At 41.6% G+C, this 72,089-nt stretch overlaps 1 protein-coding gene across 2 annotated transcripts; it reads left to right on the top strand.

Annotated features, from left to right (window-relative positions):
- The first annotated feature begins 40,503 nt into the window (after positions 1–40,503).
- LOC126203242 (uncharacterized) lies at positions 40,504–68,577 on the top strand. Of its 2 annotated transcripts, none has more exons than XM_049937495.1 (2): positions 40,504–40,860; positions 64,722–68,577. In XM_049937495.1, the coding sequence occupies exons 1-2, from the start codon at positions 40,559–40,561 to the stop codon at positions 65,461–65,463; spliced, it is 1,044 nt and encodes a 347-aa protein (XP_049793452.1). In that variant the 5' UTR covers positions 40,504–40,558; the 3' UTR covers positions 65,464–68,577. The 2 variants fall into 2 exon arrangements, with proteins under 2 accessions (XP_049793452.1, XP_049793451.1); XM_049937494.1 differs by having other exon boundaries at positions 40,507–40,881.
- Positions 68,578–72,089: the final 3,512 nt, after the last annotated feature.

Here is a 72,089-nt window from a genome sequence, read left to right as displayed (position 1 = left end):
TAGAAAAATAAGAAAAAGAGGTGTTCTGACTTCCAATAAATGTTGATACAGATGAGTATAATTTCTAAGAGAGAAACCTGCGATATGAAATGGAATGGGCATGTCAGGTTGGTAGTGGGAAAGGTGAATTGTCGACTTCGGTTTAATCCCGCGTGGGATTAGCCGAGCGGTTTAAGGCGCTGCAGTCATGGACTGTGCGGCTGATCCCGGCGGAGGTTCGAGTCCTGCCTCGAGCATGGGTGTGTGTGTTTGTCCTTAGGATAATTTAGGTTAAGTAGTGCGTAAGCTTAGGGACTGATGACTATAGCAGTTAAGTCCCATAAGATTTCACACATACACGCACATTCGCTTTATTGGGGGAATTTTGGAAAAGAGTAGCTCCTTCATAAAGGAGACGGCGTACAGTACACTAGCGTGACCCATTCTTGAGTTCAAATGTGTGCGAATTCCGAAGGGGCCAAACTGCTACGATCATCGGTCCCTAGAGTTAGACGCTACTTAAACTATCTTGTGCTAAGAACAACACACACACAACCATGCCCGAGGGAAGACTAACCTCCGTCGGGAGGGACGGTGCAATCCGTGACGTGGCGCCTCAAACCGCACGGCCACTCCGTGAGGCTCAGTACTGCTCGAGTGTCTGGGACCCCCACCAAACCGGATTAAAGGAAGACTTAGAAGCAATTCAGGGGCGTGCTGCTACATTTGTTAACGGTAAGTTCCATCAGCACGCAACTATTACGGAGCTGCTTCCTGAACTCAAATGGGGATCCCTGGAGGGAAGACGACGATCTTTTCACGAGGCACTATTACCGAAATTTAGAGAACTGGCATTTGAGGCCGACTGCAGATCGAGTCTGATGTACATGTCACGTAAGGGCCACGAAGGTAAGAGGAGAGCAATTAAGGCTTGTATGGAGTTTTGTAGACAGTCGTCTTTCCCTCGCTCTATTGGCGAGTGGAACAGGAAAGGAAATAATTAGCAGTGATACATGGTGCCTGCCGCCATGCTCCGGGTGACGGTTTTCGGAGTATGTATGCAGATGTAGATGTAAGATAAATCCAGGCAACAGATTTTCCTGCCTAAAGAGTTCAAAAATGGCTCTGAGCACTATGGGACTAAACTGCTGAGGTCATTAGTCCCCTAGAACTTAGAACTAGTTAAACCTAACTAACCTAAGGACATCACAAACATCCATGCCAGAGGCAGGATTCGAACCTGCGACCGTAGCGGTCTTGCGGTTTCAGACTGCAGCGCCTTTAACCGCACGGCCACTTCGGCCGGCCGCCTAAAGAGTGTTCCCAATAGTTGAAAAGAAGTCTTCCATAAGCACTTACAAAGTAGATCCCGCCACACCAAATGGTACACTTATAGCATTCCATAACGAAAAAAAGAAATACTTTGGAAAAATTAACATGGGATGTTTTGCAGACTTGACAATCCTTCACGAAAACATGCAATAAATGAATAATACAGTTATTTGAGGCTGAGCTTCAATCTTTGGACTGCATTGTAGTTTGTATGGCTGAACATTGGTGTACAGACACAGATATCTAACATGTGTTATCGATGTGTGAATGAACGGACTCTTACTGTAGGACTACTTCAGATGACGTACGACCACTCGTATGTCGGAAAAGGAACAAGACATGATCCCAGTAATACAGTAAGTGGAGACAAACACTTCAGAATATTATTTGTTGAATTAACAGAACTTGACATGAACAACAAAGTAAGCACTTATGTGTGTATCGATAACCCAACGGTAGTGTGGCCACTTTTTTCAGTAAATTAACAGAAAATATATAAGGGGTCAGAAACAGTCTGAAGAGTTTGTGAGGGTGTTTCTGCCGAGGTTGTGCCGAGAAATGATTCTTACGAAAAAGTTCGATACGTTACGCCGTTTCTGAGTGATTTAGCATCGAAGTTGGCCAGTCAGCCAGTTGCGCGTAACTTCAAGCTGTTTGCCAAAGACAGTTGCGTCAAACGTGTTCTTCATTTGATTTCCTCAAACGTAGCTTTTGCTCACGTAGCTTACATACATCGCTTCCGAAAAGGCACATTTTTACTTGTAATGAACATTTGAACAAATGGACCCGCAGATGTCTGTGCATTACAGCATTTTAGTGCGTGCGAGTACTGACCGGCTAACTTCAATGCTAAATAACTTGGGAACGGCGCTACGTATTGAACTGTTTCCTTAACAGTTATGTCTCAGTACGATCTTACCTGCAACAGTCTTACAAGCTTTTCAGACTGTTTCAGGTTTCAGTTACCGAAGCCAATATAATTTTATGTCCTCACATAAATATAGAAACAAACATCACAAATGAAACTAGTAGCTCCTTCACAAATATCCTTTACAGTTTTAGTATCTCCCTGTTGGTCAATAGTTCAACAAGAGTAATTACAGTGCCTGCATCGGTAATCGACCATGTGGCTAGAAATGCAGACAGAGTAGTGTGACGCTCGTGATCTTGGAGTCTCAGACCAATACTGCCACATAATAACAGCAAAATCAAGTATAGCAAAAATCTCTAAACAGCAAGTCTACAGAAGTTATTTATCAGAAATAAAAATATAAATTGTTTAAGGGTACTACGAAATGAAAGATAAAATGAAGTTTATAGAGAAATAAATGTGCAAGCTAAATTTTCTAAAATATCAACGTCATTCAAATTATATAAATTAAACCGACATCAGCAGCGAATGGATAACGGAAGGTATTAGGTAGTCCTCCCAAACCCCTAAGCACATCATTTCCGTGAAAAAAGAACCACAAGGAGCCACAGTTTTTACATTCCTACCTTAGGTACAGGAATATAGAAAGACGCTGATTGTGCAAACAAGTAATTTAATGTCAAAATAATACACGAATCATAGAATAAGTGGAAATCAGTCGTGGGTGTCATTAAATAGGAAACAAATGAGCTAAATCATAGTAACGTACTGGAAAGGATTGAGGATAAAATAATAAATTATTCACAGCACCTAGCAAACAGTATGTATGAAAACAAGTACAGCGTCTGTAAATAATTACACACTAGGAGCAATGATGTTACTACCAACCACACAAAGCAGAACTAAATGTCAGAAGCCTTAGATAAAGGAGCAATATATGTGCAGCAACTGTATACAGAGTATAATAACTCTTAGTCAGTTACAACAGGAGAATTTCCGGTTCATTTAGAATAAGCATGAGTTGAGCGTCTCTTAAGGAAAAGTAAGGCAGAAGACACAGAAAACTACCGGTCCATTCCCCTGCTGCCATTATTCTAAAAAAAAAAAACTCAATTATGGAAAAAAGATTAATGAATTACTTCAACAGTATCATATTCTAAGTGAATAAGCCGGCCAAAGTGGCCGAGCGGTTCTAGACGCTACAGTCTGCAACCGCGCGACTGCTACGGCCGCAGGTTCGAATCCTGCCTCGGGCATGGATGTGTGTGATGTCCTTAGGTTAGTTAGGTTTAAGTAGTTCTAAGTCCTAGGGGACTGATGACCTCAGCAGTTAAGTCCCATAGTGCTCAGAGCCATTTTAAGTGAATCCAAAGTGGTAGAAATACAAAATCAGCCGTAGTAGAATTTACGAAAGTGTTACGTGTAGCTCTTGACAAGGACGAGTGCGTCTCTGCCATTTTCTTAGATTTTTCAAAGGCTTTTGATAGTGTGTTCTGTTAAATAATCTATAGTCTTTAGGAAGACGAGGCGTAGCTAACGACTGGTTCCGATCCTACCAAGAAGATAGGATACAAAGAATAGAGACAACACAAACATCAGACAAGGGAAAACTTAATAAAAAAGGTATCGGAACCACAATACATCAATATAGGAGTTCCTCAGAGTAGCATATTTGGACAAATTCTGTTCACTGTAAAAATCAGTGACATTTCTAATAGTTTTAGTTACGCGGGGAAAAATTTTCTTTGCTGGTGACAGCAATATCATAATTACTGAAACCGGTATTATTTCGGCGTATCATAAAACGCCCAAAGGACTAAGCGGAAGGACTGGACCTTAGGGCAGGAGAGCATTCACCTTCTATTGTTCACAATATTTATTAAAGTCAATGTACAGAAATAACAACTGTCATAAAGTTCAAGTGAGAACGTATGTACATGAAGCCCATCAGTTGGCTTTCAATACCCAAGCAAATATAACAGCTCTTCAAACGAGAAAGACAATACCTTAAAAAGAAGGGTAACTTTAAACATTAACTGTGAATAACTATTTTATATTAACAAATAGTGAAGAAATACATTTATATAATAATCTCCCAGTCACAGAATATTTATACATAAAGGCCATCAGTTTGCTTTAGTTACTAACAAATGTATAACAACTTTTCAAATGAGACAGGTAATAACTTTTTATAGAAAATAGTAAACACTGTACGGCCAAAGGGCTATCGTTAAGTTTACTTACAGATAGTTTTAAAAACTTGCCCAAATACATTCATTTAAAAGGAAGAGTCACCTTACATACGGATTCCCAACTACACAGGCAATAATCTACGTCAAACGCTTCTCTTACAAATAGTTCCCAGCTCACGGCATCTGTCAAGAGCGGACATGAACGTCCTGCGGAGCGGTCAACAAGGACCACACCTGGTTGTGCCGTTCGGACCCGATTTATCGGCCCGACCGAGGGCGCGAAGTACAGCAGGTGCGTCCAACTTCGCTTTCCGGCTGCCCCTCCCCCTCAAGCCGTTAATTCAGAGGCCTGTTATTGGGACGTTCAGTTCCCTCAGACTCAAAAACAAGCGAGAACCCGAAGGTGTAGCCCACACCCACAACATAGGCAAAGATGAACATCACAATTATAGTCCAACAACTTACGTGTGCTGACGCAGCAACAACACGCTACAATCAAATTCCTGAAACAGTGCTATTTTAATAAAACCAAAAGTAATCACTTACAACAACTTTCAATAAAAGGGCATAGCAGCAGTACTTCAAGAGTTAAAACAAATTGCGACTGCAAAATTTAGCTTACAAGTAACAATGAAACTCAGGGTTGAGATATTTTAAGTAACCGATTGAGCTCACTTCCATACTTGATACCCTAGAAGAAGAAAAAAAACGATATTTTATACTTACGGTAATCGACCCCTTGGTGGATGCCGACATTCAAACCTCCGCACAAGTGCCTCACTGTGTTAGGGTACCTTGGTACATCATACAGTTCAAAATCCACCAGACTGTCTGGAACAAACTAGACGCTCAGTTTTAAAACATACGCAGTAAGCCCCACAGCTGGGATGGGAAGGCAGAATACCGACGCTACTACACACCAAGCTACAAGAGTTCCGTCTAAATGGTGCAACAAATTGCATAGGGTTCTACCACATATGAATTACTAACAGATTTTCATAACTCAGCACTTGCTAACAGATTTTCATAACTCAGCACTCGCTAATAGTTTGTCTCAGGTGAGGTACACTTGCAATACAGGAAGCAGAAGGTGCATGGGCAGTGAACAACATGAAGAGAACGACGTCACCTTATCAGTCCAGCGAAATATTCGTCCACCAGCATCAAAGAAGTAGGTCGCCACTGCACTCTCCCAATAAGATGACATCGGTTAACGGCCACCAACTGCTTGGCTGCGCAGACCATCTCAAGACACAGCTGTTGCAACTGTCGCCTGTACAACGCCTTTTCAAAACATCTCTTCACCGACCGGTTACCTCCCCTCCTTGGGCAATCGCACCGTCTTCTCTCCACCTCCCAACTAAGCTCACTCGCGCTCGCCTCTCGATCCGCTTCCTGCTGCGCCACCTCGCAACCGACTCAAGCGCCGAAAGGTTAATATCCCTGAACAAATATCGATAGCCGCAAAGCCGGTATGGCTCAATCACTATTAAAAACTAAAGAAATTCTTGCGGAGAAACCAAATGAAACCCTCTAGGAAATTCGCAGTTGGTCAATATGCAATAAAATGACATTGGGTATAGAGACAATTCCCATGAATTTCAATATGAAGAGCGAAAATGACTCTTAAATTAAATATAGATGATATCCGAACATTCTGCACAAGAAATACAAATTTTTAGGAATGGACATCAATTCACAGTTGAAGTAGTGTGAACAAACAAGTATTCTTGCAAACCGAATGTGATCAACATGTTATGTCCCTAGAGTTCTGTAATCTGTGCATAACAGCCAATATCTTTTAGTTATATATTGTTCATCTGTACAATTCCTTTCTTAGTAATGGACAAAATATGAACACAGTTTTCAACATACAGAAAAGGACCATGAGAAAAATACCCAGAAATAGTACTCGAGCGGATTGTAAAGATCAGTTGAAAACACTGATTTACCAATCAGTTGTGAACATCAAATATAATATTGATAATTATCGCGAAATGGCCATGGAACAAGATCTGCCGGCCGGAGTGGCCGAGCGGTTCTAGGCGCTACAGTCTGGAACCGCAAGACCGCTGCGGTCGCAGGTTCGAATCCTGCCTCGGGTATGGATGTCTGTGATGTCCCTAGGTTAGTTAGGTTTAAGTAGTTCTAAGTTCTAGGGGACTGATGACCTCAGAAGTTGAGTCCCATAGTGCTCAGAGCCATTTGAACCATTTGAACAAGATCTAGATTGAATTTCCATTTACCAGCAAAGAATAAACGTAAAACTCAAAACATCATTTATACAGAGGAATAAAATTGTTCAATAAACTGCGAGAGAAGATTAAAGAGATTACTAAAATGAATTTATATATAAAAGCAATTTAAAAATACCTGTTGAATAATGCATTCTATTCAAAGAAGGATTGCTTGGATAAAATAGAGTAGCGGTTTGTTAAAATTGGAACCGAAATAAATAATAACGATAATGACGGTAACAGTAACGCATCCGTCATTTCACACTAAACTTTCACGCTATTTTTTTTTATTATTTTTGTTCTTTTCTGGCAAATCTTACACCCAAAGCTATGCAATGTACAGTGGTCACCCAGAACATTACGACCATCTACCGACTATCGATATGAACCCTTCCAGGCGATAGCAGCGTCACCTGGGAAAGAATGACGGCTAGGCAGACACACGCACGGTGGATGCAGTATCTTAGAGCCTGGAATCCGTGTGTAGAATGGGGAAGGCGCGCGATCTATCAGAGATTGACCGAGGGCGGATTTTGATGGCTTGGAGGCTCTGCACGATCTCTTCGGAAACAGCACGACTTGTCTGGTGTTCGAGGAATGCTGTGATGAGTGTCTTAAACACGTGTCGAAACCAAGGCTAAATCAGACACCGTAGGCTGGGAGGCCCCCCCCCCCGCCCCCCCCCCCACCCCCATTACGGATGTCGGACGTCTCAGGGTGGGCATTGTGGTGAAATAAGACAGATGGCGAACTGTGACGGAACTAACATCTAATTGAATGCTTGGCAGAGTACAAGTGTGTCTGAACACGGAAGGCAACGAGCACTCCTAACAATGGGCCTCCACAGCCGACGACCCATTCAGGTGCCAACGTTAACACCACAACGTCGGCAACCGTGACAGAAATGGGCACACGACCATCGGTACTGGTGGTTGGTGCAGTGGCAGAGCTTTTGGATTGTCTGATGGATCCCGACACGTTTTTCATCGGCCAATGGAAGGGTGCGAATGCGTCGTCTTCCAGGGGAACAGCTCCTTGACATCTGTACTGCGGGACGGAGACAAACTGGCTCTGTTATACTCTGGCGAACATTCATGTGGGCATCCATGAGTCCAATGCAGCTCACGTAAGGCACCACGACGGCCAAGGAGTATCGTACACAGGTTGCAGACCACGTAAACGCTTTCATGACTGCCGAAGGCAGTGGCATTTTTCAACAAGATAATGCGCCATACGTGAAGACCAGAAGTGTGATGGAGTGGTTCAAGGAACACAGTGGTGAGTTACAATTGATGTACTGCCCCCCCCCCCCCCCCAACTCGCTAAATCTGAACCCGATCGAACATATATGGGATGTGATGTAACGTGGCATCATAGATCATCTCCTCCCTCCCCAGAATTTACGGTAACTGCGTGACGTGTGTGTGCAGATGTGGTTCTAACTCCCTCCAGCGACTTACCAACGCTTTATCGCTTCCATGCTCAGTTGGACGTATCAGGTATTAGGTAAGTGGTCATCATCTTCTGGCTGATCAGTGTATAGCTTTAACACCTTATCTCTCTTTCTGATCTCAGCATCTATTATTAGTGAGGAATGCTGACTCAGTTTTTCAAACTATCAAGTGTAAGTTTGCGATAACGAAAATGGAAACCAAACATAGTCGCTATGATCCTTATAGCAGCTGAAAGTGTGTGCAGTGTTACATTATGAAAGAATATGTGTATAGTGCGTGTAGTGACTGGGATGAGAAATGTATGAACAATGTAGCACTAGTCTTTTATATTACTCAATATTTCTTTGGAAAACAGTATTTTATGCTAGCTATAAAGGATTGCGGTATCACTGTTTTAAAGACTAGTCTTGTATTAGGACGTAGGTTTCAGTCTTCACCGGATCATGCAAATTTAGGTTTTCCGTGGTTTTCCTAAATTATTACAGGCGAATGCCGTTATGGTTGTTACTATAAAGCCACTTCCTACTACCAGTCCTATCTTTCACAAACTATACTTGCGAGTGTGTAAATGCCTGTGTATATGAACTATGTTATTTTAGTTGCTCTTAAATTGTTATGCCATAACATCTCAAATATTCGTGTAAAATTTAGCTACTAATGACTCAAATACTACTACTACTATCAACACTACTGCTACTTTTACTGCTACTACTACTACAACTATTACTTCTACTTTTACAGAGGCACAATAGGAGAGAGGTGGTGGAAGAAGTTAAGCTTTGGGGGTAGTCCGTGAGTAGTGTTTGGAGAATTCAGTAGGAAAGAGTTTTGCAGACGACGGAAAAGGTTATGTGTTCGAGCCCTGATCCGGCAAACAATTTGAATCTGTCCGAATGTTTCAGGATTTTCTACAACACCAGTAACTCTTGACTATCGATCTACACATTCTGCTGCCGTCGCAGCTTGAACACTGACTTTATCGTACTATTCTGACAAGTGGATTCTAATAGCGTCGTTTACTGTACGGTTTGGGTACATCGATTTCTAATCCCCTCTCTCAGAAACGTTACTCTTACACAGCCCACCAGTGCATATGTGAATACTGACATCCCTTCCTGGCTTTTTAAAAGTTGGATTTACATACATTGTACCGAGAGTACGAGGTTTTCAACTGTGTATTACAGTAATCTTTGGGTAGAACAGATTGCGGCAGAAATTTGCAACGCTTCTCGGAAGCAGGAGTTAACATTCTTCGCTCTGGATTCAGGTGACAGAGCGCAGGTCATCGAGTGTTGCTATGATCACCGAGGAGTCACTCATATCCCTCGGTTGCTCTTTCCGATTTTATTTTAGGTTCATATGATCTCATTATGTTTCTTTATATTCCAGCTTCTATTCTCGCCCTCCCATTTTAGTGGATAATACTTATTGTAACGATTAACGTATAGAAAGCATTAGATGACGTTTTAGTGAGCGTTCAGTAGGTGCTTCGAACAGAACGTAAGAGAAAGAAGGGATGACAATTTGAGTTTAGAGAAAATGTGGTCGTAGGCAACGAGAGACGCTCCGCTTGCCTTGGTGTTCACATTGGCTTTTTAGTTATACTTTGACGAGTAGCCATGTATTTTAATCACGATGATGGATTTCTAATAAGACTAAACCAATCGTGCGACCCGAAGCTACAAAAATACAACAAAAGAAATTAATTTAGATCATTGTTCTTCAGTTTCTCAGCATTTATGAGGACATATAACTTAATTCATTGCGAGTCAGCTTTATGCTTATTTTGATTTGAAGTTCGCAGTTGTTAATTACTTTATGATCTTTTCACTTCTTTGTTGATGAATGTTCTGTTCACTGAAGAGCTAAAGCTGTGCTCTATACCAGTGATGGGGTGAAATCAAGTTCTTCTTTCCCCTACGCTGGCAGCTATTACAAAGTTACATTCATGGAATCTGTAGTTCCCTTCATTTGCCATCAAAATTTAATATATGAGGCATCTTAGATTTATACCCAATTTGGGTAAAATACCGGTAGTGTTATAAAGGTCCAAATTGCACACGTGACAGGCTCCGAAATTTCTAAACTTATTCAACAGTATGCATTTTTTTCCAAACATGGGAGTGGCAAATTTCACCAAAAAGTTGCGTATGTACCGAAAACTTGTAGAATATTCCACAGTTAGCAGCTTCCGTTGGAAGATAGTTGAAAGCAATTAAATTAGCGGAACATCAAATTGAAAAGTCAAAAAATGGTTCAAATGGCTCTGAGCACTATGGGACTCAACATCTGAGGTCATCAGTCCCCTAGAACCTAGAACTACTTAAACCTAACTAACCTAAGGACATCACACACATCCATGCCCGAGGCAGGATTCGAACCTGTGACCGTAGCAGTCACGCGGTTACTTAAACCTAACTAACCTAAGGACATCACACACATCCATGCCGGAGGCAGGATTCGAACCTGTGACCGTAGCAGTCACGCGGTTCTGGACTGAAGCGCCTAGAACCACTCGGTCATCGCGGCCGGCAATTGAAAAGTCCATTTCGTAAAGAAAGGCGCCCTTAGATTAGGAATGGTGGTTACCGCTGAAACAACCGATTTTCGGTTACATTGACTTATTTCAGTACCAATTTAAGGGGATACGGAATCGGATTTTGGGTTAAAAAATCGAATTTTTTTTTATTGGCGTATTATATTGTGACATGTTTCCTCTTTAAAATGACGTATCATACATAGCTCTACTACAATTATAACTATTTTATTTTTATATATTTGTGAGATCGGGTATTGCGCTTTAGTTATACACGTCTCTCGTGGCTGACCATGAACTTTTTGGCAGTACCTTTAAAGTGACATGAATTCAAATATCCCGGTTTCCAGCGACTATTTATACACTAGTTGCCCGAAAATGTTTCTCTCTGGTTTCCTCAAGTTACTCTTTGACTTTGTGGCGGGACTGTTTTGTAAACAGTGTGATATAAGAAAGTAGTTGTTGTTGAGTTATTTCGTATTTAGTGCTTCATTTTTCGCAGTGAAAATGCCTAGAGCTAAAGCAAAAGTATTTAAAAAGCGTGTGAACTGGCAAAAGAAAAGAAATAATGATTCATTAGCAAAGCAAAGCAGTTCATCATCATCACTGTTGGAAAATGTGAATCCACTTATTACTGATTTGCCGAACGAACTTACACCAAATGAAAACAGTGCTTCTCATAAAAAACTAAGAGATTTGGAAGAGAAATATAATTTACTTGATAGAGGGAATGAAGTTTTTGAACTCATTGATACGAATATATTGTGTGAAGCTCTTGAAAACAGTTTGTGCTGCAAAAAATGTCATGGAAACGTTTCTCTGAAAGTAGAATCCCATGTTGGCCTGGCTGCCCAGTTTAATTTAATATGCAGTGTTTGTAAATACAGCTGTAAGTTTCCAAGTTCGGTTTCAGTAACTGTAAATAATGGATACAAGAAAACTGAACTTTATAGTGTAAATATTAGGTTAGTTTATGGATTGCGAGCAATTGGTAAGGGCAAAGCAGCTGGTGATATGCTATGTGGTGTTCTAAATCTTCCAAGTGCACCTTCAAAGTTTGAAGCTTACAATTATGTACTAGGATCTGCAGTTGAAGATGTAGCACAGAAGTCAATGCAGGTTGCTGTGGAAGAAGCAGTGGAAGAAAATGACGGCAGTCGTGACCTCACAGTGGCGTTTGATGGCACGTGGCAGAAAAGGGGCCACACCTCCAACAATGGTGTTGTAACAGCAACTAGTGTTGATACTGGCAAGGTTATTGATGTTGCAATAATGTCTAAATACTGTAGGTGCACAGGCAGGCTGAAAAATGAACACAGTGATGACTGTATTGCTAATTATTATGGTAGTAGTGGTGGCATGGAGGTTGCTGGGGTGAAGAAAATTTTTCATCGCTCTTCACAGTGGTATAATGTTCGCTATGTCAAATATCTGGGAGATGGTGACTCTAAAGCATTCAAAGAAGTTTTGGAAAGCAAACCATATGGGAACAGTGTAAATATAAGCAAACTTGAATGTATAGGACATGTGCAGAAGAGAATGGGTGCCAGGCTGAGAAGGTTAAAATCAGTTATGAAAGGGAAAAAACTAGATGATGGGAAAACCTTGGATGGCAGAGGAAGATTGACTGATTCCATAATAGACCACATTCAGAACTGCTATGGCCTTGCAATCAGGCAAAATACAGGCAATCTTGAAGAAATGAGGAGAGCTATATGGGCTTTATATTTCCACACCGCATCCACGGATGAGCATCCACAACATGGTTTGTGCCCCAAAGGTGAAAACAGCTGGTGTAAATACAATAGGGGACTAACAACAGGAGAGAAATACATTCACCACCACAGTCTACCATCAGCCATCATGGCAGAAATAAAGCCCATTTTCAGAGATCTGGCTGACAGAAGTCTTCTGATGAAATGTCTTCACGGAAAAATGCAGAACCCCAACGAGTGCTTGAATAGTGTGATATGGCATCGTCTCCCAAAAACAGTGTTTGTCGGAATTAATACACTACATTTTGGTGTGTATGATGCTGTGGCAACCTTCAATCTTGGAAATATAACTAAATGCCAGGTCCTTCAAAAGTTGGGTATGTGTGTTGGTTCCCGTACGGTACGTGCTATGTTCTTTTTAGATCAGCACAGACTAAGGCATGCTGATAATATAATCAAGACATTAGTGAAAAAAGCAAGACAGGTGCAGAGGGGTGCCAAAAGAAGACTTGAAGATGATTATGAAGACTGTGAAGGGGGTATTAGCTACGGATCAGGAATGTTTTAATCTTCTTTCTCCGTTTCCCGTAAGTTTACTTTTTACTTCATCTAGGAACATTATCTCAGGTACTGGTCAACCTAGAAGTCTGAAATTTTTATGACGTAGTGACATAGGTCCCTATTACATACTGAAACAACGATTTTTTAATTACTTGATTTACAAAAGACTTAGGGGTGATAGTCTAGTAAAAAGCGATGGAAAAAATTTACTTAAAAATAAATGTACAATATCTCTGTAAGAAAATACTTTGACAATAAACTGTTGTTTCAGTATTGTTGTAACATATGAATGCACATACAGTAAAATTTTTACCTCTCTGTCTCCAGTAGTTTGTGAGAAAATGTTCCCTATAGTAGGCATATATTAACATTGCGGGGATAGGTGTTTCCGTATCCCCTTAAACAGTGTTAAAACGCTCAAAATAATCGCTTTCTGAAATAAGTGATTTTGGTTTTTTATTTCTGTTATTTCCTGTAATAAACGTAGAAATCGAGCAAAGACTGAAAATTTTGGCTGCCTCGGTTTCAGGATACATAGAATCAAAATATTAAATTGAATAGGCTGCCTTTGGCGAAAAGTGATAAGTGTTAGAATACAAAAAAAATCATCATTATTCTCCTATTAAGTCTAATTTTTTGAAATTCTGCTCAAAAATCATGTTGTAATCGACGATCATACCACTATTTGCGCATTATGAATAGCCAGCGCCAGAGGGTGAAAACTGATGTTGGAGAATACTTTCCGGGCTAATTTCTCCGTTTTCAAGGGCTACAAGTGGATAAAGGCATATTATGTGGTCACAGCCAACAGATCAACTATGTTCAATTTTTATTGTAAACTACGAATGAATTGTTAAGTTTTTCCTCCTCATATAAGTCGCAAGTTTGTTGTGACTCATCCCGTTCTCAACTTTTTAAAGCAAATGGAGCATTGTACTTCGTTGATAACGCACTTGTCAGAATATTTCCAGACTAGGGGCGGTGTCATTGTGTAATACAACTAACGTCCGACAACGACTCGTTAAGCTAACATATAGACCAGATAGCGAAAGCCTCGCACACTGGTTGTACACGCGTTAAAAACCAATAGGCCATGTGACATGGTAAGAAGTACGTTATTCACTACTGCACCATTTCTTAAGTCAAATGTTTGCTGCTTGTTTCTGTCGGCATAATTATTAAGAGTAACACTGATCACTTTTCCCATTTTGCATAATAACGCAATGTTTAAAAGCAATGGAAATTTCACAAACAAAAATTACTCGTTTTTAAAAAGGACTAATTTAAAAGCCAAAAATTTTGCATTTCTGCTGTGGCTGACTGATATCTCGGTTTTTTACACGGTTATTAGCAAAAAGAAACACCTATTACAACCAAGACAAAACAAATACCGAAAAATAGCGGTTGCTCAGAACTAAAATACCGGCAACCGTTTTAACCGGTCAGCTTTTCTCATCCTTAACTTAGATACTGCTTGCTGTTTACTATAACTACCCAAATCCAGCCCGATGTGACTTAATTGGCGCAAACAATTTAAAAACAATTGTTGCATTATCAGCGTAGTGGCACATTCTTCCATCAAGTTTGTGCTCCATTCCTGCTACGTCAGTTTAACATTGCGTACCGTACTAAACGCTTATTGAATAAACCTTCTGCTCTCATACTGTGATTCCAGAAGATACTTTGTTAAGTTACAGAAACCGATACCCTCCAAAAGAACCACTACGGATGATAAATATTGAACTGAAACAAGGAGTATTACGCCATGCACCCTAAGGACACCGTCAAGGAACAAAAAGAGTATCCATATTGTAACACGCTTTTGTTAGGTCAGTTTCTTGCCTGTCTGTTTGCTAGGTGCCGGTTTTCCAATTGATTTCAAATTAACTGCTCGATCAGATAGAAACTTTAAACTTTCAACATAGCACAGAATTGGATGACAATGCAATATTAACTCGCTTTCTTCCCTGGTGAGTGGCGGGGGATACTTCGTGTACCACTGCCATTTCTCGCTTTTCCCGTTCCAGTCGCAAATGTTTCGCGGGAAGAACGACTACCTGAGATATACCTGTCCGTATGAGGAAGCAATATATTTCTAACGTACTTCCACGTCTTCGACTGGCTGTTGATGGCAGAGACTTGCCATGACTACATACAAGTGACAATTTTCGCAATGGATGTTTTAACGCTACTGAAGTCGCCTGACACTTATACGTTCCCCGGTAGGAGAACGTTATTCTTATTAATTATGTAAATTGTCATGTGATAACCTACCTGTTTCCTAATCTTATCCTGTGTATAAGATAGAATGTCAGTATAAGACGACAAAATACAGTCCCCCTTGCAACGAATAAGTTATAAAAGGTACACAAGAGACAAGAGTAATTGGTACAGGAAAATACTATCAACTAAACGATAAATGACGTGATTTTAACACATTTATTCATAATAAAAAATTTAAAGAAACTATGTGATGATTACAAACATCAGGTTCTCCCTGTATTAATACTGGCCCTTAAACTGTCTGGCTCTGACCAAGAATGTACTCGCGATCTGTGATTAGTCGCGGAGCAACTGACATCCCCCGTTGTACTAAATAGCAAGAAGGAACTACTGTCTCAATGAGCAGTGTGAAACCTCAGTGCAGAACGGAGTGGAACACGTGATTCACCAATGTAAATTCACGTTTCTACACGCCAGTGCATTAGCAAGATCACCGTAATGATCAGAAGCTATAACCGCAGAACTTCTCGCCTCAGCTAGGAAATAGCAAAGTTGTACTTCACCAAAATTATAGCCGAAGACGTCCGCCGACTGCCGTGACCTCCAAGACGACTCTCCTGCTCCACGACCCCACAACGACTCCCCTCTTTACTTCTCTCCTCTTTTCGCTGCTCGAAGTCTTTTCTCCCCCTTAACTTTGGGTAGTGAACCATCTTTCCAGAAGGCGCTCGTTTCTGAACGCCGACCAATCGCAGTTTAGAATCCAGATCGAAGTTTCTGCAAGTTCTATCTATGTCTGTAGGAAAGAACGCAAATACCTGCTGCCATGTGTTTTTGGCTGACCAGGCCGTTTTCTCAAGCCTGCATGCCGGCTACGTGTTTCCGTTTTGTAGGTGGTCCAGCTCAAGGGCGGGTCCCGGGATTGACACCGGAAGCGGCTGTGCCGTCCTATTTTCCGAAGGAATGTGTGAGCATTGTGTGTCCTTCCGTTCTACCACGAGTTTCACAGCTCTGCTTGTTCCCTATTCACCCAACATTCAGACATTATATAATAAATTAAGTGTACTAGACAATGTCAGTCACATACATATTTTTAATGAACGAGCACAAATGTTTTTCCATCATTGAAGGGGCTTACTTATGTCTTATTCGATGTAAACGGGCTTTGTAAGTTGTAAAATAACACCACCTAACACATTGCATATATTGGTTGTCTCAGGTAAAGAGCAACTGAAATAAACCTGAAATTTACCACATGTCTATGTTGTAATCTCATCACAATGTCTGAAATTGAATGAAAAATTTCGCACACTCGCACAAGCCTAAAAAGCAGAAAACGCTTATTTAAATAAAATCATTTTTAAATTTACTAAACTTAAAATCGGACAAGATAGCCCTGAACATTTGTGTCTGTGAATTTTCAGTAGCTGTAATAATACTTGTAAGATTTGAAGGGAAAACCGTGGAGCGCATAAAATACTTGTTCGAAGCATAAATAAAATTTAGGCTTTCATGACCGCTTGGTGACAAGTTGCCTGTTGGCTGCTGTCTCGGGCTAGTCGGCCGACTTTTGTCTGATAATTTTTCGGACTTTTCGCCAGCACGAGTGGCTGGCAGCGTCAAAGCGTCGCCCTCCACTGCTGGTGTTGGACTGGCCCACCACCAAGAATGGAGGTTAAAGCTTTGACAGTGTCAGCCACTCGTGCTGGCGAAAAGTCCGAAAAATTGTCAGACAAAAGTCGGCCGACTAGCCCGAGACAGAAGCCAACAAGCAATTTGATGTTTGAGTAGTTCACTCCTTACTACTATCTATTGCGTGCGCCCCACGCCTTCCGTTTCAAATACTAAAATTTAATTTTGAAGCTATTTAAAATACACAATCACAAATTTTCAGGACTATCTGCTTGGGGTTAGGAATCTGTGTAGAGCTGGGAGAAATTATTTTACACTTTTTAGTCCGTATTGTTTATTGGATAAGGCAGATGCGTAGTCTAGTGCTAATGGTCCGATGCGCTACGAAAACCGAAGCAAATCGATGAAAGTTAAGTAAAATTCAAATCAGAAACCTACAAAGATAATAATAAAGAAACCTCGACGAGAAAAATCAACATTCAAATGTCAGAAACAATGTCTTGAACAATGCAAAATTAGTAGGAATACTTATACCAGATACGGAAGTCAGTCATTCAGTACGACCCCGGGTACATGGAAAACAGAAGACGGAAACGCGCAAAGTAAATTACCTTAGCTCCGATAGAGTAAAAAAGAACCGTTTTTAGGATTACGATAAAAATAAACCTAATATATGAAACTGAATGTTTATTTGTTCGTCTTCTATCCGTTCCTATACCATTCATCCAATTACAATGAAACTTTGCTGAGTTGTTGTGTGTGTGTGTGTGTGTGTGTGTGTGTGTGTGTGTGTGTGTGTGTGCGCCCACAAAGGTTGCTGAGGGGATAGGGGCCATCTATCACCCATAGAGGTGGGAAGTTAATGGGGAACGTCCGGGCATCACTTTTTATTTGTATAAAAATGCTATGGGTGTAAGATATCCCTACTCTTGCTAGAGGAGGAAGAGATCAGTGTTTAACGTCCCGTCGACAACGAGGTCATTAGAGACGGAGTACAAGCTCGGATTAGGGAAGGATGGGAAAAGAAATCGGCTGTGCCCTGTCAAAGGAACAATCCCGGCATTTGCCTGGAGTGATTTAGGGAAATCACGGAAAATCTAAATCAGGTCTGAAACGTCGTCCTCCCGAATGCGAGTCCAGTGTGTTCACCACTGCGCCACCTCGCTCGGTACTATTGCTAGAGCTGGGGGTGGCAGTGAGAAAGGATGGCATGCAGAAACGTCCGAAAACAAACTGTTGGCATTTCTTTCCTGTAATTAGTTGACTTGGAATATTTTAAAATTGTGCAGTGCCTTCTGTTACTTATATGTTTTGTTCACTGCTGCACTTACTTCAGCAGAGAGTTAATAACTTGGATGGCGTGCTTTGGGGCCAGCGTTACAGATACACGTAATGTCTTCTCTAGACTGCATGGCGTAAAACACCACAGCATCAGACAACTGCCAGTGACAGTACTTTTTCTCGAAATACAATCAGTTACCGGCATAATTACAAGTTCCCTCAAAATTCAAATTAAACCTGCTAAAGATACGCATATGTGTGAAATGTATGTGACATATGCTCCGTGGGCGAAGCCGCCTACAAAAAGCTAGTAGTTAATTATATTTCCATTTCAGTGACCATATTTTTTATATATGAGGCAAAACGGGTTTGATCATGAATAAACGCATTTTAGCAGCAACATACAAAGTACTGATTCTAACAGAGTGTGTAGTACAAGGGGGGTATTTGGGAACTAAGGTCCGGGCGGTCGCGAAATGAAAACCACAGTGAGAATCCTGTAAAGATCTGCGCAGATGTGTTGGGCAGTGTGTCTAGAATGGTCGTCGATAGCGTCACGGCGCTCTTCTCAGTTCTGAGCGCACAGTGAGCGAGTAAAGGTGACTAGAAATATGTCTCCCACCAAGTACGAGAGCCTGATGAGAGATTTCGCCTTATTTCATGCAACCCCAGTTCAGTGAACTATCATGCATTTCCTTCTTCCAGACAATTATTCTCTGCCTCACACTGCAGGGACAATGACGCTTATGCAGCGTTTTCGATAGTAAGTGTTTGATCATCCACCATTCGGCTCGGGCTTGGCTCCCACTGATTGTCATCTCTGCTCACCTGAACCGTTGGCTATGAAGACAACGTTTCGGCATAGACAAAGAGCTGCAGTTCAGCGTAGGGAATTGGCGGAGAGCACAGGCGGCTGCCCTCTATGACATTATTAGCCTCGAGAATAAACTTGGAGGAAATGGAACAGGTCAAGCAGTAATTTTAAATGGACCTATATTCTACCGTGGCTGCAGAGTTAATTTTACTTTGGACGTCGCCAGGTCTTGTAACAGATGACATCTCGGTCAGCGAAAGATTCCAGTCCAGGTAGAGATGCGTTTTCACAACGAACAATCAGGTGACCTAGATCTGTCTTAAACTAGCTGATAGGATTACGACATCTCCGTAAATATCCTTGATACCACACTCATGATGTACTATATACTCATGATGTACTATATATTGGCACGGTGGGCGGTTTAGGGGGTGGGCTGGTGGGTCGTACCCGTCCGCGCGTGCTGCTAGTTCTACTACAGCGCGCGTACGGGATAACCATATTTTGGTCGAAAATGAAATTACTCAAATTGAACAACTAATATCGCTAACTACAACTACTTTTAGTGCAAGTGTATTGGAAAGCTGGTAAAATGCCACGACAAATGTCTATAACGAAGCGGCAACTAATTAAAAAAGTAGCTGTAAAGTGTAACTAACAGTTAGAAAGATTTTCACTGTAGTTTCCATTTTGCGATCGATCGGATCTTATTTTCCGTTTAACCTTCACATGCACGGATACAGTTTTAGTGCAAACGAAGAAATGACAATAGTTCAGAGATATGTCGTCATGAGTCTGGTCGATTTACATCAATATAAAACATCTGAAATATTGATTGGCGACTCCATGTTGTCTTGTGCACTACGACCAGATAACAGGTATACTTGAAAAAAGAGACAGCATTGGTCGTATATTTTTTACTATTGCAAAATCGATTTTCTGTCACTGAGTGACCATCTTCAGTGCTATATTGTATAACTTAAATTGGGATGCACTGTTGTCACTAAGCTTACGGCAATCACATAGTCTATGTGATTGCCGTAAGCTTAGTGACAACAGTGCATCCCAATTTAAGTTATACAATATAGCACTGAAGATGGTCACTCGGTGACAGAAAATCGATTTTGCAATAGTAAAAAATATACGACCAATGCTGTCTCTTTTTTCAAGTACATCTGAAATATGTACAGCGTGTATACTTCTCAGATATACCAACGCTTGGATATATTCGATGATGTGCTTTGTAATTAAGTCGATTTGATTAGCAGAGAAATCACACTAAAATTTTTGTGGTCGCAAGAAGCACATTGCTGTCTTCAGTAACAATGCCATGTAGCCGACGGTTGAATTAGAGAACTTCTTTTTACATTTAGAGGTGTAGAGTAATCGATGATCCTGTGCATGAGTGTATGTCGTACGCTACACTGATTTTGAAGGATAAAAGTACATACTACAAAGGTTAAAAATTGAGTGCACAGGCATCTAACCCAAAAACTATTGAACATGTTTTTTCTTTTGTTTTTAATCATTTTTATGCATGACAATTTCTATGTTGCACAGTAAGTAAACGAAATGTAATTCATGTCTCAACCATTTCTTTTCCTTCTAATGTTGTTTCGACAGACTATTCAAAACACTGCGGGAGAAAGTAGTTACAGCTTAAATTATGCACTTTCTTTCACTATGATATACTGTAGAAGAGTATTCATGCATGAAATTGTAAAGGCTTTCGTGGCCACTTGTTGACATATTGCCTGTTGACTTCTGTCATTGCTGATGGCTAAGGAGGATAAAGCTTTGACAATGCCAGCCACTCGTAGTGGCGAAATGTCAGAAAGATCTTGAAACATCGGCAAAAGAACCCGAGACAAAAGCCAACAGGTAATAAGTCAGTTTCCATGCAACTTCATAACTTTGGCTATAAAAGTACAAACCATTTCGAAGAAGAATGATCATAAACCTGGATAGCTTAGAATAAGAAGGTATTCATTCTATTTGACTCCACTGAAACGACTTCGGTGTCCATATTTCAGTCTATTTATAATATCAGTATCTGTATTGGCCTCAAGGGTACGGCTATAGATCTTTCAACTATAGAAGAGTTTTGGCTGGTAACGGAGGAATAACATAGGATTTACTCATCGATAGAAACCCCATCCGCTCCTAAACGCAACACTTCACTCCACAGCACTGAGTTCGCTTGCTGTAACGCTGTAGTGTGTAACGTAAATTTCTTGAGCGACAGCTGAATGGAACTGCATTCCTATTTGATTAATTTGTTACTCTCGGCAGATCGTCGGAAGAGATGGAGTTGACACATTTGTAACAGAAGGGTTAACAAACTTTTCGGGGCCTCTTTGAAGGAATCGTCGCGTGATTTCTAAACAATGGTTTAGGCAAGATGCGGAAATAAGAATTCAGAATGATGGAAAGGTAAGTCAGAATGGAAACAGTGTGTTTTGAGCACTGTGATAACTCTCTTGATATGGTCCTTTCTCAGTTTATTTGCTGAGTCATTCTAAAGCAGTATAGACTTAGGGAGCAGGGGCCATCGTCACTTGGAGCTACCGCAAGACGTTTTATTATTAAACCGTAATGAGCAGACATCTCTCCACCGGAAGAAACCGATAGCGCAGTTATTAATGCTGCTGGGAGAGGCAGATAGGACGCGTGCGATTTCACTGGAAATGACGCCAGACGAGATAAATGGGCAGAGTGGCGCAGGAAGTGGCTGAAGATAAGCTGACACTGTATCTCTGGCCTCAGCAGCTCACGTGGACAGCAAAATGAGTTGCTTGAAACAGTTTCTTGTCGCTGTGTCTCAGAACACTCCTTCTCCTCAAAATTATTCTCACTTGCTTAAGACGCATTTAGATGATCGATCACAAACATCTCACGTAACTGTAATCCACAGTGTAGTTTATCTTGTGTATAAGAAGAACTACTAGTTTTCTTTTCAAATGATTTTCACTTTGTTTCTTCGAATTTAACTGTTTATTTCTAAAAGGGGACAAGTTACAATTGATAAATTATCATTCAGGACAAAGAAAAAACATTTCATACCTTTTGTTTGATAATTTAGTGTCAAATTTCTCTCTGTCGTCTAAAATAGTTCATTTTCTGGACTGCCAAAGGCTGATATTACGTTGTTTGAAAAATCAGAGGTCTTAATAAGATTTAAAGCAATTTATCACAACTTGGTTATAATTGTATGAGTGTGGTGTATTAGTCACATCAAGGATATTTACGGAGATGTCGTAATCCTATCAGCTAGTTTAAGACAGATCTATGTCACCTGATTATTTTGTATACGAGTAATTTTTGTTTTCATGCGGTTCTGGTTGACATTACTCAAATCCCAGCAACCGTCGTGATTATTTCTATAGAATTATCCCTCCAGCCCCCTCCCCCCACCCTTCAGTAACCCGCATGATAACTATTTTGATACTTTCTCTTATTCCCAGGCTTCTGCTTTCACATGTGCCCAGTAATGTGAGAGGTGACGTCACATAAGCAGTACAACAGCTGTTAACCTGGCTAGATTTGTAGATTTGTAATTCTGCACTGCAACTTAGCTCCACCGTTTATACGAAAAGACCTGGAATTGCTTGCGCTGCCTTAAACTTCCTACACGTAAAACAGAAGAAAGTGGTTGTGCAGTGATTACTTCGTACGGTATACGATTTGCCGAAGTCATTAAAATTTGTTTTATCACCATACATTTTTCGATCTACACCTTTCAGACTTGTCTGGTCACGCCATCTTGGCAAATCTTTCTCACACTGACTTTATTTGAGTTAATTGGATTTTAAAGATTCACCCGAATTATTGCATTCGGACATAGCGGCTGTGATAGACTCATTGATAACATGCTCTAATTTAAATTTATCATTAGTTTCTACAGATTTGTGCGAAAGCCATTGGGAAAATCATCAACAATGTGTTTGCACTTATCACTGAACTGCTTTAGTATTTTCGCTCCTTATTCTTACACGAAAGTATCGATTTTGTTCTAGTTTTTCAGGAGTATTCTTTAATTGTTTTAGATCTCTAAACAATTTCTGTACGTATTCTGGAAGACCACAGTAAGCTTGCTTTAGCTGCAAATACATCATTTGCTGAGGTATTATACGACAGAAGCAATGTGTTGAAAGTAGTTATCAGTAGCTAGATCGTTTCTTCTTTTGTTCAAATCTTCGCTTCTTTTTTATTCTTTAGACTGGATTTGCAATTGTGGTTATGTCTCCTTCACTGCCTCAGATTTCTGTAACAGCAGAGCAATCAGATCAGCTAGTTGACCACCTATTTGTATGTTCGTTTCACGTGAAATATCACCCATTGGACATTAACTTCTAGTAAAACTTTATCATCAGATTTATTAATTACACTACGTGAAAGACCATCTAAATGAGCGTAATTTTTACCCAATAGATTGTCATAATATCTGCATCTGTTACAGAGCACAATTCCAGATCGGTTTCCAGAACTCATGCATGTTAGGAAACTCGTTCTCTTCAACGCCAAGCTCTCCGTTACTATATTTCTGTGTTGTCATTTTAGAAATCTTGTCTATTTTCACCACAACATTCATGTAAACATATATATTTTTGGAAAAATTTTGAATAAACCACTATCTGAAGAAGTATTTAATTTTGAGTACTACAGTGCAACACGGGATTCGCCGTATCGTAACAAAGACAGCCATATTGTGACTCGCAGTTATCGAATATTACTTATTGACGACAGTGGCGGAGCATCCATTAAGGCTTAAAGCCTGAGCCTACCCAAAATATTTCAAAATAATTCGTCCAAACTGAATTTAATCCTAGCTGATAACGTACCCTCCTAAATGTTTTGAAATGTTTTACGTATGAACTTCGTATATACACACAACAGTATAATGCATCTAGCTTTGCAACCATCAGCAGCTCGGAACTCTGTGCTTGTTACGATCATGGTCAGTAAGCCCCTGTCTTTCACTTGGTGGACTGGGGTTTCTACAGCGTGGATACGGTTTTCAAAACCTGGCTTTTGATTTGCTTCTCCTTCTCGCCAGCATACACATCTAAGTGTAATGACAAGCCTTTCAGCAGTCCCTAACAGGTAGAGCTACTTCGCATCGTCTAGCACTCTAGCAACTGTTAATCTACAATGTGAACGGGGACTGAATCGCTCCTTTGCAACATAATTTGTAAGTCATTACCGTCTCTCATAAAAAAATAAAATATTTTACTGGGATCAGCCAAGTATTATTTTTTGTAGGACAACATACGTGTTTGTCTGTTACCTTAACTTCAAAATCAGCATAAATGTTTATGTATATCCATAGGTGTCGGTACTATATGAGAACTTATCGTAAATTTGTTCAAAGACAACAGGAATTTGCGCAGCAGTAGGATTTAACGCTATTTGCTCCAGTGTTTCATGAAATTGTCAAACTTTGATTGGAGCCAGAGCTTATTGTTGTGGCTTGTTGTATCGGGAAATTTCGAGCCCGTTCGAACTCAAGCATCATTTGCCCATGCCTACTAGACGTGCTTATAGTGAAACTTCGGACATGAATTTAGTAGTTAAAAATGTAGTAAGTAGTGGTAGTGGTTAACTGATTACTGAAATGTATTTCGGTGACCCCTGTCACGTGTGAGGTGTAATCGTCCGTCTTGACGCTCTATTGTCGAAAGGAAACCTGTAAGTTGTCTAACATTTAAAAGAATTGCTCACTACCTCAAACTCCCATGGACACGTTTGTTTCGTCACACTACCAACTGAATTTTTTAACTGAAAACTCTGCATTCTTTTCTTGTCTCTCTTTGGAAGATAAACCCCTAATGAAGGAACGAAAGCCGACGCCAAGTTGTTGGAAGACTTGTAAGATGTTTCGAAACACAGTGTACAATTCAAAATCGAGGCTAAGTGGCATCGTTGTAAGGAACAAACTTTTTTGTTCTTCTTGATGCAATAATTTACCAACAGCCGCATGTATTGTAGAAATTTATTTTATTTTATGAACTTCTATGTGCTACCAGTTTCGGCATTACATTGATGCCACCTTCAGGCTCCTATGCAATGAGTAGAAGAAATGTACTATTATAAAAAATTATAAAAAATAGAACATACAATAACAGTTGACAGGTATCTGTTAACTATGTAAGTGGCTCAAAGAGATATATTGCGTATCATTAAAATTATATGTAACGTATAAGGGCACATATGCTTCTGCTTATGTCATGCTGTTGTTGATAGTTTTCACTGTTTTACCCAAATAAAGCATGATATATGAACATATGTGTACACTATTATTCATAAAACCGTAACACACAGTTGTAATAGGTCATGCAACACATCAGATGTACTGCATACATTCGTATGTCCAGTTTGTTATATATTATGTTACATATAATTTTAATGATATACAATTATCTTTTGGGCCACTTATATAGTTAACATGATACCTGTCAATTGTTAACGTATGTTCTATATTTTTTATAATTTTTTTGTAATAGTACATTTCTTCTAGTCATTGTACAGGGGCCTGAAGATGGCTTCAATGTAATGCCGAAACTGGTAGCACATAAAAGTTTATAAAATAAAATAAATTTCTACAATACATACGGCTGTTGGTAAATTATTGCATCAAGAAGTTCATGCCAGCCGTCGTCCCACGATCCATAATGGATCAACCAATATTAAACTTTTTTGTTGTTACTGTGTACTATTTGGAAGGTGTAATCATGGTTTTGGATGGCGAAAATGCGCAGTAGGCAAAGAGAGTCTTCAAAATTTCTTTTCGAAAGCTAAAAAGCATGAGTGTCCCATTTGACGCATCACAGTAGCTGTTAAATACAATCAGCTAGGCTCAGTAAGAATTTAACATGCTCCTTTAGAGACAACACGCTTGGAAGCTTTGAAACACAATGAGAAGGTTAATCGAAACAGAATGAAGAGACTTATTTCGACAATCTGCTTTCTAGCACAGCAATAGTTAGCTCTCCGAGATCATGACGAATCTAAGGTGTCAGCGAATAAAGGCAATTAATTAAAACTTTTGTATTTCGTGGCAGGAGAAGAATCTTACACGAAAGATCATTTAGCATCCGGTGGAGTACTTAAAGGCACTTCCTCTCATATACAGAATGAATTAATAGCTTGTATTACGGATATTGGGTAAGAATACCTTTCAAGTGACGTTAAAAATAATCCTTTTATATCAGTGCAAGCCAACGAAACAACGGATGTCTCAATTAGAAGTCGAATGACTGTAATTTTTCGTTTTTCAAATAACGAATTAGGTGAAATAAAGAGAGATTCATAGGATTTTATGACTATCTAAAGGCCGGGGTGCGCAAGACATAGCCACTGTATTGTTGCAAGTGCTAAGCAGTTGAAATATTAATAAAAACAATTTATTATCGCAAACATACGATGGCTGCAGTGCAATGGCACGGAAAAAAATTTTCTGTACATTCTACGTAATGTGAAACAAGTGTATCCTCATGCTCTCTTTATCCACTGCTATGCACATCCGTTAGACCTAGTCCTCCTCTATAGTTATAAAAAAAATTAGGCAATTAGAAACTTTTGTGGCAAAATCTATCATGGTTTCAAGCATTATTTTAGTCGTTCCAGTAAAAGAAGTTAACTTTTGAAGGAAAGGGAATGTAAACTACTTGTGAAACAAGGTATAATTTTCATTAATGTACTGTACAAACCATTACTCTTCACTATACAGGCCTGAGAGCAGCATTTAATGATTGATGAACAATGAAGGGTGGGATGATCATTCTTTACATCAAGCTATTGGGCTAAATAGTATACTGGATAACCAGACTTTTCTTTTTATGCTGCTGCTATACAATTCGATTTTCCAGCATACAAGTGCCTTGCTTGACATCTTGCAAAGTAAAACTGTGGACATAAGACGCTGTAAACTTGAAATTGAAAACTAACTGCATAAAGGCTGTTGAAAGACTAAGATGTGAGGAAATTATTCTTAAATGCGTAGTGAAGGCTAATAACCTTATAAATTCAGCACGAATATCTGAAATTAATTTTAACGAAACAGTAAAAGTATTCAGAATTTGAGAAGGCTAGTATTTGAAATAATTGACACAGTAGTAGTAAATATCGAAACTGGATTCTAGGACTTCCATGAAACAGATTTTAGAGAACATGTAAATGAGAAAAGGTTCTCAGGTTATAGTAGGTCAAATAATTTCCCTATATGTGAAGTTGATAAACTACTTAAAGTATATCCTTTATGGGCCACGAAAAACCGAAAACAGAGCTTAGGTTTATTTACAGCATGGAGGATAAACGTCTAAAGCATCAGGATCTCCTTAAATCAATTATAAACAATGGATTAAAAAATGTGTTCCCTGACTGTGTAAAATTACTTTCGTTGGTTCTTCGAATTCCAACAAGCACTGCGTCTTGAAAAAGAAGCACGAGTACACTAAAACGCGTTAAAGCCTACCTTTACAACACAATGACAAATGACATTCTGTCAAACATGACGATTTTGGCTATAGACAAGTTAACTGTAAAATCTTCAACCAATCGGCAGGATTTCATATCCCTTCTCATCGATGTTTACGCCAAGAGAAAGGATAAGAATATAGAACAAATTGATAAAAAGATGAAACGATGTATTACTATGTGTTAAATTTTATGGATGTTTAGCTGTTTAGTATTTTTATGCATTTATTTATAACAATTCCTGTAGTAGTTTCAATCTTAGTAGAAATATGTAACTAAGTTACTGTTGCAGTGTTTCTATTTTACAAGACATGTTTTAATATTTTTTTTCTTTTTTCGAAATTCTCAGCCTATCCTACAAAAAATGCCACGCCCCGCCACTAATTCACGATAGTAGAATTTGTTACTTATGAGAATGGACGAAGGTTTTAACGTTACATTTTGGACGAACCATGACAAGTTGATGTTGAACGATGCATGTTGTCCTCACCTCTAATAGTGATGCACTGATGTCTCCAGTTACGGACATAGGAAACAGCGATGTTAGACAATTATGAGTGATCGTACAGTCGCCAGCTATAATCGCCCTTCCTCTGTAATTTTTTATATTGATTGTAGGGAATAATATAAGCAAAAGAGAGAAGATACAATTAAATTGATGACGGTATCAATCAAACTAGGCATGGTTCGATCTTTAACACAATGATGCGTGGCCGTCAAAAGATAATTACAAATTTTGTGTCGGTATTGAACTTGTAATAAAATGATACTTTAAAATGTGCAATCGAGCTTCGCGATATAACTTCTGATTGTAAACAATGCATTTAAAGCTGAGGTAGTGGCCGTCGCTCTATTGCATCATCGTACTAAGATGACCGATGTACTATGTAATATAATTGATCCGAGTAATATGCTGAAATGCCATTTAAAAATCAGATTAGAACAAGGAATGTATCAAATAATAAGTGAGTAAAGTAACTGCTAGTAAAATAGTAATTTAATTCGAGTATTACATAATGAAATGACACAACCTTTACAGTTCATCCGATGAGGTGGAAAGCTCCCAAAAAAAAGACAGAAATAGATGCCGAGGCACTAGCATTTGTTGTTTTAACAAAAAGGAATGAAATTCAGTCAGAGGACACACTCATATAAAATTTGTGATATGTTTGGGAGCAGGAAGCTGTGGGGATGTTTTCAAAACGTTTTTATTGCATCGTGAAAATGTAAATTCGTAGAATACGTAAAAACTCTTGAGTTTAAAAATTCTTTTAAACTCATTTCAAGTAGCAACTCACAGACATCAGTTCTAAAAGACGGAGCATGTCGTGAATTACAAAATGTTTATTTGACACCACAAACGGTCGTCAAGCCGCAGTCAGTAAAACAATGAAGTTTTAATTTTGTGTTTAAGTGACTGTGGCTTGACGACCGTTTGTGGTGTCAAATATTCATTTTAAATTGCGTTCAGTCACACGCCTTGATGGCTGTTATGTTGAAATAAAAAAAATATCGTGAATTACTTTCATAGAGCGAGCCACGACAGTCTTCTGGAAAGGAAACACAGATACGGTATCCAGTAGAAATTGAAGACAAGGCTGGTGTTATCTCCACATGACGGAAGAGAGAAGTTTCTCACTTCACAGCCAAGTTCTTTCATTCTGTCGAGAGTGACAGTACTTACGGGTTTATTGCCCTTATACTAAAACACAGCTCTATGAGTACAACTGAAATGGTAAACCATTATATGTATACATTAAAACAATCAAATCTTTTCTCTAAAATGTACGTTCGCACATACACACAAAAGAAATACAAGATACACGTAAAAGTTAGCATTGCGTCTGATCTTAAAACTTCAGGTAAAAGTAAGTGGTTGTTATTGTGGTCATCAGTCCAGAGCCTGGTTTGATTCATCTCTCCATGGTACTCTGTCCTGTGCAAGCTTCTTCATCCCCAAGTTCTACTGCAACCTACATCCTTCTAAATCTGCTTAATGTATTTATCTCTTGGCCTCCCTTATGATTTTTACCCTCCACGCTGCCCTCCAATATTAAATTGGTGGACGACAGTTCAATCCTGCGTACGGCCATCCCGATTTAGGTTTTCCGTGATTTCCCTAAATCGCTCCAAGCAAATGCCGGGATGGTTCCTTTGAAAGGGAACGGCTGACTTCCTTACCCGTCCTACCCTAATCCGATGACCTCGCTGTCTGGTCTCCTCCTCCACAACAGCCCAACTAAACTGGTGATCCCTTGATGCCTTAGAACATGTCCTACCAACCGATCCCTTCTCCCAGTGAAGTTGTGCCACAAATTCCTCTTCTCCCCAGTTCTACTCAGTATCTCCTCATTAGTTACGTGATCTACACATCCGATCTTCAGCATTCTTCTGTAACATCACATTTCGAAAGCTTCTATTCTCTTTTTGTCTTAACTATTTATCGTCCATGTTTCACTTCCATACATGGCTACACTCCAGGCAAATACTTTCAGAAATGATTTCCTCACACTTAATTCGATACTCGATGTTAACAAATTTTTCTTCTTCAGAAACGCTTTTCTTGCCATTGCCAGTCTATATTTTAAATCCTCTCTACTTCGACACATCATCAGTTATTTTGCTCCCCAAATAACAAAATTCATCTACTACATTACGTGTCTCATTTCTTAATCTAATTCCCTGAGCATCACCGGTTTTAATTCGACTACATTCCATTATCGTCGTTTGGTTTTGTTGATGTTCATCTGATACCCTCCTTTCAAGACACTGTCCATTCCGTTCAGCTGCTCTTCCAGGTCCTTTTCTGTCTCTGAGAGAATTACAATGTCATCGGCAAACCTCACAGTTTTTATTTCTTCTCCATGGGTTTTAATTCCTATTCGAAAGTTTTCTTTTTTTTCCTTTACAACCTGTTTAATATACACTGCTTCCCTTTCACGCTCCTCGACTGTTATAACTGTCATCTGATTTCTGTACAAATTGTAAATAGCCATTCGCTCCCTGTATTTTCCTCCTGCCACCTTCAGAATTTGAAAGAGAGTATTCCAGTTAACATTATGTTAGAAACGTAGCCTTTCCTTAATCTATCTTATAAGTCGTAGGGTCAGTATTGCCTCACGTGTTCCAACATTTATACGGAAGCCAAACCGATCTTCCCCAAGGTTGGCTTCTACCAGTTTTTCCATTCGTCTGTAAAGAATTCGTGTTAGTATTTTGCAGCCGTGACTTATTAAACTGATATTTCGGTAATTTTCACACCTCTCAACACCTGCTATCTTTGGGATTGGAACTTTTATATTCTTCTTCTGGTCTGAGGATATATCGCCTGTCTCATACATCTTGCTCACCAGATGGTAGAATTTTGTCAGAATTGGCTCTCCCAAGGCCATCAGTAGTTCCAATGGAATGTTTTCTACTCCCAGGGCATAGTTTCAACTTAGGTCTTTCAATGCTCTGTCACTTTCTTCACGCAGTATCATATCTCCCATTGCTTCTTCTATGTCCTTTTCCATTTCCATAATATTGCCCTCAAGTACATCGCCCTTGTATAGACCGTCTATGTACTCCTTCCAAACTTTCTGCATTTCCTTCTTTGGTTAGAACTGCTTTTTCCATCTGACCTCTTGATATTCAAACAAGTGTTTCTCTTTTCTCCAAAGGTCTCTTTAATTGTCCCTTAGGCTGTATCCATTTACCCCTTGTGACATATGCCTCTACATCCTTACATTTGTCCTCTAGCCATCCTTGCTTAGCCATTTCGCTCTTCCTGTCGATCTCATTTCTGAGACGTTTGTATTCCTTTTTCCTTCCTGCTTCATTTACTGTATTTTTATATTTTCTCCTTTCATAAATTAAATTCAATACGTCTTGCGTTACCCAACGATTTCTACTAGTCCTTGTCTTTTAACCTGCTTGAACCTCTGCTGCTTTCACTATTTCATCTCTCAAAGTTACCCATTCTTCTTCTGTTGTATTTCTTTCCCCCGTTCTTGTCAACCGTTCCCTAATGCTCTCTCTGAAACTCACTACAACCTTTGGTTCTTTCAGTTTATGCAGGTTCCATCTCCTTAAATTCCCACAGAAGTCGAAAGGAGAGAGACTGCAGTCTTACACAGCCGCTCTGCAAGCCACAGGAACATCCGCCGTCCTGCACTCCAAGAAAACCACAAAATTTAAAAACGCATACAGACGGAAATAGATCTGTCAGTTATAGTACGTAGATTCTAAGTACTACATGCAGGTTAAAATAGCCTCGCTGTTAAAATACGGCATAATGAAATACGTGTCAAAAACTGGAGAGTCGTCTTGCTACAGTATAAAGTAATATGTCAGAAGGTGACATACGCTATGTAAAGATGGGTCAGCCGCATCTTGATCCCGTCTCTGGAACGTAAGGAGGCATGCCACCGCCGGACAGTTGGTTTCGCTGATCATATCTTATTGTCTGTTGGAATGTAGTGGAAGACTGCAACCTCGTCGAATCTCTTTGTAATAGGAACACTTTTCTCTTCGTCTTTGTAGTGTAATTGTTTCTTTATATATTTATTCTCTCTCTCTCTCTCTCTCTCTCTCTCTCTCTCTCTCTCTGTGTGTGTGTGTGTGTGTGTGTGTGTGTGTGTGTGTAAATGATCTGTGTGTAGTATAATTGCAACTTGTACGAAATTGTCTTGTAAACATATAAATCGTTAGTTATTTTTACCGCAGATCGTCTTACAATCTTTTAAACTGTAGAAATGTTAACACTTACTTTATTACGCCCAACACATCGGTGTTGGGCACTCTGGTGGCCGATCTAGATACGTTGGCTGATGTGCAGTTTTGGTCCAAAGCGATCGACGAATTCATTCGTCTGTATGGAAGGGGAGGCCAACATTGTTTGCCTCTTTTCGGCCGATCGGCAATGACAGAATCGAGGTGCATGTCCTGTAATCTTTCTCAACCAATTTTACAAAACGCATTCGGTAAAAAATTTAACTTTTACTTTACCTGTAGCTTTATATGTCACGTCCATGATGATGTGCTCATCATTTCGTTATTGTGATGTTCACGAGGAAATGAGACATTGCGCGAATTTCTAAAAAAGTTCGGAACGAAAAATAGGGGTCTCTATACTTTTGCGTTTGGTGCATATTACCTGATATATTACTGCATATGAAATTTACTTAACATTCTAAATTTTTCTTTAGATTTCAGTAGAGGTCACCAATCTCCAGAAAACTGATCTGACTTAGCACACTCATTTGCGATCGCGCCGCGCCAGCTATAAAGCCAGAGAAAAATATCCACAACATTCCTCATATTAGAGATGTCGAAATGAGATTTTGGAAAAGATAGCACGCAAAGAGGAAAGTATTTTGCCTCATGGGTATTATGCAGAACTTCATTATCTACAGTTTATTCCACTAACTACAAAATTTTTTCGATGAAGGAATATATTTAATGACCATTGATAGCTGGTTGAAACATCCCCTTAGAAAAATTAATGAATTACTGTGCTGATAAACCTCTTACGTTATTTGATTTTCAAACAGCTGAGCAGAACTGAACGTACTCAGACATTTCCCTCTTTACATATTCTGATCAACACTAAACTGACACGCAATATTTTTAGCGCAACGCAATCTGACTTTCAGTAATCCCTACAAAAGAATGGCCCTGACTAACAATAACCTATACCTTTCATAAATCACTTACCTCGTTACTCGAACTACTGAAATACAGCGAGCGCCAATACTGCCAGCTAAATAAAAGATTCTAATTACTGAAGGCACTAACTACTGATAGGCATAGTTAGCAGATGAAAGATTTTGATAGAGAACAAACAATGTATTTACCTTATACAGGGTGTTACAAAAAGGTACGGCCAAACTTTCAGGAAACATTCCTCACACACAAATAAAGAAAATATGTTATGTGGACATGCGTCTGGAAACGCTTAATTTCCATGTTAGAGCTCATTTTAGTTTCCTCAGTATGTACCGTACTTCCTCGATTCACCGCCAGTTGGTCCGATTGAAGGAAGGTAATGATTTCGGTGCTTGTGTTGACATGCGGCTCATTGCTCTACAGTACAACATCAAGCACATCAGTACGTAGCACCAACATGTTAGTGTTCATCACGAACGTGGTTTTGCAGTCAGTGCAATGTTTACAAATGCGGAGTTGGCAGATGCCCATTTGATGTATGGATTAGCACGGGGCAATAGCCGTGGCGCGGTACGTTTGTATCGAGACAGATTTCCAGAACGAAGGTGTCCCGACAGGAAAACGTTCGAAGCCACTGATCGGCGTCTTAGGGAGCACGGAACATTCCAGCCTATGACTCGCGACTGGGGAAGACCCAGAACGACGAGGACACCAGCAATGGACGAGGCAATTCTTCGTGCAGTTGACGATAACCCTAATGTCAGCGTCAGAGAAATTGCTGCTGTACAAGGTAACGTTGACCACGTCACTGTATGGAAAGTGCTACGGGAGAACCAGTTGTTTCCGTACCACGTACAGCGTGTGCAAGCACTATCAGCAGCTGATTGGCCTCCACGGGTACACTTCTGCGAATGGTTCATCCAACAGTATGTCAATCCTCATTTCAGTGCAAATGTTCTCTTACGGATGAGGCTTCATTCCAACGTGATCAAATTGTAAATTTTCACAATCAACATGTGTGGGCTGACGAGAATCCGCACGCAATTGTGCAGTCACGTCATCAACACATATTTTTTGTGAACGTTTGGGCAGGCATTGTTGGTGATGTCTTGATTGGGCCCCATGTTCTTCCACCTACGCTTAATGGAACACGTTATCATGATTTCATACGAGATACTCTACCTGTGCTGCTAAAACATGTGCCTTTACAAGTACGACACAACATGTGGTTCATGCACGATGGAGCTCCTGCACATTTCAGTCAAGTGTTCGTACTGGTGACCGATGGATTGGTAGAGGCTGACCAATTCCATGGCCTCCAACGGTCTCCTGACCTCAACCCTCTTGACTTTCATTTATGGGGGCATTTGAAAGCTCTTGTCTACGCAACCCCGGTAGCAAATGTAGAGACTCTTCGTGCTCGTATTGTGGACGGCTGTGATACAATACGCCATTCTCCAGGGCTGCATCAGCGCATCAGGGATTCCATGCGACGGAGGGTGGATGCATGTATCCTCGCTAAAGGAGGACATTTTGAACATTTCCTGTAACAAAGTGTATGAAGTCACGCTGGTACGTTCTGTGTGTTTCCATTCCATGATTAATGTGATTTGAAGAGAAGTAATAAAATGAGCTGTAACATGGAAAGTAAGCGTTTCCGGACACATGTCCACATAACATATTTTCTTTATTTTTGTGTGAGGAATGTTTCCTGAAAGTTTGGCCGTACCTTTTTGTAACACCCTGTAAATATATATACCAGTTCATGGTATACAGTATTGCAAATTTACTTTTTCTGATGGACACACGTACAGTTCGTCCGCTCTGAAAATTCTGCCATCTCTATCCCCACACCCACCACTGCTGGCGGCTCACCTCCAACTGCGCAACGCTACGCGCTGTTCACATGCAACTGCCCATCACTACAATAGCAAATATTCCAACAATGCAAACCAGCCACAGACTGCACACAGCACAGTCAGTGATTTTCATACAGAGCGCTACGTGGCGTTACCAACATTTGAACCTAAACAGCGTACTTACATGATGAAACGAGTAATGCTATGGCTTTTGGAACAACAGAAGTGAAGACATTACACGTTTAATTTATACCGAGGGTGCGCGATTTTTCACAAGATACTGAGCATACGTTTCTTCAGTTCCTCACTTCATAAACTTAATAAACCACTGTTTCAGAATCCTTTGGCAGTTGCATCTGCACAACATGTTAGTGAGGTAAGACTGTAAACTCTGGTGTGTTTTGTTTAAAAAAGCAAATTTTAATATAGCAACAAGAGAAATGTGCAGGTTTTACTCAAAATTCGCCACTCGTCACACTTCTCTGAAAGTTACAAATAGTTAACATGCCAGGTGCAACTGAACGGCTGCATCTTCAGCTGAATTCTTTTTAGATACTAACCGAAGCAGAGATGACAGATCTTTTTGAATAGCCACCATGCAAGCGTGGTCGTGGAGGGTCTCTACTTAATATTTACAAAAAATGTGAGTGTAGGCTTCAGTATAGAACGTCACTTCCCCTCCAGCACTCGGCATTTCCCCGACAGCGCCCGCCCACAGCCCCCACCACTACCGCTCTCCTCACGCGTAACGACTGCCTGCGCATCTACCAGCCATCTGGGCGGACTCTACCTGTCCCAGAGAACTGCAGCTGTAATCATGTACAAACCTTCCAACGGCGTCTGCATCGACGAAGTTACATTCCGACCATAAGTGCCTCACTTTTTTTAAAATCAGGAATCCTATTTATCTAGTTTCAAAGAGCTTCATTGGAAAGTGTTCACATAGAACAGTGCACTAGGAAACGAATGTATCGCTACTTTTTACATTCTCATTCTCTTCTTCTTTTTCTTTTTCTGTCACTTCAAGGAGTGTTGTCTCTATCTCTTCATTGACCTTCATATACGCCATTTTCCAGTTTCGTTGAAATGTGATACTTGCAGTGGCAGGCATTCAGGTGGCGTTCTTTTAATGTCCTCATACCATTTTTTTGGCAGTGTCTAATCTCTTCTCTTCTTCTTGTTTTAAGATCTAGTTATTACCCTATACCTTCACTCAGCACTCTATCTCTTAGCCTTAATCCAAGAAGTGACCTCAGAAACCTCATCTCAGCTACTTCATTTCTTCGTTTGTCTCATTTTCTTAGGATCCAGTTTTCGCTACCAAACATAAGAGCAGGCCTAGCCACGACGATGTGTAATTTTAGTGTTGCCTCTTTTCTCGTAGCTCTACCAAGATAAATCCATATACAACAATTTATGTTGTTATATTTCTGTATGGTTTGAATAACATCTGGATTAGTTTTATGTATGTTTATCTCTGTTCACAGATATTTCAAGGAATTTACCTTTTGTATTGTTTTACTTTTTATCACTATTTTTACTCTTTCCTGCGTTTCCCTTCCATTAAATTTACTTTTGTTTTATTTTCAGATATAACAATTTAATAAGATTGTAAAACGATATTCAATTTAAAGACATTTTCTTGTAAAGCGCTTTCAATGTAACCTAGGAAAAAATAGTAGTCCACAAATAACGTGCCGTTAGTAAATTTCTTCCTTCCTAGGCCGATCTTCTGGAGATATTGAAAATTACACAATATATATATATATATATATATATATATATATATATATATATATATATATATATATATATATATATCAAAAAGGATTGGAGACAGACGATGTCCTTATTTTATTCCTTAGTTTGCAGTCAATAAATCTTTGTTTATAGTAACTTTAGTGTTACAGTCATATAAGGACAGTTGCCTCTGTTTTAGGGGTACGTTATAGTCAATGAGTATTTCTCATAACTTTGTGTTCAAGGTGCGCACCACATTCATGCCATAATTTCATCTTACCTACCTCACTGCAGGCTTTCTCATAGTCTAGAAAGAGCATAAATAGCGGCCTGTTGAACTCTTTTCCTATTAATTGTTTTAAAACAAATCTCGTATCTGCACAGGACTTGTATTTACGAAAGCAACATTGCTCCTGTTATACAAAGCTTTCTGCATTTGGCTGGAGTGTCCTTTTAATTACTGATGAGTACGTTTTATAAGCAGCATTTAAAGTGGATATGAGCATATAATTTGAGCATTCTTTTTTTTTCTTTTTTCGTGTATATACTTATACTTCCTGTCACATCTATCAAGCAGGAACTGCACAAATGACTTCTTGCATTAAATACTGACATATTTTATGAGTACCAGATTTATTCCACCCGTGCTTGTAGCCTTCCTGTTCGCAGCCTCCTTGAAACTACTTTCGAAGTCTGTCATTTGATTGCATTCTATTCTCCAAAAGTGACAATTCTGGTATAGTATCGCTCATTTTGTTTGATTAATAGTTGATTGTAATGTTGCTACAATTCCTTTCTGGTATCATGTCTATCTTTGGTTTGTCACTAACTTCACTACAAAAATTTTTGGACATTTTGAATGCAAACTTTTGAGCTCCACTCAAGTTATATTCTATTCTTTTAACAGTTCTCTACCTGCTATCTGTGTATGTTTGTCTAACAAGCCTCCGAAATATCGCTCTATGCCGCTCTATCCGTTGTTTGTTTTTGTTGCATTTACGACACGCGTTTAGTAAGTAATGCAACATTTGTTTTTATTTACGATCCCCGTACACCGTATTGTAACCTATTGTTTTGCCTACCAAATCCTATTTTTCAACATAATCTCCGCTCAGTTAAACGACCTTAGGCCACCTTACTGGTAGGGCCGCGCGGGATTAACCGAGCGGTCTAGGGCGCTGCACTCATGGACTGTGCAGCTGATCCCGGTGGAGGTTCGAGTCCTCCCTCGGGCATGGGTGTGTGTGTTTGTCCTTAGGATAATTTAGGTTAAGTAGTGTGTAAGCTTAGGGACTGATGACCTTAGCAGTTAAGTCCCATAAGATTTCACACACATTTTTCATTGTTTTTTTTTTCTTCTTTTACTGGGAGGACCTGTATGCCCCCATGGTACCCCTCCACTGGTCGACGTCGGAGCCAACGTCTTTCTTCATCAATAACCTAACCATCATCCACATTCTGCTTCCTGCAGAGTGCCTCCTTCATTGGGTCAAAGAGGCGGCTGAGGTTGCGGATCTGAACTTTTACTTCGGAGGAGAGATGATGTGGCGCAGTTCCATGAACTGCCGTTTTGTTTCCAGTTCAAAATGATGAATCCGTGTTTCATCGCCAGTGGCGATGTTCGACAGAACTTTGTCACGGTCAGCCTTGCATCGCGCAAACAATGGTCATTCGTTGATCTTTATGGTCTTCTGTTAGGTGACTAGGTACCCAGCGGGTACGTTTGGGTAACCATCTGGTGGACGAGTGTGTCAGCGCTATCAACGGAGACGTCCAGTTGTGCAGCGATGTGTTTGATTGTGATCCGTCGATCACCTCGAATGAGAGTGTCCGCACGTTCCAACATTGCAGGAACCACAAATGTGTCCAGCCAGCCAGCACGCAGGAAATCGGACAGCTTAGCGGGACCTAGTTGCGATGATGACAGACGCCTCGCCCTATTGTGTCTCAATGTTCAGAAGCACAAAACGCGTGGGTGTTTTCAGCTCTTTACTAAAAGCAAATAAGTAGGAGGCCGAGTTGATAGGAGCTGAAGGAGTCCAGGTTGCAATAATGTGTGGTACAGCACACTGTTAGAGATAAGATTTAATATTCAAGAAACACATAGTACAATGAAAATTACTTATCTTCGGTAGTTTGTAGGACTGCAGCTACGGCTAACAATTACAACATATTCTCAGGGACTAATAAGGGGAGGCCGCCAATTGTGAAATCCCCCTAACAGGATGTACCAAAGCTCTCACGTCCGCACTGATTTTCGACGATGTTATAAGTTGCGCTAGGGACCGCATCTACCTTCTTTCGAAGGTAGCGGGCAACTACGCTGTTATGCGGCGGCTCGTTTCGGCCCATTCAACATCTGTCCTTCAAGTGTAACGAGCGAGTAACGGAGTTTATATTTCATACCTGCCACAGCAAAATTGTGTTCGTGGGGTCTCTATTCCAATTCGAACGTTTGACTTAGGCTATACGTATTCGTTTCGGAATATCATTTCTACGTCTTCCGTTAACTATACGTGTTTAACATTATGAAGACAATTAGTAACATTTGTGAAATACAACTTTGTTTGCGGAAAACATAATGATGTTCGAAGTCGCCAGTTTTTCCACGACAAACGACGTTCAACAACTTATTATATGCATAATCGTTGCAACTGATTGCAGGGAATTATATATATATATATATATATATATATATATATATATATATATATATATATATGTGTGTGTGTGTGTGTGTGTGTGTGTGTATACACATTTGAATTACAAAAAACAAATACTAAAAAAAAGGTTGCACGGCGTGAGATTCGATCCGGCGACCTTCGGATTACGAACCCGAGCGCTTACCGCTGCGCCACGACGCTGTAGAAAATAACTAATCGTAGAGAGTATTTCACCGCAACGGTTTCTTTTAACTGTTGATTTTCTCGACAACGGCTGAGAAGTGCATCTTGGTGCGTTGCCACATTACACCTCTGGCCATGAGCTTTTATTATGCGCAGTATGAATCGAATCTGAATTTCACAATTGGTGGCCTCCCCTTGTAAGCCTGATGGGCCCTCCTCAGAGAATCAATGCAAACAGAACTGGCTGAGGGCCGATTATGAAAGTGCGCCTGCCTAGGTTGAAATCTAGCTAAGAAGCGAACGAGGCACACTCCAGTTCCGTCGAGCTGCACAGCCCGCTAGAGTGCGCTGTGCTCGGCAGACGACGGGCTGCCAACCTTGTGTTGACGCGTTGTTGTAGTAGTATCTGTGGCAATGATACGCCCAACGACTCACTTTTTGTTCGCTGCCACGTCCCTGTAGACATTCTGCAAGAGCCTATTAATCCCTGCAATGTTCAGTCTTTTTACCAAAAGAAAATCAATGACAGCTCTGTGCTTGAAACACATCTCCGTTGCAGACGCCAATTTGAAGGGTACGTATAACGCCGACAGCTATCGGAACTTCGTGGCAGTATAGGATCTGAAGTTACAATGTTTCGCGATGTCCCGCAACATATTTCGCTTTTTTCAACGGATATTGGCCCAAAAAAACGTGTTCCCTTACTTGTTGAACACCCTCGAATAACGTGAGACGTGGTCCTGGAGAAAAATGGTTCAAATGGCTCTCAGCTCTGAGATCATCAGTCCCCTAGAATTTAGAACTACTTAAACCTAACTGACCTAACGACATCACACACATCCATGCCCGAGGCAGGATTCGAACCTGCGACGTAGTTACGCGGTTACAGACAGTATGCCTAGAACCGCTCGGCCACACCGGCCGGCGATCCTGGAGAAATGCGCCTCTGCAAAGACGAACAGTTTGAGATACCCTGTTTCATCGACCAGCACGCGAGCATGAGCGTGTGACATTGAAGCGGTTATCTGCAGACTTCCTTTCTCCTGTGCCGGAGGGGGCCAGATAGGGCCACGGCGGGATTTAGTCTGCAGCAGCGGTTCCGGTGCGCCCACGCGCTGGCGAGTGCAGGGTCCGGGCGTGTGCGAGGTGCTGCGGGTGGGACATGGCGCCGAAACGTCGGGCCGTAGCATTGCTGCACGTGGCGTACCTGCTGGCGGCGGCGCGGTTCGCGACCTGCTCCGACACGGTGCTCCTGCGCCCGCGCGGCTGGCCGCAGGTCGAGTGCGAGCTGTCCACGCAGCACGCCGCCTCCGGGGGCGCGCACGGCGACGACAGCCGCGCCGACTTCTGGATGCGCGGCTGGCTGTCCCGACAGTTCTACCGCTGCCGCCTGGACGCCACCGACGACGTTCGCGCCGGGCTGTTCGCGGCCAGCCAAGGCGGCCTCCTGCCGCTCACCGCCAGGTGGACCATCAACCTCAACAAGTAACTCCGCACACACTTTTCATTTACACTTCTTCTTCTTCTTAGGTCTTCACCAACAGGTTAGTTAGCAGCTTCCTTTACATTACTTTTTCGTGTCCGGAGATACGTTTCAAAGCCTTTCAGCCCAATGTCGGGCCAAGTCCAATGTTTCTCTCTTCTCAAGCCATAGTTCGTCAAGGGTACACCTCGTGGGGCAGATGGAACACTGTAGAAGGTGTTCCATATCCTGAACTTCACCACAGTCGTATTTGTTGTCTCCTTCGTCCTCGAAGCCCCATTTGACTAGGTTTGCTTTAACTGGTGCTACGCCTGTTCTGATGACATCCGAAGTTCACTGAGGCTTTTTGCAGATGATGCTGTGGTGTATCGAGAGGTTGTAACAATGGAAAGTTGTACTGAAATGCAGGAGGATCTGCAGCGAATTGACGCATGGTGCAGGGAATGGCAATTCAATCTCAATGTAGACAAGTGTAACGTGCTGTGAATACATAGAAAGATAGATCCCTTATCATTTAGCTACAAAATAGCAGGTCGGCAACTGGAAGCAGTTAATTCCATAAATTATCTGGGAGTACGCATTAGGAGTGATTTAAAATGGAATGATCATACAAAGTTGATCGTCGGTAAAGCAGATGCCAGACTGAGATTCGTTGGAAGAATCCTAAGGAAATGCAATCCGAAAGCAAAGGAAGTAGGTTACAGTACGCTTGTTCGCCCACTGCTTGAATACTGCTCAGCAGTGTGGTATCCGTACCAGATAGGGTTGATAGAAGAGATAGAGAGGATCCAATGGAGAGCAGCGCGCTTCGTTACAGGATCATTTAGTAACAGCGAAAGCGTTACGGAGATGATAGATAAACTCCAGTTGAAGACTCTGCAGGAGAGACGCTCAGTAGCTCGGTACGGGCTTTTGTTAAAGTTTCGAGAACATACCTTCACCGAAAAGCAGTATATTGCTCCCTCCTACGTATATCTCGCGAAGAGACCATGAGTATAAAATCAGAGAGATTAGAGCCCACACAGAAGCATACCGACAATCCTTCTTTCCACGAACAATACGAGACTGGAATAGAAGGGAGAACCGATAGAGGTACTCAGGCTACCCTCCGCCACACACCGTCAGGTGGCTCGCGGAGTATGAATGTAGATGTAGATGTAGATGTAGATGCGGTTCAGTGTTCTCCAAATCTTCCAGCTTGATGTACTGCCGCTGGGTATTTCTCGTGAGGCAGGGTAGTCCTTCGGAGGCTCGTTCAATTCACTCGTGAAAAATCTCTTGCGGGATTTAAGTCTGCTACGTCCACATGGGGAACCATGCAGCGGGTGGCGCTCGTCGAAAATCTGTTTAAATTTTTCTGTATGTTCGTGCGCAATTCTTCGGGATTCAGGAGATGAGAATCCAGCTGCTTTGTATATTTTCCCAAGTGGAGTGGGTTTCATGCATTCTGTTGTTAGCCTGCATGTTTCTTTAAGGACTGTAGTGACTTGTTTGGCATGTGTGGATCGAGACCATACAGGGCATGCATATTCTGCCGTGGAGAAGCAAAGTGCTTGAGCAGTTGTTCGTAATACAGTCGGACTAGCTCCCCATTTACTATTCGTCATTTTTCTTAAAATATTGTTCCTGGCAGCAACTTTTTGGCAGGTTTTTTCACAGTGATATCTGTACGTCAGTGATCTATCCAGCACGACACCAAGGTATGTTGGTTTGTCCGTATGGTCCAGTTTGTTGCCATTCCAGGTGACGTTCAGCTTCCTGTTTCCCTGTTTTGTGCGGAGGTGGAAAGCGCTAACCTGTGTCTTAGATGGATTTGGTTTGAGGGAGTTCTCTTCATAGTATTCAGACATTACGCGTAGCGAGCTTTCTAATTTCCCTATTTCCTTGCGCTGTACTGGCCAGATCATCGGCATACAAGAAATGGGTAGTACGTTCCGGTGTTGGTTGATCATTGGTGTATAGGTTAAATAGTAGGGGGGCCAGCACACTGCCCTGGGCGAGACCGTTCTTTTGTCGACGCATTCGGATTTTTTTTTCCGTCCAGCATTACATAGAACTATCTGTTTAGTTAGCAGCAATTAGCCTTCCTCTTGAGAGCAGTATAGGTGGTGCAGCTCCACGATCCGGTTATTCTAGTCTCGGTCTGCTTCTTGTATTTCATACCATGATACCTTTAATGATACCGTTATGTCTCATTAGATGTCCGACCCATGTGTATAAAATTAGTTTCAGGGGACAAGGCTTCTCTTCACTCTGTGGAACACCTCTTCGTTTGACAACCTGTCTACTCAGAAAATCTTGAGCACTCTGCGGTAGCGCCACACCTCGAAGGCTATTATTTTATGTTTTCCTGTGTCCCCAAGTGTCCGTGTTCCACTTCCGTACAACAGCACAGTCTAAACAAACGTGTTGACATTCATTGGGAGAGACCTTAGAAAATGTAGTCCATCAACAAAGGAGCTGGCTTACAAAACACTCGTTAAACCTATACTTGAGTATTGTTCATCAGTGTGGGATCCTTACCAGGTCGGGTTGACAGAGAAGATCCAAAGAGGAGCGGCGCGTTTCGTCACAGGGTTATTTGGTAAGCGTGATAGCGTTACGGTGATGTTTAGCAAACTCAAGTGGCAGACTCTGCAAGAGAGGCGCTCTGCATCGCGGTGCAGCTTGCTGTCCAGGTTTCGAGAGAGTGCGTTTCTAGGTGAGGTATCGAGTATATTGCTTCCCCCTACTTATACCTCCCGAGGAGATCACGAATGTAAAATTAGAGAGACTCGAGCGGCAGTTGTTCTTCCCGCGAACCATACGCGACTGGAACAGGAAAAGGAGATAATGACAGTGGCACGTAAAGTGCCCTCCGCCACACACCTTTGGGTGGCTTGCGGAGTAGAAATGTAGATGTAGATGTTTATGAGCTTTTTCTGAGATGTTTGTCTATGCTGTTGGAAGTGAAAAGGTTTCTTCTCTTGTTAAAAGCGGCTTTTGTGTGTTGGATTCGGCTTACAGTATCTTTCCTTGAGCTTCCTCGATAGCTGAGTGGTCAGAGCGACGGAATGCCATGCTAAGCGGCCCGGGTTCGATTCCCGGCTGGGTCGGAGAATTCTCCGCTCAGGGAGTGGGTGTTGTGTTTTCATCATCATCTCATTCCCATCGACACGCAAGTCGCCGAAGTGGTGTCAGCTAAAAAGACTTACCCCAGGCGACCGGTCTGCCCGACGAGAGGTCCTTGCCACACCACATTTCATTTTTTTCCCCGTGTGCTGTAATTTTTCTCCCTAAGTAGCCACAGGATTGACAATGTCTAGTCACTCAGTGTTAAGTGAGAACTGAACAGTGGTGTTTTGTCTGCTCACCACTGATATTTTTGTTTTACCTATATTAATTTTCAGATTATACAAGGGTTGGAACTTTAATAGTGGCAACTATTTATTTACAGCTCGTACAAAATTGATACGTGTTTCAAAGTTTTACTGACCTTCAAAGTTGTTACTGGCATTATGTATAGCCCGTTGCCAGCGATGTGAAAGTCGTAGGATACTCTTAGCAGTGCCAGTTGTGTTGACAGTTCGAGTGGCGCGGTCTATTGACAGACGAATTTGTAGCAGTTCTGAAGCGAATGACGTGAAGTGTTTCCTTCGGTTTAGAAATCGAGTTGAAATCACGAGGACTTAAGTCAGGGGAGTGCAGAAGGAGGTATAGCAGTTAGCAACGCCATAAGTCAAACAAATCAGTAACAGCTTGCATTATCCTGCAAAATGATGGTCAGGTCCTGCAGAAAGTGTCATCACTTCTCTCTCTAAGCTGGTCGTAGGTTGTGTTCCAAAAATGAACATCATACAGACAGAAGTGATGACACTTTCTGCAGGACTTGACCATCATTTTGCAGGACAAAGCTCAAGCACGTACAGTGCAAGCTGCTACTGATTTGTCCGACTGATGGGGCTGATAAGTGCTATACCACCTACTCCACTCCCCTGACTTAAGCCGATTTCTAAATTGAAGGACACGCTTCACGGTATTCGCTTCAGAACTGCTACAAATTCGTTGGGTAATAGACCACACTGCTCGAACTGTCAACACAGCTGGCACTGCTAAGACTGTCCTACGACTTCCACATCGCTGACAACGGGTTATACACAATTCTGGTGACTACTTTGAATGCCAGTAAAACTTTGGAACATGTATCTATTTCGTACGATGTGTAAATAAATAGTTGCCACTATTGAAGTCCCAACCCTCGTAGGAAGAGCAGAGGGTGGTTTCCATCTGGGCCAGTATCGCTTCTAGTTGTTCTGTGTCTTCAACACTGCGACATCGTCAGCAAATCTCAGCATGTCTGTTTTCTTTCTATAAATTTTAATTCCTCCTGTGTCTCGTAGTTTCTCCCTAGCTTCATCCATTGCCCTCTGAATGTATCCATTGAACAAGACAGGAGAGACTGGGCAACCCTGTCGTACTCCTAGTTTCTCCCTAACTTCATCCATTGCCCTCTGAATGTATCCATTGAACAAGACTGAGAGACTGGGCAGCCCTGTCGTACCCCTAGTTTCTCCCTAACTTCATCCATTGCCCTCTGAATGTGTCCATTGAACAAGACAGGAGAGACTGGACAGCCCTGTCGTACCCCTAGTTTCTCCCTAACTTCATCCATTGCCCTCTGAATGTGTCCATTGAACAAGACAGGAGAGACTGGGCAATCCTGTCGTACCCCTAGTTTCTCCCTAACTTCATCCATTGCCCTCTGAATGTATCCATTGAACAAGACAGGAGAGACTGGGCAGCCCTGTCGTACCACTAGTTTCTCCCTAACTTCATCCATTGCCCTCTGAATGTATCCATTGAACAAGACAGGAGAGACTGGGCAACCCTGTCGTACTCCTAGTTTCTCCCTAACTTCATCCATTGCCCTCTGAATGTATCCATTGAACAAGACAGGAGAGACTGGGCAACCCTGTCGTACCCCTAGTTTCTCCCTAACTTCATCCATTGCCCTCTGAATGTATCCATTGAACAAGACAGGAGAGACTGGGCAACCCTGTCGTACTCCTAGTTTCTCCCTAACTTCATCCATTGCCCTCTGAATGTATCCATTGAACAAGACAGGAGAGACTGGGCAACCCTGTCGTACTCCTAGTTTCTCCCCAACTTCATCCATTGCCCTCTGAATGTATCCATTGAACAAGACAGGAGAGACTGGGCAACCCTGTCGTACCCCTAGTTTCTCCCTAACTTCATCCATTGCCCTCTGAATGTATCCATTGAACAAGACAGGAGAGACTGGGCAGCCCTGTCGTACACACTGCCTAATAGTAGCTTCTTATTGATGTTCTCCGCACCTTATCACGGCCACCTCTTCTCTATACAGTCTCTACATTACTCTTCTGTCATAAAATACCAGTCTTCTTCAGCAACTTAAAACGTTGTCGCCGGTCTACCATGCTTTTTCTAAAGTCAATGAAGGCAATATATGCGTCTTGACCCATCTTTAGTCTTTTCTCAATAATGAATGGTCTCGAGTGTCTACATCTCCTGTAAAGCCAAACTGATCGTCTGTGATCATTGCATCTATCCTGCCTTCAATCAGCCTTAGTAATGATACACTCCTGGAAATTGAAATAAGAACACCGTGAATTCATTGTCCCAGGAAGGGGAAACTTTATTGAGACATTCCTGGGGTCAGATACATCACATGATCACACTGACAGAACCACAGGCACATAGACACAGGCAACAGAGCATGCACAATGTCGGCAGTAGTACAGTGTATATCCACCTTTCGCAGCAATGCAGGCTGCTATTCTCCCATGGAGACGATCGTAGAGATGCTGGATGTAGTCCTGTGGAACGGCTTGCCATGCCATTTCCCCCTGGCGCCTCAGTTGGACCAGCGTTCGTGCTGGACGTGCAGACCGCGTGAGACGACGCTTCATCCAGTCCCAAACATGCTCAATGGGGGACAGATCCGGAGATCTTGCTGGCCAGGGTAGTTGACTTACACCTTCTAGAGCACGTTGGGTGGCACGGGATACATGCGGACGTGCATTGTCCTGTTGGAACAGCACGTTCCCTTGCCGGTCTAGGAATGGTAGAACGATGGGTTCGATGACGGTTTGGATGTACCGTGCACTATTCAGTGTCCCCTCGACGATCACCAGTGGTGTACGGCCAGTGTAGGAGATCGCTCCCCACACCATGATGCCGGGTGTTGGCCCTGTGTGCCTCGGTCGTATGCAGTCCTGATTGTGGCGCTCACCTGCACGGCGCCAAACACGCATACGACCATCATTGGCACCAAGGCAGAAGCGACTCTCATCGCTGAAGACGACACGTCTCCATTCGTCCCTCCATTCACGCCTGTCGCGACACCACTGGAGGCGGGCTGCACGATGTTGGGGCGTGAGTGGAAGACGGCCTAACGGTGTGCGGGACCGTAGCCCAGCTTCATGGAGACGGTTGCGAATGGTCCTCGCCGATACCCCAGGAGCAACAGTGTCCCTAATTTGCTGGGAAGTGGCGGTGCGGTCCCCTACGGCACTGCGTAGGATCCTACGGTCTTGGCGTGCATCCGTGCGTCGCTGCGGTCCGGTCCCAGGTCGACGGGCACGTGCACCTTCCGCCGACCACTGGCGACAACATCGATGTACTGTGGAGACCTCACGCCCCACGTGTTGAGCAATTCGGCGGTACGTCCACCCGGCCTCCCGCATGCCCACTATACGCCCTCGCTCAAAGTCCGTCAACTGCACATACGGTTCACGTCCACGCTGTCGCGGCATGCTACCAGTGTTAAAGACTGCGATGGAGCTCCGTATGCCACGGCAAACTGGCTGACACTGACGGCGGCCGTGCACAAATGCTGCGCAGCTAGCGCCATTCGACGGCCAACACCGCAGTTCCTGGTGTGTCCGCTGTGCCGTGCGTGTGATCATTGCTTGTACAGCCCTCTTGCAGTGTCCGGAGCAAGTATGGTGGGTCTGACACACCGGTGTCAATGTGTTCTTTTTTCCATTTCCAGGAGTGTAGATGTCAAGTTCTTTGAGGCGTTTGTTACCAAACTGAGGGGCCTATATTGCGCACATGGAATGCTCATATATAGTTGACTGTCGGTAAATCAGATGCCAGACTGAAATTCATTGGAAGAATCCTAAAGAAATGCAATCCGAAAACAAAGGAAGTAGGTTACAGTACACTTGTTCGCCCCCTACTTGAATATTGCTCACCAGTGTGGGATCCGTACCAGATAGGGTTGATAGAAGAGATAGAGAACATCCAACGGAGAGCAGCGCGCTTCGTTACAGGATCATTTAGTAATCGCGAAAGCGTTACGGAGATGATAGATAAACTCCAATGGAAGACTCTGCAGGAGAGACGCTCAGGAGCTCGGTACGGGCTTTTGTTGAAGTTTCGAGAGCATAGTTTCACCGAGGAGTCAAGCAGTATATTGCTCCCTCCTATGTATATCTCGCGAAGAGACCATGAGGATAAAATCAGAGAGATTAGAGCCCACACAGAGGCATACCGACAATCTTTCTTTCCACGAACAATAGGAGACTGGAATAGAAGGGAGAACCGATAGAGGTACTCAAAGTACCCTCCGCCACAAACCGTCAGGTGGCTTGCGGAGTATGGATGTGAAAGATGTTGTAAAGTCTTCTGGGGGCTCCCCAGATTCATATATAACTCGTATGAGATGAAATAGTTCTTCATCTAGCTGTTTTCCAGCAGCCTTGATGAGTTCTGCTGGTATATCATCAACTCCAATGGCTCTCCCAGGTTTCAGCTGCCTGGCTGTAAAGTTGAACTCATTGCGCAAGATAAAGAATCCCTCTTCTTCCTGGTCGATTTCCTCAGTGTTGCAGGTCTTCATTATCTCCTGCATACAGTTTACACTGCTGGCCTTGAAGACTTTAAAACTGCAATACCAGAAACGACGCCGGATTGTGAAATTTTACTTATTCGGCGTACACAATGCAGTGTAGTAGAACAACTAATGATTCAATCCGTAAATTTGAAACGCTCCTGTTCTCCGGTCTACGGAGATTCGGTGGCATCACGCGAAGTCACACTCGTGGCCGCGTCCTGGCTCCAGGTAGAGCACATGCAAAATAGCGTGGCCCTTGAGCAGAAACGTGTTCCCATCCAGAGTGCTGGGCGAGTCTATACCGTTGTGTTGCGGAGAGGCCCATGCCTCAATCGCTTGTCGTTTTCCAACCGCGGCACTTCGGTCGTGCCCGCATCTCGTGGTCGTGCGGTAGCGTTCTCGCTTCCCACGCCCGGGTTCCCGGGTTCGATTCCCGGCGGGGTCAGGGATTTTCTCTGCCTCGTGATGGCTGGGTGTTGTGTGCTGTCGTTAGGTTAGTTAGGTTTAAGTAGTTCTAAGTTCTAGGGGACTGATGACCATAGATGTTAAGTCCCATAGTGCTCAGAGCCATTTGCACCATTTGAACTTCGGTCGTTCTCGTTGCTATCTCCTTAGCGTATAGCATAGTACCGCAGTCTTCGCCCACCATATGTGCAAGCAGTGCTTGATTTGTGACGGTACGCACCGGTACGCCGTACCAGTACCTCTGACGAAAATAAAATCAGAAGCACAGATTTTGAGATGTAGTACCATTGACCTTTACGATGAAGCGATGTAAAAAAAATGTTGTATTCATACTTTTAAGATTCTCAGAAAAGCATCAAAATAACATCTTAAGTATAAATTTTAAAAACACTCCCTGGGAGATAACAGGATCGGAACCTCTTTTTTTACGTATCAGTCCGAAGACTGTTTTGCTGCCGCTCTGTCCCGCGCAAACCTCTTCGTCTCCGAGTAACAACTGCAATTTACATGCTTCTGAATCTGCTTACTGTGTTCATCTCTTGGTCTCCCTCTACTATTTTTACACCCCCCCCCCCCCTACTTCCCTCCAGTACTTAAGTGATCTCTTGATGTCTCAAAATGTGGCTAACCAACCGATCCCTTCTTCTAGTCAGGTTGTGCCACAAATTTCTTTGCTCCCCAATTCTGTTCAGTACCTCCTCACTAGTTAGACACTCCACCCATCTAATCTTCATCATTACTTCTTAGCGTCACATTTCAAGAACTTCTCTTTTTGTCTCAACTACTTATCGTCCTTGTTTCACTTCCATATATGGCTACACTCAGACAAATACCTTCAGAAAAGATTTCCTAGTTCTCAAGCCTATATTCGAGGTTAAAAGATTTCTTTTCTTCAGAAACGCTTTTCTTGCCATTGCCTGTCTACATTTCATATCTTCTCTACTTTGGCCATCATGAGTTATTTTGCTTCGCAAATAACAAAACTCATCTACTACTGTAAGTGCCTCGTTTTGTAATCTAATTCCCTCAGCATCGTCCGATTTGACCCGACTATATTCCATTATCCTTGTTTTGCTCTTGAGCTGTTCATCTTTGTATCCTCCTTTCATGACACAGTCCATTTCGTCCCGCTGCTCTTCCAAGTCTTTTGCTGTCTCTGATAGAATTATAACGCCATCGGCAAGCCTCAAAGTTTTTATTTCTTCTCCGTAAACTTTAATTCTTACTCCAGATTTTTCTTTTGTTTCCTTTATTGCTTGGCTACAATCCTGACTCTCTCCCGTAACTACTGTATACTTTCATGCCCTTCGACTCTTATAAGTGTCGTCTGGCTTCTATACAGGGTGTAAATAGCCTTTTGCTCCCTGTATTTGATCCCTGCTGCCCTCAGAATTTCAAGGAGAATATTCAGGTCAACGTTGTCAAAAGCTTTCTCTAAGTCTACACATGCTACAAAGGTAGGTTTGCCTTTCCTTAACCTGTCTTCTGAGACACATCGTAGGGTCAGTACTGCCTGCGTATTCCTACATTTCTCAGAAATCCAAACTGGTCTTCAACCAGTTTCTCCATTCTTCTGTAAGGAATTCATGTTATCATTTTGCAACGATGATTTACGAGAGTTATTCGAAAAGTAAGGTACGATCTGTCGCGAAATGGAAACCACAGTGAAAATCCGATGAAGTTTTGGACAGGTGTGTTGGGCAGTGTGTCTAGTATGCCTGTCGATCGCGTTACGTCGTTCTTTTTAGTTCTGAGCACACAGGGAGCATATAAAGATACCTAGAACAATAGTGTCTCCCGCCAAGCACGAGGGCCTGGTGAGGAATTTCGCCTGAAGCTATGCAGCCAGCATTACATAACTGTCGTGCGGTTTCTTCTTCAAGACAATTCTCAGCCGCATTCTGCAGGGTCATTGAAGATGATCCTGCATCGTTTTGAATTGGAAATATTTGATTACCCACAATTCAGCCCGTAATTGTCTCCCTCACATGAGCCGCTGGCTATGATGACAACATTTTGGCACAGACAACGAGCTGTAGGCCAGCGTAGAGAATTGGCGGAAAGCACTGCCTTCTATAACGAGGGTATTGTAAAGCTGAAACAACGCTACGACAAACGTCTAAGTCGGATCGGCGACTATGGAGATAAGTAACTGGACGTTGTAGCTAACTGCTGCAAATAAAACAGTTTTGATTTTCACCGTGGTTTCCATTTCGCGACCTATTGTTCCTTACTTTGCAAACAGCCCTCGTATTAAACTGATAGTTCGATAATATTCACACCTTTGGCACTTTATTTCTTCGAAATTTTAATTATTTCTTGAAGTCTGAGGGTGTTTCGTCTGACTCATACATCTTGAATAAATGGAAGAGTTTTGCTGTCTCTCCAAGTTCTGACGGAATGTTGTCTATTCCCGGGGCCTGTGTGCAAGGATAGTACTTGATAATCAGGCACGTGTGATTGTATGCAGTGTCATTAAATTTATGTCGGAAGAATAAACGAGGAAACATTGAGTTAAAAATTGTGCTCAAGGGGGTTGGAGCAACCGCTACCTATTCCAGTGGCACAAGAAAGAGAGTAAATAATAAGCGGGAAAACATAGCTACAAGTGCTTCCCAAAGCTTCACTACTTCAGGAAACTCGTGGAAGAAGCAGAAGAAAATTTCGTTTTTAGGTAATACTGACGTACTGACTGCTAGGAGAGTGACAAATAATTTCCACGTGACGCGTTCTTTACATTGTCAGTATTGTAGCAAGTGCTATTATGTGCTACGCTACATTTTTACCTCGTTTTGTTTTAGATTTCCTTTTGACAGCGGGTCGTCGGTCTTGCATTGCTGTCGTTGATCCTCTGTTTATGCGACTGCTTTGTTTAGGGTACTGTAGTGAGAAACTATCGACTTTTAAGGGGACCCGGAACGTCCTATACCTCCAATGTTAAATGTAAGGAACATTTTCTTATGAACTATTAACACCAGAATGATGAAACTTTTACAGTATAATATTACATATATTTAATACCATCTACCATATGGATTTTAATTTATTGGTGTTTTTTTGGGAAGACATTAATTATTTTGTTACTGAAAATAATTGACACATTTTTTGGCGTAGTATCTTTGAAATAAAATCTGTTACCAATTATGTATCACAAAAAGGCTATGACACAAGGTGTATATTGGTACTGTTTACATTCCTTGAAAATTTTAAGTCTTTATCTCTAATAGTTTAGCAGAAAATGTTCCTTATATGGCAAAAAAGTGAACTTGTGGAAAACGAGTTTCTAAGTTTCACTAACATTTTAGTGGAGTCCAGCACCATAAGAGGGGTTTTCACTGTCACTAGACATCTCCCCATCTAGCCTTCTTTTCACACCTTTCATTCTTTGTCTGGCTTGCCTCTCACACTCCTTTTCTTTCCTTTCAGCATCCCGTTTCCTCTCATTGTCTATCGACATCATTGCACTCACCATGCACTTTCCGGGCATCACATCCAACTTCTGCAGCACATTGCACTTTATAATGTTACCTTTGTTGTACGTAGCAATGGCATCATATACTCCAAAATGAATAGTATGAATTTCCACAAACACATTTTTTGGGATTCTGGTCCAAATTACATTATTCACACTCTCATTTTGATTTTGTGTACGTCCATGGAGACATTTCTTCAAAAGTTCAGTTGCAGAAAGATCTCTGAAAATTGGTTTTATAGCCTTCATGACAGTTTCTGGTAGACTGTGATGATGCTTCTATACACGTTCAGATCCCTGATATTTGTTGCACTTGCACCAGGAATTGGGTCCCTGTGGACATAGTCGATGTAGTGGTTCCTCGTCAGTCGATAAGGTGTGGTAGTAAAGTGCCATTACAGCCTTTTCCATTGCATCAACACTGTGAGTATTTTGTCTTATTGCCAGTCCATAGTCTCTCTGCAATCTGTTGATTACCTCGTCTGTCAATCTTTTAGCTCCACCCAAAGGTTTTCCATCACTGAGTACTTGGCCATTCATTGTGGTCTTCAGTCGGCGCAGCCTTGTTCCCATACGTTTCTGAACGTGACCTATGTATGCACTCCTGTTTAGTAATGGTAACATCATTTCCATAAGGTTTCAGCTCAGATACAGCAGCAAAAGACTTCGAATCACCATCACCCAGGAACTGTAGTTATCTGACCTTGTACCACAGAAGAGAGCGACTGAAAATGTCTTTCACACTGGACACTTCCATGGTCCCACTAGACCCACTGTAATTCCTTCGACAGTTTTCAGCATGCTCATCATTCACTCTTTTAGGACACCTACAGTGATTGGATTTAATTACAACATCTATAACTTTTGTAGTATCAGCACTTGTTGCCGTTAGTATCCCATTAAGTGAAGTGTGCCCGCGCTTCTGCCACGTACCATCAAGTGCGACAGTCAGGTCCCGAGGATTCTGAACATCTGGAGTTTCTTCATTCACCGCCACAGCCTCCTCCATTGCTTCTTTCATGGATTCTTGGGCAATATCTTCAACACAGGATCCAACAACCGAGTTATATTTTGAGAATTTCGTTGGTGGTGGTGGTAGATTCATTACACCACAAAACATTTGACCAGCAGAGTATCCCTTACCGATTGACCTTAGAGCATAAACACATCTAATATTTACACCATAGGACTTGCTTTTCTCACTATCAGTTTCACCTTGGCCTATTTCGACATATTCTGAGTTCCAAAATGAAACACTGTAATGACAACTAGTACAATGGAGACAGATTTCTGCTGCAAGTCCTATGTGTCGCTTGACATTTACTGACATACTCAATTTGCAACATTCCTTACACAGTACTGAACACTGTCACCTTTGAGAGCAATGAAATGTTAATTATTTCGTTCGCATTATCCTCACTACACTTCTCCAATAAACTGCAGTATTTTTCAGTTGATCCATGCAACTTCTTGCTTGTGCTAGAGACAGGAGTAGATTTCACTTCATGAATAACCTCACTATTTTCAGAATCATTTCCCAAGGTCGGAGAAATTTTCACAGTTCCAGTAGTGTACCTCGGAGGAGGCTTCTTCGTCTTGTAAACTCTGTTACTAAATCGAGGCATATTTGATAAGTTCCAGTTACGCAATAGAAATACAACACAAATCGTGCAATAACCACCAAATGCTCAATGTAAACAACAGTATCCAAAGACTACAATACGCAGACAAAACAATTGCCTATCAAATCGTGTTGTCAACATAATATCAAGTCTTTGGGAAGACCGGAAGTTTTGAAAAATGATGTTTTCAATGAACATGTATCCATGGAAATTCAATGTCGCGACGTGCCCTCTGCAGCACATTATTGAAAATAATATTTTCAATACTTGGAGCTGAGCGACAGGTAAGATTAATATGTCATTTTAAAGAGGAAGATCTGTAGTATTTTATTTCACAATAAACTGAAAACCCAAAATTTCATCATTTTTAGGTTCCGGGTTCCCTTAAAGACTATATTTGTCAAATTATTGGTCGTAAGCGAATAACCCGTCAGTATGATCGTTTGCAATTTCGCTAGTTTTAGTATACAAGTTATCCAAGATACAAGTCGTCCGTATATATGCTACAACTGTCTACCTGTAGCGCCGCTACTGCACAGTGGTCCTTTATAAGTAAAACGCCACAACAAACGTTGTCCCGGTCCTTAAACTGAGTTTACACAGCCATTAATTTCTTACGCGTGCACCCATTCCCCATTCCCGCAACTACCCTTACGCGCAAGTTAGCGTTTCCACACGGCGAAGTTGTAAACGCCACTTAAGCTAATTTCAAGGTGGTGGCAAGTGAAATTATTCGTACGGGAGTTGCACAGCTTTTAGCCGAAGAATTTGTAGTGACGCTGACGAAGGAAAAACAAAGCAACAAATGTTGGGAATGGAAACAGGTAACTCGTAGGAATCGTTTGGAAAACCCACTAGGCTAATAAGAGAGTTATCTTCCGAGGAAAACGTTTCGTTTAAAAATCATTTTCAAATGAGGAAAATGAATGTTGAAAACTGTTTCAGCCGTATTACTGGCTCTGTACGGAAGTCTAAAACAGGTATGTAGGATTCCGTGCCATCTCGCATTAAATTAAAAGTAATATTGAAATATCTGGCAACTGGAGTCACAACAATATGAGTATTGCAATCTGAAGAACACTATTCCTAAATTTTTATGGGCCCAGGTTCTGGTAGGTCGCACGTGCTGTTGGCATCCGTTTCCTTTACCTGTACAGTACTTACTTTTGTAACCAAACGTACTATTCTGCAAGACAGTCATTACTGGCCGGCCGCTGTGGTCGAGCGGTTCTAGGCAGTTCAGTTCGAAACCACGCAGCTACTACGGTCGCAGTTTCGAATCCTGCCTCGGGCATGGATGTGTGTGATGTCCTTAGGTTAGTTAGGCTTAAGTAGTTCTAAGCCTGGGGAACTGATGACCTCAGATGTGCTTGGAGCCATTTGAACCATTTGAAGTCATTACTGAATGATAGTGACAATGCTAACACTGTTGTATTTAGTGTTTTAATAAGGATTAAGACTAGTTTTAAATCTCTAAAGCTACAAATAAATCTCCATTTCAGCGAAATATGTACACTCTGTGACTAAAGCAAAATATGTAAATACAGAAAACTATAACCAGCCACCTTTTTGAAATAGTTATTCATTCCATGAAACGGTTTTAGAACCTTTTCAGATGGTGTACAGAAGGTTATGTAGCTATTTCAAAGCGTAATTTTGGGTGCTGGCTCTGTGACAAGAAGATGGAACCTGTTTTAATGCATTGTCATGAGTACTGTCACAGAGCCACCACCCAGCATTACGTTTTGCAATAGCTATGTGACCTGCTGTATACCATATGAAGACGAGCCTGAAAAGGTTAAAAAACCGATTCATAAAATGAATAACTGTTTCAAAAAAATGACTTGTTGCAGTTTTCTGTAGTTATATTGAATAAACAGTGACGGATTCTTAAACATCCATAATGGATAAGCTGAATATAAAAGCAAACAACTGTTATCATTATACTGAAATAAAATATACTAAAATATACCTTTACAGTACTGAATGTTCTGCAGCAATACGAACGACAGCAAGTTCACACTCTCAGATATAATACCTTTTAATCCATTTCATCACTTCAAACCATGGTGCGTTACTCTATTATAAGTGATTATTAGGAGTTTCTGAGTGCTAGAATGATATTTATTTACTAAGTTGACAAATGAGCGCATTGTTTTGGCATGACCCACAGCAAGCCCCACTCGTACCATCAGCGTCATCAGGAGACACAGGAAAGTATGGATTTTACATTAGTAGACTCTAAGACAAAAAAAAAATTATACGCCACGAAGAAATTATCCGAATGGGACAGAAATCGGTAGAAGTGATGTACAGACAGCCAAATGATTACAGTTTCAAAAAAAAAACTGGATGATTTATTCAAGAGAAAGGGCTTTACAAATTGAGCATGTCAGTAACCTCTGGTCCTTACGCAAGCAGTTGTTCGGCTTGACATTGATTAGAAGAGTGGGTTGATGGATATCCTCCCGGAAAGTAATGTGCAAAATTCTGTCCAATTGGTGCGCTAGATCGTTAAAATCGACATATTACAAATTTTCATTTTGTACAACTATAGTAAAAAATATATATTACATGCTTATACTACAAGATGGACTTATACAACTATATGGCGAAATTAAACTTCCGAGGCGTAAAACCCTTTTGATTCGCTTTTGGTTGAAACGGTCACTGCCAATTGCTGGCTGGATCGTGTCATTAAAATCAATGTATACCTCTGCTTATAACTTGATTTCGACCCCCCCCCCCCTCCTCCCTAATCCTAATTGGATGGGTGTGAGCAAAGCGTTAACCTATAGCAAAACGATGTGCAGAATGTCAGTAAGTAATACGTCCGTTATCTTAATTTCCTACTTTAATGTAGAGGTATCTTATGGTACAGCCAAATCAAGACGTTTGTCAACGTTGCGCCGTACAAAGACATGGCTGTGGTCGACAATCAAGGAGGATCGAATTAATGGCTTAGCTCTGTTGAATATTCACCCTGACATTGATTGTCCTATTGACGATGTAATTAAACAATTTGCCAGGAAGAATAGGGTCGTAGAATTCATCATTTAAGGAAGAGAACCACAACTGTGACTTTTTTATGTCATAAGATGGCATTGTCTTATATATATGTATAATCAATATAAATAAAACTTTCTTAAACTTTGCATGTTACATGATTGTTTTTTATTACGGTAAAAGTAAAGGTAGCTTAAGATTCTTTAGCGAACCCTCCTTGAGGTTTTTCTGTAACCGCGCTGTGTTGGAGATTATGCAACCTCCCTGTAATCTATGCTGCGTGCATCTGATGTGCATTACGTAGTACGTCACTAACATGCACGTCCTATAAATTGTATCGAGCATCCTTGAAACGCGCGAGCACTAGTTTTTGTAACAAATGCGCCTTGTCCCCCCTTGAATATCCATAGCTCTTCCTTATGCACTGCATTGTCTTATTGCCGTGGACTTATTCGAAATCTGTTCATAATTGTTTCTTTACTATGCTGCGGATGATCTTTCTTGCTCCTTGGACAACGATTGTCGTTTACTACGTTTCACTGGATACGGAATTTGTGGCTCGCTGTCCGACAAGGATGACGGATTACATGGCTCGACACGTGTTTCAGTATCACTTTCGCCTGTTAAGCACGTATTGTCGTCACTGTACGCCACACGTACATAGTCCGGACAGTCGAGCGTATACGACACCACGCATTTCACTGACACCTCTTGCAGAAACATTAATAATTCGTCCGCCACTTCTTTCTCACTATGGGAAATTCCTTGGGTTCCATTCTATCGAAATGTCAACTTAGGCAACTGTTGCTGTAGATATACCGCAATCTTTGCTTCGTTAATCGTTAGCATTGCTTCCCTTTGTATCAGCGCCACTAGCACTGTGGCACTGTTGTAACTCGTGTGGGGTGTCGACGATACCCGTGAACATCATTGGCCTTTTGCGACCCCGCACTCAAGGAGTTTCTTGTGAGACAACAGTCTCGAAACGCGCAACAACAAAAGCCACAACAATATTATTCTCCATTCGCATTAGTTATATGACAACATCGTTAGTGATGTCGTCAGTTTTCTGGAAAATGATCGCTGTGGTGCATTTTTTCAGTTGGTTCTAGGAACCTCAGACGACAATTTTTTGGCAATCTTTTGTTTCTCAACATTCCACATTAGTGACATCAAAATAGTTGGATTTAAAACTCTACTATATAGCTTTCCGATTTTACGTCGGATATTTTTACGAACATTTCTACAGTTAGAAAACTTGTTGTTTTTACATTAATGGCAAACGTCGAACATACAATGCAAAACAATTTACATCTGATAGAACTTCAGATGGAGGCTACAAGGCAGAAAGCTTGCTTTCTACATATGCAACAACGTTACACGTTAACAAGCAACTTTAGCAGCAGTAGGACGAGATCAGTGTTCAACGACCCGTCGACGACGAGGTCATTAGAGACGGAGCACAAGCGTGGATTAGGGAAGGAGCAGAAGGAAATCGGCCGTGCCCTTTCGAAGGAACCATTCCGCCATTTGCTTTAATCGATTAGGGAAATCATGGAAAACCTAAATCAGGATGGCCGGACGCAGGTTTGAACCGTCGTCTTTCCGAATGCGAGTCCATTGTGGTAACCACTGCGCTACTCCGGTCGGCAACTAACAACGTTAATCATGTAATAGAGGAGACATTTGCAAATGTTTGTAAAAACATCCAGTGTTTACTTTCTGTGAATCAGTATTAAACCAAGCGCAGCTAGATACTGTGCATATTTGTTTTCTTGTTCTGGTCTTCAGTCCTGAGACTGGTTTGATGCAGCTCTCCATGCTACTGTATCCTGTGCAAGCTTCTTAATCTCCCAGTACCTACTGCAGCCTACATGCTTCTGAATCTGCTTAGTGTATTCATCTCTTGGTCTCCCTCTACGATTTTTACCCTCCACGCTGCCCTCCAGTACTAAATTGGTGATCCCTTGATGCCTCAGAACATGTCCTACCAACCGATCCCTTCTTCTAGTCGTGCCACAAACTCCTCTTCTCCCCAATTCTATTCAATACCTCCTCGTTAGTTATGTGATCTACCCATCTAATCTTCAGCATTCGTCTGTAGCTCCACATTTCGAAAGCTTCTATTCTCTTCTTGTCTAAACTATTTATTGTCTATGTTTCACTTCCATATACAGTGCGTGGAAATTGGGGCTCTAATAATGAGTCATCACGAATCCGTGTTACGTGTGGTTTCAATACATCCACTGTGAATGACAAACTGCGACTGTGATTTAAATTCGCGATTTTTCTGGTAATAAATACTTTCAGAAACGACTTCCTGACACTTAAATCTATACTCGATGTTAACAAATTTATCTTCTTCGGGAACGCTTTCCTTGTCATTGCCAATCTACATTTTATATCCTCTCTACTTCGAACATCATCACTTATTTTGCTCCCCAAATAGCAAAACTCCTTTACTACTTTAAGTGTCACATTTCCTAATCTAATTCCCTCAGTATCACCCGACTTAATTCGACTACATTCCATTATCCTCGTTTTGCTTTTCTTGATGTTCATCTTATACCCTCTTTTCAAGACACTGTCCATTCCGTTCAACTGCTCTTCCAAGTCCTTTGCTGTCTCTGACAGGATTACAATGTCATCGGCGAACCTCAAAGTTTTTATTTCTTCTCCATGGATTTTAACACCTACTCCGAACTTTTCTTTTGTTTCCTTTACGGCTTGCTCAATATACAGATTAAATAGCATCGGGGAGAGGCTACAACCCTGTCTCACTCCCTTCCCAGCCACTGCTTCCCTTTCATGCCCCTCGACTCTTATAACTGCCATCTGCTTTCTGTACAAATTGTAAATAGCCTTTCGCTCCCTGTATTTTACCCCTGCCATTCTAGGAAGAGATCTGATATGGATACCACAAAGCAGTGCTAAAACATAAAAAACTCTCGTGTTCGTAAACGTTTCGTCACCGATTACTAAATTTCCGTCATTTCCGCCAGTAGCACCAGCACTGCATCTAGTTACACTTGGTCCACAACATAATGTTTCTGTAACACCTCCATTTGATGATAAGCTTGCAGTGGCTCGAAAACGTGTTCATGGTTGAATAAATCGTAAAAAATCGACAAGTTTCATATTTATTACCAGAAAAATCGCGAATTTAAATCACAGTCGCAGTTTGTCATTCACAGTGGATGTATTGAAACCACACGTAACACGGATTCGTGATGACTCATTATTAGAGCCCCAATTTCCACGCACTATCACATCTTAAATATTCGTGCATTCATGAACTGCCACAAAGTCAAAATTGCACAATGAATTAAAAAACAACAAAAATTCCTTTGTAGCAAAATTCAGTTTCAGTTTTATATTTATATTTACTTCACTTAGGCGCATGCTTTTATCCAAAACTTTGGCCTACGGCCACCAATTCCGTTTCGTAGGAAATGCGCGCCCCTGTGGATTGGCAGGACCGATGTGGAGCCAAGTCAACATTCCCCCTCTCACGAAGACGGCGGCTTGACAGCACTCCCTCTGCATCACGCACACCTTCGGGGTAAGCCGCTAACAAAAATTGTGCGTACAACACCCACAACACATAGTCCTTTCTTAAAATCTGTTTCCTCAGTTCATTTTGGGACAATGTGTCATGCTGGTAAGTGCGATGAGTACACTGCGCTGTTCTGCACAAATATAAACTGACGTTCACGCGTTCATTGGATTATGAGCGGTAGAGTATTTGTTACGGTACGAACATTTGAAGTTAGTATTTTATCTCAAGGGCGCGCAGGTTGAGAAGATCAAGAGGGTACCATTGTACTGCGGTGACGGGTGATGTGAGAGGGGAAATGTTTATCCGTCTCCTGGTCGTACCAAAAAGCTGCAATGGTATAAATTTGACACGGAAGAAACACTGATTAGATATTACGCATTATACAGATAGACGCTCGTTTGCAAATTTCTTGTTCACATGTATAAAGGAAAAAGAACTGTTTGGAAGGTGTTGTGGGACTAAGCAATCAGTAGAGAAAAAGACGTATTCAGCATTTTAGGTCATGTCAGGTAATTTTATATAAGTACAGTTATTACCATTAGGAATTAATCGCTCATTTCGTAATTATTTAAAATGGCAAAGGCAGTTCAATACACCACGACACAGCACCACTTCCCTCGCATCTTTAGTTGCAAAACAGTAAGATTCTTACTATGGCGCCAGTGGGACAAAGAGGTTTGTTGATACGAAATGTTCCGACTTTTTCTGACATGCCTACATCTACATCTACATCCATACTCCGCAAGCCACCTGACGGTGTGTGGCGGAGGGTACCCTTCTATTCCAGTCTCGTATTGTTCGTGGAAAGAAGGATTGTCGGTATGCTTCTGTGTGGGCTCTAATCTCTCTGATTTTATCCTCATGGTCTCTTCGCGAGATATACGTAGGAGGGAGCAATATACTGCTTGACTCTTCGATGAAGGTATGTTCTCGAAACTTTAACAAAAGCCCGTACCGAGCTACTGAGCGTCTCTCCTGCAGAGTCTTCCACTGGAGTTTATCTATCATCTCCGTAACGCTTTCGCTATTACTAAATGATCCTGTAACGAAGCGCGCTGCTCTCCATTGGATCCTCTCTATCTCTTCTATCAACCCTATCTGGTACGGATACCACACTGCTGAGCAGTATTCAAGCAGTGGGCGAACAAGCGTACTGTAACCTACTTCCTTTGTTTTCGGATTGCATTTCCTTAGGATTCTTCCAATGAATCTCAGTCTGGCATCTTCTTTACCGACGATCAACTTTATATGATCATTCCATTTTAAATCACTCCTAATGCGTACTCCCAGATAATTTATGGAATTAACTGCTTCCAATTGCTGACCTGCTATTTTGTAGCTAAATGATAAGGGATCTATCTTTCCATGTATTCGCAACACATTAAACTTGTCTACATTGAGATTGAATTGCCATTCCCTGTACCATGCGTCAATTCGCTACAGATCCTCCTGCATTTCAGTACAGTTTTCCATTGTTACAACCTCTCGATACACCACAGCATCATCTGCAAAAAACGTCAGTGAACTTCCGATGTCATCCACAAGGTCATTTATGTATATTGTGAATAGCAACGGTCCTATGACACTCCCCTGCGGCACACCTGAAATCACTCTTACTTCGGAAGACTTCTCTCCATTGAGAATGACATGCTGCGTTCTGTTATCTAGGAACTCTTCAATCCAATCACACAATTGGTCTGATAGTCCATATGCTCTTACTTTGTTCATTAAACGACTGTGGGGAACTGTATCGAACGCCTTGCGGAAGTCAAGAAACACGGCATCTACATGGGAACCCGTGTCTATGGCCCTCTGAGTCTCGTAGACGAATAGCGCGAGCTGGGTTTCACACGACCGTCTTTTTCGAAACCCATGCTGATTCCTACAGAGTAGATTTCTAGTCTCCAGATAAGTCATTATACTCGAACATAATACGTGTTCCAAAATTCTACAACTGATCGACGTTAGAGATGTAGGTCTATAGTTCTGCACATCTGTTCGACGTCCCTTCTTGAAAACGGGGATGACCTGTGCCCTTTTCCAATCCTTTGGAACGCTACGCTCTTCTAGAGACCTACGGTACACCGCTGCAAGAAGGGAGGCAAGTTCCTTCGCGTACTCTGTGTAAAATCGAACTGGTATCCCATGAGGTCCAGCGGCCTTTCCTCTTTTGAGCAGTAACCGCTTTATGATCGCTGATTCCCTGTTCTACGTTAACTGTTTCAAATAGTTCGGGTCTGTTTGTCACCAGAAGGTCTAATATGTTATCGCCACGAGTCGGTTTTCTGTTTAACTGCTCAAGGTAGTTTTCAGATAAAGCACTTAAAAAACTTTCACTGGATTCTTTGCCCCTGCCACCCGTTATGAACGTTTGAGTCTCCCAGTCTATATCCGGCAAATTAAAATCTCCACCCAGAACTATAACATAGTGGGGAAATCGAAATATTTTCCAAATTATCCTTCAAGTGCTCAGCCACAACAGCTGCTGAGCCAGGGGGCCTATAGAGACATCCAATTACCGTGTCTGAGCCTGCTTTAACCGTGACCGTCACCCAAATTATTTCACATTTCGGATCTCCGTCAATTTCCTTCGATACTATTGCACTTCTTATCGCTATAAACACGCCTCCCCCTTCACTGTCCAGCCTGTCTCTGCGGTATACATTCCAATCTGAGTTTAGGATTTCATTACTGTTTACGTCTGGTTTCAGCCAACTTTCTGTCCCTAGTACTATATGGGCGTTGTGAAAGTTTATTAATGAGAGCAGTTCTGGGACCTTTCTATAGACGCTCCTGCAGTTTACTATTAGCTCATTAATATTGTTATTCCCTATTGCATTTTGCCTACTCCTATCTTTCCGCGTCTCAGGAGGCGTCTTGTCGGGGCTAGGGAGGGAATTCTCTAACCATGGGAAGAATAACTAAAGGTGGGCGTACTGCGCTTCCCTCGCCGATTTTCCTTTGTAGGTGCCAAGGAAATATTCTTTTTTGTGCTTTGTCGACTAACAACTTCAGACATGGGAATAAATGTATATTTTACACACAAGTCTACGAAACAAAGCTCTCCAAAAATTGTCAAAATTTTTCAGTTCCAAAATAATAACTAGTGCAACCAAATTTCCATAAACTTTACATAATCTTCAATTTGATGATAATTCACATGTGAAAAGAGGGTACATATGATGCCTATGCAAGGTATTGCAACATCGCCATTGAAATCAGAAAAACTGTTTGTATCCTTTAAAAATTTCTAAATACAAGATATTAAACAAAAAAATTCTTCGATATATGCATTTATTCCATGAAATGGTTAATACACGTATTTGATTGGATATTCGAGCTCTACTCATAACAGAGATGGCCGGTTTGTGACAAATATTGTGCAAATAATTAAGTCTGTTGGAATACATCGTAATGAACAGACGAAACAGGGGGAATGCTGATAGATAGTTGAGACTGCCATTAGTCTGAAACAGAACACTGCTCACACAAAGTGCTTCGAATGGGGGCGCTATTAGATGACCAGACTACGACAGATCGCTACTATTCGCGCGGATAATGGTAGAAAGAGCAAAAAAATTCAAAAACTTTATAATATAAATATTTCATTGTAGACATTGACGTTCGAGAAAGACCGAGGTTTTAAATTTGCATGTACGCCGCCTGTCCGTTGCAGTTTGCCTTGAAAATGGCGGGGTGTTCTCCCGCCGAAATATCGGGGGTCGCTGAAAGTGTTACCTGTCTGAATTACCAGAAGTTATTTGAAAGCTGTATCCCATAATTTAACAGCAAATGCGGAAAGAAAAGGACGAGAGCTGCAGATACAAAAGGTGAATATAGTGTGTCGGTGTTTTCAGGTTCCGCAGATCCCACTGGCCCGACAACTACCGGCTGATGAGCGCGACCAGGACGCCGCAGTTCGACTGCCTCGCCGGCGAGACCCCGCTGCCGGGGTCCGTGTTCCCGCTTACGGCCCGACGCCCCGGCACCCAGTGGCAGAAGTGCTTCCCCGTGCCCGACAAGCAGCACGGCGACCGCTTCGTCACCAGCGACGGCCTCGTCACCATATCGTTCCATGGCGACGCGCCGACCGTCGTGTGTGGAGTCTCCCGAGAGGTTGAGCCCACCTCGCTGCCGCTGCGCGCCATACTGCCCCTCCCGTACCTGTGCTTCTTCGCCACGTACCTCGACTTCCCGTCTCTCTCCGACCCTCCGGCGAGCGATGTCTTCCAGAAACTGGTCGCGGACAAGTGGGTTTGTCCGTTCTCCGGCACTTTCCCACCGTTTCACTGCTGGCCGGCTGCGGACGACCCGAGCAGGCCGTTCGATTTCGACGTGCTCTTCGATGGCAAACACGCACACAGGTGTCTTTTCCAGACACTTTGCGGCGAAGGACCAGTCTCTACTGTAGCCTCGATATCGGACTATTACAGTGGGGATGTGGAAGTCACTAAAAATGGCAGCTTTCCTTCCACATTGCACACCAGTCTGGATTCTCTCCTCGTATCTAAACTGAACTTCGGACTCACCGGTGCAGACGGAATGCAAGACGAGGTAACCACGCAGTCCTTCTCTGAAAACGACACAACCGTTTTTTAAATTCCACTCTTTTAAATTCCTGGGCAGCTACCAGTTACAGGGCTGACACAATCTTGGGCACACACAGTAATAAGACTGGTCAGATCACTTAAGAGGGGTAGGACGTCATACGGGCCGACTTGGAGCAGGAGAGGCACCCCACGACATTTTATTTTCTACTGTCTATACTTTTACAAATAAATTCATAAAACTTTGTCAGCATGACCAGGAAGGATTCAGGATTCACACTTAGAGCAGTGGAGGTGCAAAAACATAACAAAATAATTTTTTTAGATATGAAATTTCATCATTTTTTTCACTTACTGTTCGCTGCATTTGTTGCTATAGGTACATTTTTCTTTACAATTAAGAGATTCTTTGATGAATTTTGCACAGCATACAAATCATACTTTCAGGTTTATGAAACTCTAAAATTTTCCAAATCTATTAAAAACTATGGCAAAAATTGAGATAATTAACTAAAATATTTGATTTTTTCCTAAACATAAAGTTTAAAACGTAACAGCTCATTCACTTTTTCATAAATTAAATAGATTCTAGAGTTTCAGACACCTGTACGTATGGTTTGTATGCTGTGCAAAATTCATCGAACAGTCTCTCTTAATTATGAAGAAAAGTGTACCTATAGCAACAAATGCAGCCAATAGTAAGTGAAAAAATGATGAAATTTCACATGTAAAAAAATTATTTTGTTATGTTTTTGAACTTCCGCTGCTACAAGTGTGAATCCTGAATCCTTCCTGGTCATTCTGACAAAGTTTTATGAATTTACTTGTAAAAGTATAGACAGTGGAAATTAAAATGTCCTGTGGTGCCTCTCCTGCTCCAAGTCGGACCGTTTGACGTCCTACCCCCCTTAACGATTTCTTTATTAATTACAATATTTCATAGCACGTTTCGGCTGCTGCCGACCTCTAATCCAAACGTACAACCTGTGCAGCAAAGTTCACAGCAAATGAGCAGTAAGACCCACGCCGAAGCGTCGCGTCAACTGCCAACTTTTCACTACTGATTACACAAACACAAATGGGCAAATACAACAGTACTCGTATTTGTGTAAACAGTGGGGCAGAGCTGAAAGCAGACGCCACACTTGATACTCATTATCCTTACAGGAGTTTTAAGTTTGGGTCGGATGACACCAGCAGTTGTTAAGACCTTTAGTTTGACTTTGTCTTATCGCACAATATGGCAAGAGAAACTGCTTGTTCACTGTGACTCTTCCATTTGTAACAGCATTCGCAAACATCGAGGTCATAGCTATCAATTCTGAGTGATCATTAACGGTGTAGCAAGAAGTTCTTTAATGTGACATTTTCCTCTTTTCATAGTCAATCTACTCCTAATTAGTTACCTAAAAACGAAGGTAGGAAGTATTTTGCTGCATTCAGTCTGTTTCTCTACACCAGTGTTTTTCAACCTTTTTGAATATGTGACCCCTGTCCAAGTAAAAATATTCTGGCGACTCCCAGAACTACGAGGGTTGAGTGACAAGTAATGCCCCCATCTTCATTAATTGGGTTTGGATGGGAATACTTTAATAAATGAAACGCAGAAATAATCCTTAGAATGTGATCTTTAATTACCAATATTCACTTTTCCACATAATCACCAGCCAGTTGGATACATTTCTGCCAACGAATGCAGTGATGAACAAGTTTTCTGAAGCCGTCACGGAAGAAGTCGACACTCTGTTTCCGCAGCCACTGTCTCAAAGTTCTCTCGTAATGATGTACCCACGTTTCGTCTCCTGTCACAATTGAATGCAGAAAGGCGTCACCTTCATTCTTGTAACGCGAGGGGAGTTCCTGGCAAACTTCAAGTCTGTGTGCTTTCATTTCAGGAGTCAGCATCCGGGGTACCCAGCGTGCACAGATCTTCCAATAGCGAAGCAAAGCAATAATGTGACCCACACGTTCTTGTGAAATGCCGATTGTGCTTGCAGTTTCTCTCTGAGTGATACGACGATCGTCCTGAATCAATCTGTCAACATTTTGCTCGTGGAACTCGGTGGTTGCTGTCACAGGACGCCCAACTCTTTGTTTGTCACGCAGGTCTGATGTTCCCGCCTCAACATCTTTAAACTTACTCGCCCAACGACGCACAGTACTCACATCAACACAATCACCATAAACTGCTTTCATTCTCTGATGAATCTCCTTTGGGATGACACCTTCTCCTGTCAAGAATGCAATGACTGCACGTAGCTTAAATAGCATTGACCGACCGTCTACGCAGAGTTCCATACTTTACACTGTAACAACACAACCGTTCAATGCTAAGGCTTCCTGCCAACTGGAGCTGTAGAGAAGAGGCTATGGAACAAACCAGTACCTGCCGCATACCAATGCTGCCAACTGTTGAAGAGTTACGAAGGTGGAGGCATTACTTTTCAGACAACCGTCGTATAATAAAGTATGTCGGCGATTTCAAAGGCAACGTATTTACTTTTCTTTTTATTGATACTACACTGATCGAGAAATCAAGTGCATGTGAAAAGAGGTCGCAGCGCTCTATGGGAAGAGATATATTCCTTGCCGCCGTAGAGGCGTGGATGTGAGAAGGGGTCAGCATGCGCATAGTCGCGCGTTTTTGGTCACAACAATCAGTTGTCCGAGTACGCCAGCAAGCACGGACGAGATTATTGTCTTCGCGCTTCGCTCTGGGCGAGCATAAAACGGACCAGTTTCTTTTAAGCTGCAACTGCATTCTCCTGCGTCCGCGATACCTGAGCAAGACCTTGCGACCCCTAGGTTGAAAAACTGCTCTAGACCATAGAGCGTAACGAACTTGTGAATGTTGGTTTTTGTGTCACTTTGAAGTTGTTCCTGTAATGAACCAGACTAACTTCGCCTAAGACATGCAGAGACCACGAACAGACCTTTGGTGAAATAGGAATGACAACTTTCTGAACAAAAACGGAAAACATTACTCATTTTTACGCAGGATAAGTAAGTTTGGGCGGGTCAATAAAAACTTGAAACTCTTGTATTATATTACGTTGTTGGCTGAAAAATATTATTTAACTATAATTGCAAACTGTTTCAAAGTGTAATAATTTGTATTTTTTATGTATATTTCGTGAACAAAATAAAATGTTGAAAAATCATCAAATTCTCTTCCGTTCTTTTAGTCATGAATTCTGTTTTACACACGTCACAGATAGTGAGTATGGCACTAGAAGAATTGAAACCACGGCGAGTCTTCAGTATTAGAAGTAACAATGATTCCTTCACAACTGCATTTTTCACGTAAATGGTGATCATCTGGATTCAGATTATTAATACACTGAAGATGTTTCACTGCTTTGGGCACAAACACAGTCTTCCGCCAGAATCACTTTTCATACAGGTGCAGAACGATTTTGTAAATTTCTAGAGTTAGATTATAGAGAAAAACTTTTGTAGATTTAAAAATGACGAGCTTGAAGTTACAAAGCCATGCTCAAAATATGTCACTGAAATGCGCCTCCTCTCACTTTTAGCTAATCGGAGTATTAGGCAGTCGATATGTTTCTTAGCAGGGTAAAATCGGTGTTTCGACATGTGAGATGTCTAGCTTGTGATGTGCAAGCATAGGGAAAAAAGTCTGAAGTGGTGAATGAAGCAAGTCATTGTCCTCACTTTTAGTACTCTTCATCGCAAAGGAAAGCCAAGCTGAGGGAGATAGAAAAATATTAGTGCAGGCTAAGAAAGTTTCTTCTGATTTCAGAAAATGATGTCCATCTGCAGGAAAAAATTGTGTGGAAGTGAGACCGGAAATCCGGAGAGGAAGAAGCTGGAACCATGTCAAATGCGTTTAAAATCCACCTTCGTTGTAAGTGCGTGCCACCATTTCTGAGTTAACTAATCGGTGAGGTTTCTAGGTTTCATATTTGATAATGTGCTTACCTTAGCCACTTGTCAGAAAAGAGTTGCCACAAGACGATAAATATTTTAAAGTGTGTCAGTTAGGAGCCACAGAAAGCAAGTTTCTCCTTGACAACTTCTTATATTCCGTAGAAGAGTTTCTATTATTGTAATGTTTAAAAGGTGGTGGCTAGGAATTACTGTGATCTGTATATTTAAAAAATAGAACAAATAAACGTATAAATGTTCAGCATTATCCATATTTGCTAGTTAATTTTTGATATGAATGTAAAATGACGTGTTAAACATCATTACGATTTATCGTGAAGAATGATCCATGGACCATGAAAGTAACTAACTATATCTAGTTAAAATTGTTCGGCTTACTATCACTGTTTTATGTTTCCGTGCTTGTGCAACAGGGCTTAACACAGCGTCAATCTTTGAACCGTTCATACCGCCTCAGTTAAAATACAGAGACTAAATTGAAATAGACTTTTGATTTATTTAATCCCGGACCTTCAGATTTCAGTTTGATGACTGAAAACCTATTCAGTACTAGCATACGCAAACGCATTGCATGTCTGAGTGGTTTGAAGCATGCTCACATCCATTGCACCTTGAGTGATTTATTTAACAAGGATTGCTTAACAGTGTTTTTAGCAAAAGCCACGTGATTTATTTCAGGTCAAGATGCAGCAAAGTCCTTCGTTACAGATAGGGTGGCAGAGCAGAACTGAGCTTCGTTATCTTGGTTGCGCAGGTAAGAATTAATATCAAGATCATGACAGTGTTCGGCATATTCAGGGAACAGAGAACAATTAAACATCTCTCTTGGTATAGTTGCTCTGTGTGTCAGTCTGAATGAAATCTTGATTGCTGAAAGGTTATCCGTCATAGTTGCTAGGTCACATTTCCTATTAGATTCAGAACGTTGTTTTAGAAAATTCTGTACCATTCTACATTCATAGTATTGCACAGGACGTTTCATATTCAGAAAGTTGAGCAGTCATATTATGTTCGTATCACACTATACAAGCTACACACATTAGGATTACACAGCAATCACAATTCGAGCCTTCCAATCTACATTAGAGGTATTACTCTGAAACATTGCATAATTAGAATGTTACACTGAAATGCTACATAATTAAAAGTTTAAAGAGCAAAGGTTACAAATATATTATGGTATACAGTTACACGGGAATTACAATAAGAAGTGAAACCAAGAAGGTTACATCATAAATGTTGTAAGTAGAAACACGAAGGTTTGAAGTTCAAGCAGGAAGTTTTCAGCATGTCAGCACCTCTGCGAGCTAAAATCTCAGTCCTTAGCGAATCATCGAGCCGAATACTCCACGATGCACAAGAGGCCCAGTTTTATTTTGGAACTACCGGAATACGAGAGGATCTGCATTCCAGACTAAGTTTATAAATTGGGTTTTTAACATCACTGCCGGCCGAAGTGGCCGTGCGGTTAAAGGCGCTGCAGTCTGGAACCGCAAGACCGCTACGGTCGCAGGTTCGAATCCTGCCTCGGGCATGGATGTTTGTGATGTCCTTAGGTTAGTTAGGTTTAACTAGTTCTAAGTTCTAGGGGACTAATGACCTCAGAAGTTGAGTCCCATAGTGCTCAGAGCCTTTTGAACCATTTTTTTTTTTTAACATCACTGATCATGTTTCTAAATCAAGTGACAACTTTGACTAAATGCCCATTATCCTAATGGATTCATTATCTGTGTCTGAGGAAACCAGGGTCAGGTGAGACATATTGGCGTACGAAGCATCTTTCCTGAACGCACTTCAGGTCATACGGGTCATGTCCGCAGTGAAGAATCCTCTTCAGAATATACAGCATTCCAACCCTGACCTACAAAATCAATACGGCCGGTGGTCGTTTCGACTGCTGTTACATCCTACCACCTTGCACTCCCAGCTCCCCCGCTTAGATTATCTTAGCACTGATATATACTGATGGAAAAAAAGAAATCGCAACACCAGGAAGGAGTTCGACACAGACTAAAGTTGGTAGACGTGTTTCTACGTTTGAAAGAAGAATTCTATTCAAATTTCGCACCAGTAGCAAATAAGGTTTGCTTTAAATACACGCTGTATCAGTCGTGAGCGATAGTTACCTTTGAGAATAGACGAGATGAGTTGATTTTAGTCAAGAATGCCTTTAGGTCGACAAAGATGCCATTCTTAACACCTCACAGTTTGAACGAGGTTGTGCAATAGCGCTTCGAGAAGCTGGATGTTCTTTCCGCAATACAGCAGAAAGACCTGGCAGGAATGTAGCTACTATACGTGACATCCGGCAGCTGCACAACACAATGCGTGCACGTTTGCATCTTGCATTCAACATTCTGGCTGTTACAACACATAAATGTACCAGATTCGCACATTTGCAATGGTTGATTTCCTGCTTACATTAAACTGTGGTCTAAGTGTTACCGAGACAAATGTCTTCCCGAAATGTCATTACTATAGATTAATTATTTTTTGATGTTGAGGTTTTTTCCGTCGATATTCGTGCAGCAAGTTTGATTGAAATTGCTCAAAGCGTTCCAGGGCTATGCTTTACCTGTTACCCATTCCAAACGCCAGCCCCAATCTGTATGGGTTAACGTGTCACAAGGAGTGACTGCTATCTTCCGTTCATCATGCCCGCTACCCCTAAACCCAAAATAATATACAGGGTGTCCCAAAAAGAATCTCCCGATTTTAACTTGTAATAATATAGAGACAAATGTCACTATGTAACTGAAACAGCGCTAG

The sequence above is a fragment of the Schistocerca nitens genome, chromosome 9 (assembly GCF_023898315.1).
Source record: "Schistocerca nitens isolate TAMUIC-IGC-003100 chromosome 9, iqSchNite1.1, whole genome shotgun sequence".
In the NCBI taxonomy this organism is placed as follows: Eukaryota; Metazoa; Arthropoda; class Insecta; order Orthoptera; family Acrididae; genus Schistocerca; species Schistocerca nitens.
Note: the sequence above shows the minus strand (reverse complement) of the source record. Positions and strands in the feature narration are given on the sequence as shown.

Excerpts from the sequence above, each read along its gene's own strand:
- LOC126203242 (XM_049937494.1), top strand. The coding sequence starts at position 40,559 with ATGGCGCCGAAACGTCGGGCCGTAGCATTGCTGCACGTGGCGTACCTG. Across the intron at positions 40,882-64,721 it reads TGGACCATCAACCTCAACAA|GTTCCGCAGATCCCACTGGC; the intron begins GTAACTCCGCAC and ends CGGTGTTTTCAG.